Source organism: Symsagittifera roscoffensis, chromosome 5 (assembly GCF_963678635.1).
Source record: "Symsagittifera roscoffensis chromosome 5, txSymRosc1.1, whole genome shotgun sequence".
Classification (NCBI taxonomy): Eukaryota; Metazoa; Xenacoelomorpha; order Acoela; family Convolutidae; genus Symsagittifera; species Symsagittifera roscoffensis.
This window is the reverse complement of record NC_087066.1, coordinates 52,437,106-52,509,194: the sequence shown is the minus strand read 5'-3', so window position 1 is coordinate 52,509,194 and position 72,089 is coordinate 52,437,106. Positions and strand designations below refer to the sequence as shown.

The window sequence follows — 72,089 nt, the reverse complement described above, 5'->3', positions numbered from 1 at the left end:
GCACACAATTGTAATACAAAATTATCAACTACACCAAACACATATGACGAATCACAACACAATACAAACGCATCACCCACAGCATCACAATTACCAAGTTTACATCCTAATCACCCATTATCACTAGTACCACGAAATTTTAGAAATTTAGCACTCACAAGTATTACAAGTTCAGGACCTAATTATATACAAAGTCGAATTCTCGATATAATAACACAACAATCTCAAAGTGACGATACATATGAACAAATGATCAAACAGCCCCATACCACAAGTTTTCAATCTCAGAACAATCATTTTTTAGCCCATGATGAGCCGACAAGTTGGATCCCTTCACCGCTCATTTTCCCATCCAGCCAACCTCCAAAACCCCATTCTCATCATCCCACTTTTTGCTTTCCCGCCACCTGAATCACCCCATATTAACACATCATCCGGCATGGATTCTGATGCTAACTCAGACATCACAGTTTTTCACACAATCTCCCAATTCGACAATTCAGATTTAGAAACCCCTGACGAATTTGCTAGTTCAGAACCCTGCCCGTCCACATTTTCTCAACCCCCCTTTCGACACATCCACTCCCATGCCAAAAGTGAATCCCCCTTTACTCTCTCTCATATCTCCCAAGCGACACCAACATACTCCCTTTTTACGAATGAACGCTCAAACAACAATTCCCCAGATAACACACATATCATACGAACTAAACAACCTAATAACACTGCAACAACAAGTACAACATCATCAAACATAAAGACATCAAACTCACCAACTCCCACACCTTCTTCAGATTACACCCCTTCTTTAGCCCAATCCTCAACATCAATCCAATCATCATCCAGTACTAACCGTGCATTTAGAACTTTCAAAAGAAAATTTCCCAATCACCCGTTTCCCTCCAAACCCGGAATAGTAATAGACTACATAAACCATCCTGACCATACAAATACTACCAAAATTCTCCAATTATTTTTACGCTTCTTCCCTCAATATACATATACTCACTCCGACCCTATCACTGAACAACCCCACTATGTCGATGAACATGTATTAATCCCCACACTCCATTGGACATCATATTATCACTTCTCAAACCCACTTTGTTTACCACTCATTAACACACTGCAAGAAATAGAAAGAACTAAAATGACCTTTTCAGACTAACTACAGCACTAACACCTGGACAATTTACACATCAGGATACAAAAAACTATTAAAAAGGTTCACCGCACCCCGAGCTAACGAATATTCCATCGAGCACTACGACCATAAAATCATCCGACGTAACCAAGATCAATTCCTCGATGACGACAAGTTTGCTAGCCCGCAACTAACCGAAAAGTTTTTCATCCGAACACCTTACATTTTCACACTCATTTTACGAAAAATTTGAAACCTTCTCAAATTCCACTTCCTGACACCAAAAGAACAAGATTTGCACTGTTCACACGACATCATGTTGAGAACTAAACAGACACATACTTACACTTATTATAAAATCATACAAAATCACTTTGACTTACATACACCATCACGACAACCCCATCATCGATATCAATTCATTAACTCCAAATACACATCACCGTTTTTTCTTAACTTCACATATTGCATTAAAAATACTAACTTTCAAGGCATCCTCCGCAACTATGATCCCATCACCCAGATGTATATATTCTAACCCTAACCCTAACCAAAACTTTCAATGTAGAAAAATCCCGACCACTAATTGTCCCGCACGAATAAATACAACCTGTCGAAGTTTCAATTTTAGAATTTATACACAATACTAAATATATTCACAAGCTTTTTAACCTTATCCAGAGCACACCTTACGAAGTTTCCACAGCAGCGGTCGGTTTTGACAATGGAAGAGAAACACAAAACAAAATAGTCTGAACAGTAACCAAATTAGAACAGGCATCGAAGAATCTCTAAGGAGAGGAACGAGATTAATGGGCGCGAGTTCAGCTATCAATTACCATACGGCACGAGAGTGCATGGCCGTATCGAGACCGACTGTTCCAGCGGCGAGAGATGACACAAAAAAAACAGAATGACCAACCTGCGAGAAAAATTTTGCAGAAGCTACAAGATAGAAAAGAAAAAAGTCGAACACAATGATGTGAAAATTTTACAACTAAGAACTTTTTGAGTTTTTCTGATAACAGGGCGTCTCACTGGCCGGATAAGACACCTGAAAACAAATGAGATGCTATATTGTCACATCATCTGGATGCCTGTGGTATTTCCATTATTTAAGCAGTAAATCCATTTCTGTGACCTTGACAAATTCAATCTGAATGTCAAGACAAAACTGGCAGGTCGCGATCGAAACATCTCCCAACTACAAGTGCTTTTTCATCGTTAGATCTATGCTAACTTTAAGTCTATTTTAAAAATCGCTTGTTTCAGTTTATCACTCTGAATTTCAATTTTTGTCACTCATTTTGTCTGTTGTATCATTCTAGCGAGATACTATTATCGAAGAAAACCGCTGCTACTCAGTTCTGATTTTCAGGATACACCCATTAAACCCCTCTACATAGAGTGAGGATAAGTATCAGACTTTATTTTGATCCTTTTTTAGCTTGAAATTTTTTGAGGCTCCATATGTAAAAAAGGGATGCTCTGTTCTTTAACCATTCCCCAGTTTCACAATGTACTCAGTTTCAGAGCGATATTTTTACCATTCCTTTTATAAGACGTAGTAATGAAAACCAAACAAGACTGCTCGTATCAGGGCGAAGCCCTGAAAGTTCCGACTGCCTTTTAACGTTTATGGAGCAGTAATAACATAAACAACATAAAAAAATTGAATGAAATAAAAAAAATGAAAAACTTTTCTAAAATTTGAAATTTTTTAATTGAAAATTATCCCCCCACACGCCAAGAAAACAAAAACCCACCCCGAGCACAAATATTCCGTTACTTTCGTATCGAAAGTCGGAACAAAAAGACTGATTGAAGTAACTTTTGAAGTACCGCCCTAAAATATTGGAAGTAAAAAGATATAGGTCCACCTTACACAAACAATCAAGTGCTAAATGATAAGCTCTGTGTGTGTTATTGCAATATTTGGGTCCATTGACTCGCTTGAATTTGTTTTGGAGTGTTTTTTGAGCCTCCTTTTGGTTTAAGACTCCCCTATGAGCTACGAGTTAATTGAAAAGTGGTAAAAATTACTTTTTATTTATCTCATAACTTTTGAGGCCCTGTTAACTTTGTGAACAAATCAAAAATCTCAAATCAGAAGTCTCTTTTTGTGGATTTTATCTTTCAATTTGAGCTCAATTTGAAGCCAAACAATCTATGAAAAGTTGCGTGTTAATGGAACTTTGTCTTGAGATAAAAACTGAGATGAAAATTGAAGTTACTTATTTAACAATAGCCAAATTTGATTAAAAAATTAATCTTTGCACTAATTTGCACTAAATAAATTTATAGTTTCTTTTTCAGTTCAAGTTTCAGCACGAACATACACAACTGAAAATAAAATTTTTTAAGTTTGTTTTCGTATATCTCAACAACGAAAAACAACTAAGTCTTCTATTAAATATTAAATCTGTATTAAAAATGAATGTAAATAGGTTGGGTGAAAAACAATTTACATCGAACTAAATGAATTTAAACCAATTTAAATCGAATAAACATCTCTCAAAAGCTATAAAGAGGCAAAAACATAGACTTAAATCATTGTTGAATCATATTGAATTGATTCTCATTAAGAAGGAAAAAGACCAATTTAATTTCATTTAAAATTATCCAATTCCATCATAACTGTCTATTTTTTTCACCTTCCTACTTTTTGATAAAAAAATAAATCGATATTACTTATATAAATCGAAGAATGAAAATCGATATTACTTGATTAAAACCGAATTAATTGGTTTCAAATTAACTTAAATTGATTCATTTACTCCAAAAAAACAAAGCTATAAAAAGACAAAAACATAAATTTAAACTGACTTAGAATCAATTTGAAATGATTTTTCCAAGCTTGGAAAAAGATCAAGTTAAATCAATATCAGGATAGTCCAAATCTAGCCTAACTTCCCATTTAACGTCTTTCTTCACTTCCCACTTATTTGTCCCGACTTTCGAAGAAAACGGAATATTTATGCTCGGTGTGGTTTTTTTTATTCAGTCAATTTTAACCGATCGAAATTATAATTTAAACGAAATTTTTTTATACCCGATTGAAGATATCGACTTGCTGAATTCAAATGTAAAAAGATATTTCACCTCCGATGTTTTTTTTATAGTTCTAGGGGTTTAAAACTTGCCAAATTTGCCATGTTCTGGACTAAAGTATGAGCGCTTTGAAGAGTTCTTATTGATAATGCTGAGAGCGTAACGCGAATTATTTATGCATCGCGACTTATCGCAAATTATGTCTCTGGCTGAATTGTATGCATACTTTTGACTGAATATCAAATCGGCTGAATTGTCTTCGACCAAACTGTCTGGACGCGTACCGCACAACGAAATTGTTCCATATTGAATTGAGGCTAGCTAATTGGTCGTATTAACTTTGTACGACACAAAATTTTACACTTAGATATTGCCCAAAATGTATAGGTTTTCAATATTTTTATCCTCAAAAACTATTCGATATGAATTAAGGGACAGTCGGAACATTCAGGCTTTGCCCTGATATACGAGCACTCTAGTTTGATAGTAAATTCGATCTCAACTTGTTCCACATACTTTTTTGACAGTAAAAAGGATCTTAATCCTTTTTTGACAGTGCGGAGAAAAAAAATGTTCAGTTCGTCTTGAGACTGATCGAAAGGCCAGTTTTCTAAAAAAAAAACACAAACAAGTTGTGTCTTTTCTGCAAACCTTGCAGTAATAAAAATGGGTTAAGATCTTTCTTAACATCAAAAAAAAGTGTGCTCTAAATTAAACTAAGATCGATTTTTGGGCGTTCTAGGAGAATTAAGTTCATCTCGAATAAACATTTCCAATAAAAGAATTTAAAATGGTCTATGTTTACAAACCAATCCTTAAATTTTGAATTTCTCGAGTTCTGAAAATTCATTTCGTCGACCTAATTTTTTCTTAACCTAAACGCCGAAAATCCCCCCTCCTCCTCGCAAAAATCTCAAGTCCGTCCGGGCGTAGAAACATTAGCTAACTTAAAGTGTGAATGTTGCAATAACTAAAAATTCAAAGCATTGATTGATTTATTTTTTGACAAAACAATGAAATTTTAGGTGGCAACGGTGCAATGGGCGCTTACAACAAGTACCCATCCTCCGTCGTGCCCGGACACACTGAGAAGGTATCCCCTCCCCTTTCGCCCCATTCTGGGGGGGCGGGAGACAAGGAAGTGATGAATGAGATCGACCAGCAACTAGAGGCTGCGATGGACAATGAGGGGGGAAATAACCCCAGTGGAATGAATCCCTACCCCACCCCTCCTAACCCCTGCCCCCTCCCCTACCCGGACGAAGAGGGAGAAGTGAAACCATACAACGGTAAGTTTGTTTTCACCCCATCCTCATCTACAAACACAATCAAATTCAGAATTCAGCTGTCAATCAATTATGTTCATAAAAAGGACATAGACTGATTTCAAACCATAAATCAAAACTATCAACCTGTTATAGCGTAATTTGAAAATCTATGTGACTAAACAATTGGTTTTATTTTTGTTTTGTTAGAAAATTTTACTTGGCGATCTGTATTTGAAGCTTAATTTGAAACTTCCAGTAAAAGTGAATTTGGGTTGTAAATTGAATTAATAGGTCGAATCAATGTCTGGATCTGGAATTTTTTTACTGAGCAGGAGGGAAGTGGTTGGTTTCAAAAAAAATATCAAAACTTTCGCCATATTATTTTTCAGATAGACCAAAAAGCTCTTTTCCCCACCACCTCACCCAAACATGAACTTTATGGTGTAACGATTAGTTTTTTCAAGGTTAATTATGAAGAACTAAAATAGCTTTCCCGAAACACCAAAAAAAACAGACAAGTTTTGACTTTTTAAAGAAATTTTAGCTAAAAAAAGTACGCTCAAAAAACTATATGCAAACGAACAAGCCATCGAATTTTTCAAGTGCCCACTTCAAAATATCTCGTTCTTGAGTTTCAGTTGCCGATGGATGCATTCCGAAATGGATGGATGAGGCGGAGCTCAGCAAGTGGTTTCAAGACCAGCAGGTCGGCAAGAGTGATTCTGAACATAATCAGGGCGCTGACAAGGTACCATAATCATCTTGTAATTACCATAGTTAATTAGCAAAGTACTGAGAATTTTTTCATTTTCAAAAAAAATCAATGTTTGGCGCAGTTTTTTTTCTCTTCTTATTTTATATACGAAAAACTACTTTCTTAGAGAAAAAAAATTGTAAGAAAATTCATAAAAAAGGAAAGAAAAAACAAAATGAAAGGTAAAAAAACGAGTTTTGTTCAGGGCCACGTCAAAAAGTCAGTGTCGCCGCATTTACCATCTTATCTGAAGGCAGAAGAGAAACGAGACTCAATTCAAATGAAAAAAGGATAAAAATAGAAAGGATAATAATAGACAAAAAGACATAAAAGAAAAACGAAGAATCATAGCGGATGCCCATAGTCTGTCTGAACGACAACTTCACATCATTTAGGTCAACATTCTTTTGATTTTGATCATATATAATTCTGTGAACAATTTATGTTTTCAACCATTCAGTTTTGAAAGACAAAAAAATCAGCAGTAGTTTTTACCTGTTTACCGTACTTTTCACTAAGCTCAAGTTTAGTTTTGTTGGTATTTTAGAAGAGCTCTTTACAAAAAAAGTGTTCGCATCATGAATTCCTTAGCACGTGTGTCGGTACCATTGTGTTTTAGTCATAGTTCCACCCAAACTTCAAGACACTATCTTCGGCAAAATAACTCAATCAATCAATCAAACAAATTAGTACGACCCAGAATCTAAGTCTAAGGGGTTGCATTTTAGCTAACCATTGGCTTAGCAAAGCAATAACTTCTGAATCTAGGCTACATGATAATTATCTAAACGAGCCATGAGATTTGAAAAACTGGAAGCGAAAAGTAAAAAAGCTATCAGAAAAATGCAGTGTTTGATGAGCGTTAACAATCTTTCCTAAGTGGTCAAACTTTAAAATCAGAGTGTTCAAGACTTTTTCATACCTTAATTTGGAACAAGACTGCCGTATCAGGCCGAAGCCCTGAATGTTCCGACTGCCTTTTAAGGTTTCTGAAGCATTAATAACATTAAAAAGTTAAATATAATAAAACAAAATGAATTTTTTTGTCTAAAATTTGAAATTTTTTAATGAAAATCCTCCCCCCACACGCCATAAAAATTACAAAAGAATATATTCAGCTCCTTGTAACAAATCAATTATCGCAAATAAGCTTCTTTCAACCAATTTGGAACAATTTCTAAGACGGATTAACTCTCCGCTTACGCGTTAATATCGCGAAATATATCGCGCGTATTTGTCCCAAATTGGCCCAAATGGCAATCTTTAAACCCTCATAACTTCGCGAAAAATGATCACAGGTGAAATATCTTTTCAAATTTGAGCTCAAGACATTAATACTTTTCGAATGATATTTAAAAAATTACGTCAAAAATGGCTAGCTAAAAAGTCGAAATTTGTCTGAAGAAAAAAAAACCCACCCGAGCACAAATTTTCCGTTACTTTCGTTTCGAAAGTCGGAATAATGAACAGATGAAAAAGTGAATTACAGACAGAGAGGTTGGTTTTGAGCATTGTGGTCGATGGCATTGGCATAAGAACACTTGGAATTGTTATATACGGTTCTACGAAAACAGTTGAGCTGCGTGTTAGTGTTTTCATATTCCGGCCCGCACTCACTAAAAAGAGAAAATAATCGATTACATAAGGTTCAAATCGTAGTTTTAGCAATTTTATAATGAAGTCTAAGCGCCAATTTCTGATGTTTTAACAATTTATAATCCATTATAATGATAATATTTTTTAATGAATTATAATTGATAATTCGATCAAAAATCTCTTAAAATCTCTTATAATCTGTTTTAAAATGATTATAATCCTTTTTTTAATCAAAATATTATCTGACAAAAAAAATCAATTCAAACGAATTATAATTTAGCTATTCTGCTTGACAACTATTCTGTAAAAATCAAATTTAATTTAAGTTTAAGCTATAAGCAGGCGCAAATCTAGGATTTTCTCGAGTGGCGGGGGGGGGGGGGAATTTTCAAAAAATTTTCGAAAAATTTGTCCACCTTTTTTTTGGTTAACTAGATTGATTCCAAGCTCTCCCAAGGCATTAAAAGACCTGTTTTGGTCGAATTTTCTGCACCGCAAGCAAAATTTAGAAAAAACGGGCCAAAAAGAAAGGCATTCTTAGGCACTTTTTGAAAAAATTTGACCAAAAAAATGCACCTCCCTCAAAAAAAAAATCTATTTAAGGGTTAGTTAGCCAAAAAGTGATATCTCAAAATAATGAGGAACATCAAAATAGTGGGGGAATCTCAAAATAGTGGGGGGAAATGGGGGACCTTTTGGGTCGGGTCCCCGAGAGGGGGCGTGGGTTGCGTCCCCCCCCCCCTAAATCCGCTGGTGGCCATAAGTGCAAAATTACAGTTTCTTTTAATTCGGTAACCAACTGAAAACCACAAAAAAAAATAAAAAAATAAAACGAAATGAAGCGACGACGTTTTTTTAAAAAATAATTTTGGATTATAATCCATTATAATGGATTATAATTCAATAAATTTTGAGAAACAGACTTTCAAAAAATAATCGATTATAATCAATTATAATTGATTATTATGATTTCTATTGTTTCGAAAAAAATCAACATTATGATCCATTTTTAATCAATTATAATCAATTTTTTTTGAAATTTATGGAGACTGACAATAAAAATTCGTTATTATCTATCATTTACTCTTTTTTCTGAGTATTACTGGGTATTGGTATTTTGATAAAAGTCTGCATGTCTTGTTTGAGACGTCTGCGAGTTCATCCAAGGACTGCGCTGAATTTTGATTGACGTATGTTTGCACTGTTTGATTGAAAAACCAGGAAGTACAACAGTCTTATGTGACGTCAGCGAAAAATGAGACACAAGCGGATTGAGTTGAGCAAAATTTTGGAACAATAGTTTACCGAGTTTAAAATATCACAGGCACTGCAAAACAATTTTAAATAGTTCAATTTGACAGATAAACACGGATGCCGTGATTTGGAAACAAGATTGAACAACTGGGTTATTACGGAACTCTTCGAAGCCATCTTGGGTCGGGTCCCCGAGAGGGGGCGTGGGTTGCGTCCCCCCCCCTAAATCCGCTGGTGGCCATAAGTGCAAAATTACAGTTTCTTTTAATTCGGTAACCAACTGAAAACCACAAAAAAAACAGTTGAGCTGCGTGTTAGTGTTTTCATATTCCGGCCCGCACTCACTAAAAAGAGAAAATAATCGATTACATAAGGTTCAAATCGTAGTTTTAGCAAATTTATAATGAAGTCTAAGCGTGACGGTTCACTTGGTGACGGTTCTCATTTTGACTCCATTTCTTAGTTTTGTTCACTAAAACTTCTGCCCTCTGATTGGCAGAAGTATCTCCCCGGACAAAATTTTTCCCTCGGTAATTTGGTTTGATTTTCGGTTGCAATGAGATTAATGTCCTGCAGAGTTGCTAAGAGTTGGTTTAGCATCATTGTATTGTCGCGCTTTATGGGTAAGTTAAACGTTTTTGAGTTGTAACCATGTTTCAAGCGTATTTTTCTTCAGTTTTTTGATGAGCCAACAAAAAAAACCTCGTTTGTTGATGAAACAGCTTTCTCTAGACCGTGTTTTTTGCTATTAACAAGGCAGTATTTCCTACAAGAGCTCCGAGCAGCCACTCGTTTGCGGCGGGCAATAATGGGTTGGTATTCATTGTATATTATACTAACAAAAACCCATTAAAATTGAGTATAATTAATTATAATGGATTATATGGATTAGATACCGACTATAAAATGACTATATAATAAATTATGATCCATAGGCGCTCGGTGCGTGGTGTTATGTGTAAAATCTGATAATCTTACTTAAGCAAACATAAAAATTTGTATCTTGTGAAGCCTTAAATCAATCACCTCTTGCTGCTAGCGCAAAATATTACAAATTTCAGAGCAAAATTTTCTCACTTGAGAAGTTCAACTTATTGTTTTTCTCGGTTTGTGATTTTAGCCTAATTGTTCCGACTTTCGATACGAAAGTAACGGAATATTTGAGCTCGGGGTGGGTTTTTTTTTTCTTCAGACAAATTTCGACTTTTTAACTAGCCATTTTTGACGGAATTTTTTTAAAGATCATTCGAAAAGTATAGTTGTCCTGAGCTCAAATTTGAAAAGATATTTCACCTGTAATTATTTTTCGTAAAATTACGGGGGTTTAAAGATTGCCATTTTGGCCAATTTGGGACAATTAACGCGCGATACATTTCGCGCTATTAAGGCGTAAGCGGAGATTTAATCCGTCTTAAAAATCTTTCCAAATTGGTTAAAAGAAGCTTAATTGCCATAATTGGTTTGTTACAAGGAGCGAGGTCTATCCATTTGTACTTTATATGGCGTGTGGGGGGATGATTTTCATTAAAAAAATTCATAAAATTTTTTTTTGTTTTATTTCATTGAATTTTTTAAATGTTATTACTGCTCCATAAACCTTAAAAGGCAGTCGGAACATTCAGGGCTTCGCCCCGATACGAGCAGTCTTGTATTAGCTTTGAATTAGCTTGTGGTCATTTAAAACAGATGCCAATTGGTATTAGGTTATATAGTGAACCGTTGATGCGGAATCCACTGCTAAAGAGGTCCGCTTTTGGAGATGATTTCGAGCTCCGTGTCTGGAATGCATAGTGGTATTTTATCTAAAAAATTGCGTTCAAATTTTCCACACTTTTGCTGAGTAACGGCTAATTTTTCCCTTTTATTTTTTTTATTTATTTTAAACTTTTCTTGTTATGGGAGTTATTGTCCAAATTTGCTTCACGAATATGTTTGTCATATGTTTAGAAATTATGTATTTTTGATTTAGACAAATATTTAGCCTCGAACAAGCTAAGCTCTGTTCTAATTTCAAAAGACCGGCATGACAGCTCAATGCAAAACAACTTCACCATCTTTATAATACTCGAACACTCGCGTGACAATTGGTGGTACCCATTTCTGCAAAACAAAACCACACCCAAGCTTAATGTTCATTTTCTCTGCACGGAGAGAATATAGACGGTCAAATAGCTCCTACGTTAAGTCATAAGGAGACGATGAATCTTATTGAAAAAGCTGATAAAACCCTAAGCCGATTGAATCTGCACGACGAAAATTGCCAGGCGCGACCGACTTGGCGCAATTCAGAGCGGTGACACTGAGTCATGACCTTTCCAAGTCTGATCCTCAACAGCTCAACTACAGAGAAATTTGAGACTGGCTCGACAAAATTTTGTCAAATTTAGATCATCCAAAACCGTCAAGATGAAAAATGTTTACAATCTTCACCCGATAGGACTAATGGGACACTGATACTATTCGGATGAGTGATGTAACAAATAATTCCACGCACACACTTCGAAACATAATTGACAACTTTTAAACTCCCATAATTCTGCGAAAAGATCATAGGTAAAATATGATTTTGGAATTGAGCTGAGTGAGTTATAACCGGGGTGGTTATCTCATAGAGTAATTTCGGATAGGGTACACCGTCTGCTCGTCACGCTATCTTATTTTCGGCCGGATAGATTCGTGCAACTTCTTAGTCTAATACCGATCCTAATCTTACTCTTATACTATCTAGTCTCAGGGTGTTTAACTAGTCTCTGCTAGGCTCAATAGATCTAGGGTATACTGGTTTATTGCGGCTGCTGAAGTCTTCTTGGAGAGTCAACTAATTTCTAAGTTAAATTCAAATCTCTCTGGTGCTGAAATTACAAGTAATTCCAGCACTTACAAATAAGTGGGTTGTTAGTTAGATGGATCATGATTGGTTAATATTAAATACTTTACAGTGGTAAAATATCTAATTTATCCAATCATAAAATGTAGTTTAGATCAGGTTCCACCCATCCGGGTTTTACAGAGTTTTTTAGAATAGTCTTTCTGCAATTCAAAAGATGGATGATGGACGTTGGTATTTGGCGAGCATCATATTTCGTCTGGGTTCTCTTGTTAGAGAAGTTCCAGATTCAATCGTTGTGTCTTCTAATGACAATGACTGGGTTTTCGCAAAAAACTCAAATCTGATTTCAGAATGGTTGGCTATGACAGGTTTTTTCGTTTCATGTAGAGAACTTCTTTGTGTTTGACCTTGTCTGGGAATGGCGTGGAGATTGTGCGTGGAGGGGAAGCCTGGTTACTCGGATCTGTACGTATACTTGAACATCGAGGTGGTCATTGTTCTAGTTCAATGAAGTCCTTTTCTGCGAAGTCAAGTCGTACTCTAAATCCTTTGAGTTGTGATTGTGGGCGGCATATTGATTGTGGTTGGCCATTCTTTTTCGAGTGTAGTGGGGTCATTTTGTCTTTGGATGTTCGTCTTTAGTGTTGTATGCTGATCTATATACTGCAAGATATAATTTACATTTTATAAAATTTTTATTAGTTTAGTATTTTAGTTATGATTTTGGTTAGTTGTTTTCACAAAAGCTTTCTGTTTTAGTTCAGTTATTTTGAAGAGTTACTCACCCTTGAGTACCTCTTATTAAAAATAGGAGTGTGGTCACAAAGCGTGGATGTAGCGCGGTGGGTTAGGCCGGATATAGAGCATGCTCAGGACGTCCTCTCTGGTGGGTTAGGCCAGGAGTGCGAGTATGATTTCGTGTGGTTTCTGTGAGGGGTCCTGTTATGTGATAACGTTTTATGTTGGGTTTATTGTGGTTTTTCTTATGTTTCGTTGGTTGTGTCCTTTTTTCAAAAATCAAATTGTTTTTGGTTTGGGTTTGTCTTTCGACTTTTTTGTGTTTTATTATTTCTTTCTTAGACTTTATAATAGTCTTCAAAAGAATAAATTATCCAGTTTTAAACTGGGTTAATCCGGTTTGGGTACCGTTGGTTTCCTTTTCTTAGTCATGCTGTTATTCTATGTGTTGTGGTGTTTAGTAAGCTGCATTGGTTAGTTTTGTTTAGTATATAATTCCTTTCCAACCGGGTTAAAGGAAAGTTTGAAACTTGTTATCGTGTGTTAGAGTTGTTGAGTGTGAAAGCCTGAAACTGAAATTCATTATTTAAACAATTCTTCGTGGGCGAGCTGTGCGAGTTTGGATAGAATTCTTGTGCGAGTGAATGAAAATATCAAAAGGTCAGTACTGCATTTGCGTTTTATTAATTTACTACATAGAATTTCAATTTTATTGCTTGTTTTGGGGACAAATTAAGTTACAAATTTTCATCATTATTAGAATTACTGCTTTTAGGGAAATAATTTATAAATTAATTTATTACATTTGTATGAATTTTATTTAATTTAGCTGGTGCAAAAGATTATTAGAGTTTGGAACAATTTGAAGAAGTTTTCTATTTTTTATTTTTCTTTTGTGTATTTTGCAGATGATCGTGAGATGAAGACTAAAAATCTAAATAAAACATGGATAAAGAATGGTTAGTGTTTTATTTTAAATTTATTAGTTAAGAATATATATTTTTTATACTTACCTATTAGTCGTCGGGGAAAAAACCGTGGGGGAAGATGTCGTGGTTTATGTCGGAATTTGTTAGTAACTTTGCTAATATGCGAATGATGTTTTTAGTTTGAAGCAGTGGCCAAAGCAATTGAAGTGCTTTAATGGTTTTTAGTTCTTCAGTGCCAACTGCAAAATCATAAGGTGTGTTTTGGATGAGATTATATAATTTGTGGTTATATTTAGTGTTGTGGATGAATTCTAATATGGGGATTTCTATAGGTTGAACAAATTCATGTGGGATGAGGAAGGGTCTGGATTCTTCTGCGTTGAAGGTCTTTGTGATGGGACAAAAAATATACATTTGTGTTATGGGATCATAATTGCAAAGAATACCGTGAAGGTTAGTATCTTTGATGCAATATGTGAATTTAAGAAAAAATGGTGATGTGTATTTAGAGTTAATAAATTGAAAACGATGGTGTGGTTGTCTTGATGGAGTGTGTAGGTCAAAGTGATTTTGTATAAAGCGGTAATATGTATATGTGTGGGTTTGTTTAGTGCGTAACATAATGTCGTGTGAGCAGTGCAAATCTCGTTCATGTGGTGCAAGGAAATGAAAGGTTAGTGAAAATAATTGAAATCTTTCTTTAAAACTTTCGTAAGCTTGTGTGTCGGTTAGTGCTTCAGAAATGATGTGGTCGAATTTGCGATCAAATATATTGAGTGTAAAAACATATGGTGTTTTGATGAAAAATTTTTCTGTGATTTGTGGGTTAGCGAAGGGATCATCATCTAAAAATTGGTCTTGGTTAGTTCGGATGATATTATGATTGTAATATTCTAGCGTATATTCGTTAGCTCGGGGTGCAGTGTATGTTTTTAGTGATTTTTTATATCCAATGTAAGTAAATTGTCTATGTGTTAGTGGTGTAGTTAGTCGATATAGCATATCTTGATTTCATTCTATATCGATGTGAGTATTAGATAATGGTAGACAAAGGGGGTTAGTAAAATGATAATATGATGTCCAATGAAGTGTAGGCATTAAAACTTGTTCATCTAAAAAGCTACGTGTATCGTTAGTATCTGAAGGGGTGTTCAAAGTATATTGTGGAAATGAAGGTAAGGTGATTGCTAAAAATTCTTTCGTGTTAGTGTGATTTGGATGATTGATATATTCACGTGTTGTTCCTGGTTTTGTTGGAAATGGATGGTTTGGGAATTTTCTTTTGAAAGTGCGGTAAGCTCTATTAGTGCTAAGTGATGATTCGGTGGATGTAGATGATGGTGCTAATGATGCGGTATAAGCTGAAGAGGGTGTAGGGGTAGGTGGGTTTGATGATTCTATTGTGGATGAAATCTGATTTATAGTGGGGTTTTCAAGGTGGAAGGGTTGTTGTTGTAAGGTGATAAAATTATCTAATTCCTGGGAAATTTGGGGAGTATCTGGAGAATTGGATGATCGGTCTGAATGAAATGAGGAGTAGGTTGGGGTAACTTGTGAAGCATAGGATGGTGTAGAAATGGATGGGAGTGGTTGAAAAGGGGGTGTCGAAAAAACTGAGGGATTGGTTTGAAAATTATTGGATGGAGATGGTTCAGAGTCTGCAAATTCGTCAGGGGTTTCAATATCTGGGTTATTGAGTTGTGAGATGGAGTATAAAACTGAGATGTGTGAATTAGTGTCTGAATTCATGCCTGATGTTATATTACTGGTTGGGAAATCGGGTGGTGGGAAGGCAAAAAGTGGGATTATTGTAATTGGAGTGTTGAGGTTGGTTGGGTGTGAATTTGAGCGGTGTAGGGATCCAAGTTGTCGGCTCATCGTGGGCTAAAAAAATTATTATTTTGAGACTGAAAAGCGGTGGTATGGGGTTGTTCTATAATTTGTTCATATGTATTTTCGTCTAGGGGATGGTGTGTCATTATATGTTGAATGGTACTTTGTGATATGGTTGGTCTAAAATTTGGATTATTTGTTATTGCTAAATTTCGAAAATTTCGTGGGACTAGTGATAATGGATGGTTATGTGGTAGTGGTGGTAACTGTGGTGCTGTAGGCGTAATGTCTACATTGTTATGTTCTTCGTCGTATGTGTTCTGTCTTGTTGCTATTTTTGTGTTGTATTCCTTTATTTGTGCATCTTAAAGAATTTTGTTTATTGATGATGAAAAAATTCCAAAAAATCCTGCAAATAGTATGCGTGCTACACTTGCTTGTCTATTTACTTGTGTGTGTATAGCGCATGTATTATAGATTCCTTTTAAAAGCGAAAAAAGAAATCCTATAAAGTTAAACATTGCGTATAAAATAGTCAATTTTTCTAAGATGTAGTAGGGCCATCCTAAAAAATCGAGAATTTCATTTTTTAGTGTAACAAAGCTAAAAATATTTATAGGTGAAATATCTTGTGGTCGGTATTTTTCACCGTTTAGATATATATAGTCTTTAATGTCTTTAAAATATCCGCTATAGTCTTGTGTATAAATATCTGCAAATCCTGCTGTTTCGGCAAGTTTGCGTAAGTTTTGGTCAATTGATTGTCTTTGTATTGTGTCCATTTGTGTTAATAATTCTTGGAATTGTTGTGTTCTAATGTGATGTTGTATATCGGATTTTGAATATATTCCAATTGATTGTAAGTCAATATTTGGGTTTCGAACAATAGCTCTAATGCTTTCAGGTGAAAATTTTTTGAGTGATTGCATTAATGTGGGATATGGAGTAAGAAGATATTATTTATTTTCATCAGGGTTCAGTTGAACTACATTGTGGCTATTTTCTGATCCACATGGGACTGCGGTATCCCAGAAATAGGTTCGTCTTGAAAGTGTGTCAACGAAGTGTACTTTATTCTTATAAAAGATAGGGATTCTTTTATAGCATCGTTTATCTTCAAAAACATATAGTGGTGATACTTTTTTTGGTACAGGTATAAAACCATAAAATGTTTCCTTCATAATCTAAAAAATTTGATCTATTTCCTGATAGTAAATATCCTGCGTAGGGTATTTTTAATACTGCTAGTGCAAGTGATTGTAGGATTTGTGTCCTTTCTAATTCGCATAGCTGGTGAAGTGTTTCTAATTCAGATAGTGACATTTCTTGAAAAGTTCGGCTAATTGTATAGTCTAATTTCATATCTAGGTGAATATCATAGTGGATGTTACCGAAATATGTACTATTCATTAGTGATAATTCTTGTAAACGTGTGCTTCTAGTGTCATGGGGCTTTAAATGTCCACCAGGTTGATTTTTACTCTTTTGAAAATCAACTGGTATATATGATGTTCCTTCGTTTATAGGGTGACTTGTGGCGTATGGGTCGATTTTTACTTTTCCAGTGGTCATGTCGAATCCTTTTTCGTATTCAACTAATATCTCGGAGTATTGTGTTTTGTGAAGTGGATTTCTGTATTTACATGCAAGTTCTGTTTCTTGATATATTTGAAAACGTGTCAATTTATTTTCTATATTGTGTATGTTTCTAAAATTAGAACTTTGTCTTCGTGACGGATGGACTTGGTCGTATGGAATTGATTGTATGAAATATTTTTCGTGAAATTTTATCATACGAGCGTGTATTTTTGCTACTTGAAATGTTGTACATGTGTCTTCAGGGAACCAAACAATTGTTGCTTGTGTTCGTGTTGTAGGGTCACAATAGCCTTGGTCGTTTTTACAAGGTAATCTAATTCCTTGATAGATCATTGTGTTGTCTGATAAATCGCGTGTGAGTTGTATTTTTTCGATTTGTATTTTCCAATAAAAAAACATGATTTCTTGATATCCTTTATTTTTTGTGTCTGCTTTGCAGTTTGATGGGTCATTTATACCAATGTGTGGTATCCAGTGTTTATCGTGTATATCATAAGTTAATCTTCCGTGTGCGCCGTTGTATGGGTATTTTTCATCTAATTTTATATGTCCTTGATATCTTTCAAGTTCTGCTTGATGTACAGAATCTGCAAAAACTTGGAAATATACTAATTTTCTATCAGTGTTTTTATTTCTTGTGATATTGAGTCTTAGTAACTCGTTTTTACAATCTTCGGGATTGAGATGTAGAAGTCGTTCAATATTACTTTGGTAGAATGATTCGTGGTCAAGTCGGTTTTTATTTCCATTTGAGACTTGTGAACAATGTACTTTCTTTTCGGAAAATGTCGCTGTGAATTTATATCCTTTAACTGTTGTTGCTCGGGCTTTTGGATAAAGTGTCGCTATTACATTTGTTGTTTCTATAGCTTGTGGTTCTGTTTCGCATTGTGATACTTGATTTATTGCATATTTGTGTAATGTTTTTTGTTCGTTTTCGTCACAATCGTAATGTGTTACTAATAAATCTTGGGGTCCTGTGCGGGGGGAAGGGTTTATGTTTTCATTTGAGGTTATTAGAAAAAGGAGTTGGAGAAAAATTAAAATTTTTAGAATATACATGTGTATGACAATCCTGAGTATGGGTTATAAAATGTGATGTAACCAATTGTCTTTTTGGTATATCTGTCGTATTTGTATATTACTTCAGTTGTTATAAATGGTGGTGGTAGGGATTGAGCTGTTATATTTGGTGGATTTAATGGATAGGGATGTTGAGTAATATTGTTTAATTTTACCGTGATTTCAAATTTTAATTGTAGACTATTCTGTTGGAGTATTTGGATGTTATGAGCACGAATGTCTTCATGAATGTCTTGTCTATATTGTAGTCTATTTAGTGCCCAATTGTGGAGTCGGTTACTTTCTAGGTGTTGTCCAAATAATGGTGGAGGTGCTGTGAATGTATTCCAGTCTAGTCTTAAAGGAATATTTGTTGATGATTGTTCTCGATATCTAGCGTCGAGGTTATTTGGGAAATTTAAGTTAAAAGGTGGTGGTGAAATCTGGCTTTTTGATGGTGTTGATGGTAGTGATAATGTTTCTGGTAGTGATGAGGATGTTGTTGTATCCGTAGAAATGTCTATTGGATCATTGATTAAATTTGGTTCACCTTGTGTTAATGAATGTGTTGTCCAGTATGGTAGTCGTGATGTTTGGTTTGTAGGGTTAAAGGGATTTTCACGTACTTGTTCAGATGTTGGTGTTGAACCTAAGTAATCTGATGGTAGGCTTGAGGTGCTACGTTGTGAAAGAAGCGTAGGGGTTTCTGGTAATATACCAATGGGGTTTTCTGGTGTGCTTTGTGATGGGGATTGAGGTATATCAAAATGAACTCGGGGAGTTTGAAAATTTCTGTTTCGTCGAAGATGTATAATTTGTCTATTTATTTCGACTGTATTTTGGTTTTGACTAGGATTTCTTATTCTACTGAATTCTTGTGGTAGTGTTGGGTATAAGTTATATGTTGGTTTGCTTAGAGGTGCTTGTCGTTGAACTGGTTCTAGTGGTTCTGATAAGCGAGCGTGTCGTTCTTCAAAGGTATATGGGTTATCTTGAAAAGAAATTCGTGTAGATGTTTGGGGGTTTTGGGTAGTTGAAGGTGGTGTCGGGTTTTCTTGGGATGATGTCGGTGAAGACTGACTATGTGATTGTTGGTTAGCAATTTTTGATGGTTTTTGATCTATTCTTTTAGTGGAAAAATTTATGTTTATTGTAGTATTCTTCTAGAAAAAGTATTAGGAGGATTGTTGCTAGGGCGAATGTGATAATTGCTTTCTTTAGACATTTGCATATTGTCAAGATGAGGGATGATAGAAATGTTATAAAAATTACAAATAGTAAAAAAATATCTGTTCTACTAAAAATGGTTCGTATCATTTAGAAAAGTTTTGTGAATCGTACCTGTGGATATAGTCAATAGCTTTATGAAAGCTGGAGGTATAGTTCAAATATGGAATAGAAAATTAAAAAAATATTGCAAAAAATGATTAAGATTATTAGAAAAGATTCAAAGATATCAAAAAGAAATATGATGAAAGGTTTAATTATTGTGAAAAAGTTTGCAAAAATGTTTAGAAATATGGTAACTGGTCGAGAGAAGAGCATTTAAGAAATGGCTTCTCGATCGAATATTTTTTGTTGTTTGAGGCAATTTTCAAGTGTGGTCGAATTATTTATTGGTTTTTTGACAAGTTGGTCGAGTTTTGTGAAAAATTGTTGGGGGCAAATTTTATGGTGATCGGGAGGTCTTCTTTGTCTTTATTTTCATTTGTCAAATGATCTGGGGTATTTTTGAGATTTTTATACTTTAGGCTAATTAAAATGGTCGTTCTTTTACTTTAGGCTAGTTTAACATATTTGTTTGGGGGGTATTTGAGGTCTGGGTTGGGGAAATATTGTTGATCTTTGGTTTACTAGATAAGGGAGGGTTATGATATTATGGTGATATTTATTTTAGTTGTCAAGTTGAAATGGTTTGCTTATTTTTGACCTGGAGGTCGCAAAGTTATAGTTATAGATATGCCTGGAGTTTAATAGCGTTCGTCTAGTTGATCTGTGTTAGAGTTAGAGAAGGTGACGGATTGGATGAATCCTATTGGCTAATTATGAACTAGAATCGTTGCGTGTTTGTCAGCATGTTATTTTGAAAAATGAAAGTTCAAAATATTTCAGAGGTGCAAAAATTATTAAATATAAATTTAAAGCTGTTTTTGAAATTCGACTTTCTTTAAGATTTTAGATTGTGGAATGAATGTTTTATAGTTTTTTCGTGGTTGATTTCTAAGTCGCGATGACTCTCTATGTTCTGATTTGTCGATTTGTTCTTGAGATATTATTTTTTCTATCATTTTTCTATTTTTTCTTTCTTTTTGTGGTGTATTTTGATCTAGCTTTTTTGTATTGTTTTTTGCTGTAGTTGATTTTTTATTTTGGTTTTCGAGGTGAATGTCATGTTGTTCCTTTGTTTTATTTTCCGTATGTGGATAATTTTGAATAACTTTTAAACCTGTGAAAGAATATAATTGAGTTAGTTCGCGTAGTGCGTACTCTTTTGGGTAGTAAGGTAATAGGTTGTTTCGGTGTTGGACAATTTCTTTTTTGTCTGAGTCGGTAATTTTATATGTGACATCTGTGGGTTTGGCAATTATTTGGTATGGTCCTTTACGAAGAGGTTGTAGTTTTTTAGAGATTCCTTTTTGAGTGTTAAAATTGGGTATTAAAACAAATGTTCCAATTTTTAAATCGGAGGCTGGTGTAAAGCGTGAATTTATTTGTTCATTAATGTTTTGTCTTTGTAACAACTTTTTTGTTACTTTTTGGTAAATTTCATTGTGTTTTTTATCTCTATTTAAAATCCATTCGGTGTGTGTACCGGAGGCTAATTTAAGAATTTGTGGGTGATGAAAATGATCTTCATCGTGTGTATGTAAAGGTAAGTTGTAACAAATTGATTCTTTATTCGGTTGACAATAACTTTGTGCATTTTTATTAGAGTTTGCTGTAAACATAATCGGTTTGCGTGGCTTTTGATTAAAAACCATTTCATATGGTGACATTCCGAGAGTTGTCGTGATTTGTGAATTATATGCTAAGGGAAATAGTTTTACATCTGCTGACCATTCGGTATATCTTGTATCATTTCCATTGATGATACATCTAAGATATTCTTGTAGTGAACGGTTCATACCTTCAACTAAGCCGTTTGTGCAAGGTGCGTGAGATGTACGTGGTTTGTGTTTGATGTTATATAGATGACATAGTGTGATAATTTCATTATTTATGAATTCTGTACCGTTATCTGTAACTAGAATTTCTGGTAGTCCGAATTTGGCTATCCAGTGTTCATATAGTGTTGTGTAAGCATAATAAGCGTTACAATGTGGTACTGGGTTAAGTGCTACATAATGTGTAAACGCGTCAACAATTACCATAATGTAGGAATTTCCTTCGGATGAGGGTGAAATTGGTCCTTTTGTATCAAATGAAATACGGTGGTTAAAGTACAAACTTTGTCCTTTAAAATCTTGTTTTTGTGCTATTTGTTTTTGATTTGGATAAGGTTTATTTAGCTGACATACTATACAATCATTGCATAGTACTTTTATCCAAATTGGTGCATTTGGAAAATAAAAGTTCTGTATGAAATTTGAATATGTTTTCTCTAATCCAGAGTGTCCTTTAATGTTTTGTGTATGCGAAATATTAAAAGCTATAAGAATCATACTTAGAGGGAGACAGGGAACTGTAGATTCATTTAATTTGTATTCTAGAAGGTCTGTATTTTCGTTAATTGTTGTACTATTGAATTTTCGACAATATCGGAGGAGTGTTTTATTTCCTAAAATAGTTGTATCTGCCTTGACGGGTTTAGTTTTATATTTGTGCCATGATTTTAGTTGTCTAATTACTGGGTCAAGATTTTGATATTGTTTCAAGGTATTAATTGTAATTTTATCTGTTGGGGGGAGAAAAATGTTTTCTATTTCCAATTTAGATAAAGGAATTGTATCAAGTGGGTCATGGAGGTCAAATACTTGATTTATTGTGTATTTTGAATCGTTTGTTTGTGGTCCTGATAAATTTATTTTATCAGTTAGGTTTTCTTTTTCAATTAATGGAAAAAGGTCTTTTTTATGCGAGTGTTGTTTTACTCTTTTTTGTTGGGTGTTATTGTTTATCCATTGTGAGTATGGAATTGGTTTGAAAGTTGATGTTCCAAGTAGATCAACTTCGTAGTGATTATTTTGACAATCTAAATAGAGTGGGAAGTGTTGTAGATTGTTTATCTGTGATTGCTCAACGTCAGTTTTTACTGCATATTTGCATTCTAGTCGGGGTGATGTTTCGTTTTCTGCAAGGTAGAATTTTATATTTTTAGGTATTTCAACTGTAGTTTTACGTGTAAGTAATTCAGGTGGTGTATTTCGACTTAATGTGTCTGGTAATGCAAGATTTTTTCCTGCTGTCCAAACTATATGTAAGTTTGGAAATTTCATAAGAATTAGTTGAAATCTATAAACTCGGTGATTTGGATTAGATTTTTGTGTAAAGAGAAAAATGATTGGTTTGTGATCTGTGAAAAGAACTGTTGGATGTTTTGATCCAAGTATCAGAAATTCATATTCTGTTAGTGTATATATTATAGCTGTACACTCTCTCATTAGAGTTGAGAGTCGTAGCTCTGCTTGAGTGAATAATCGAGAATTTGCTGATATAAGATTCATTTTGTTTGTGCCATTGTGTGATTGTAATAATGCTGCGCCGATGCCAAAATTCGAAGCATCGCACATTGCATAGAATGGTTGATTTGGATCTGGAATTGTATTCGAAATTTGTTCAGTTAGGAGTTTTTTAATTTCTTCAAATCGTGCTTGATGTTCTATGTTCCATTCAAAATGATTTTGTTGTCTAAGTATATTATAAAATGGTCTTAGGTATAATTGCATTTTATAGACATATTTACTTAAAAAATTTAACATTCCAAGGAATTCTTGGATTTTCTTTTTGTTTGTTGGTTGTTGGAGTTTTTGAATAGCATCAATGCGTGATTTTAATGGGGTGATTGTTTTTCTTTCTTTATTATGTCCTAAGAATTTAACTCGTGTTAAAAAGAAGTGTGATTTATCGGGGGCGGCCTTCAGATTTTCGTTCTGAAGTATTTTGTGATAATGTTCTAAAACTTTAAACATTTCTTCTTTTGTCTGTGATTGCATAAAAACATCGTCTGAATAAGTGATTGCGTTTTTCTTGAGTATTAGTGGTCTAAAAATTTTGCTCATAAAAGCTGAAAATGCTGCTGGTCCTATGGATATTCCATAGAATCGGCGGTTGAATTCATATTGCTGATTTCCAATAACAAATTGTGTTAAGCGTCGCGATTGTTCATCTAGTGGCATTTGATTATATGCACTATTCATATCTGCGGTTGTAAAGTATTTTCCGTTTATTTTTGTTAAAATAACTTGTATTGGTTCAATAGGCCAATTGCATTTTGATTCGTCTATTAGTGAATTAAGATATCTAGCGTCTAGAACTATTTTTAATGATTCTCCTTTTGCTAGGATGATAACAGGGTTGATAAATGTGTTACCTTTTGGTTGTTCTTCTTTGTTTACCGGTGAGATTATATTGTATTGTTCTAAAATATCGAGTAATCTGTTCACTTTATCGTGTAAATGAATTGGTACTTTACTTGCTCTTTGTTTTTTGAAAACTGCGTCAGGTTTTAATGGGAGATGTAGTGATGAACTGATTTTGCCAACATCAAATTTAGATGTTGCATAGACTGATGAATATTTTATTAGCTGTTTGGCTAATTTATCAAATTCGTCTTGCGTTATTTGTGAATGTTGAAAGTTAAACATTGTTAAAAATTTCTGTTGATTCTCTGTGTAGTTACTTATGTTGAATGTAGGTTTGAAATATGGAGTTTTTGTGAAATAATCTGTATTTCTTTTTTCATTACTTATTATATTATTTATGGATAATTCTTCATTAAGAATTGTAGATTGACAAATATCTAATAATTGGAGTATATTATTTACGCGGTATGCTTTTTCGTGTACTGGTGATATCGTAGCGTTGGTTTCGCAATAGCCTAAAAGTCCTAAAGGTAGTGTTACTTGATAGGGTGTATTGTTGTATACATGTAGAGAAATAATATCTGAATTCGAGTTTTTCAAATATTTTATGGATGAGATTGTGATTTTGAAAAACTTATGGATAGGTTTGAATTCAAAATCTGACATATAGAGTTGTTGTTTGTTTTGTTTTTTATCATATTGGTGAACTTGTTTTATTGAAAAATTATATATGTTTCCTGATAGTGGTTTCAGGTGTTTTCTTTGTTGATTATATATCGGATAAAATTTTGAAAAGAATGGTGGTTGTTTATTTAATCTTTGAAAAAATGTTAGGGATGTGTCTTTTGTTTTTGTGTATTTATCTTTGATTAGTATTTTACTATTCAAAATGTTGATTGTTGGTATATATTTAGAGATAAATGGTATTCCAATGATATTGTGTTTAATATCAGTGATATGGAATATTTGTTTAAACGGTTTATTTAAAATTTTATTTTGTTCTATTGTTCTTGTGGGGAGAAGAAATAATTGAATCTTTCCATAGTTTACTAATGTTGATCCTTGTGCTGTTGCTAGTTTACTGGATGTTTCAAGGGGTGTTAATTTTGGGTGTAGTGATTTTATCTCATTCCATGTGGGAATGTTTATTATGTTTGATTCTGCTCCTGAATCAATTAAAAAATCAATTTCAAGATCTGGTGGTTGAAATTCTTTGCTTCTTGGACTTTCTAAAAGAAATGGTATTGTCCAAATTTTTTCTTTGGGTTGTTCTTTTTGTATAATTTGATAGATGTGATTTGTATTCAAGCATTTTGTTTTGTCTTTTTCATTGGATTGGTTTGTAGTGTTAATTTCGTTAGTTTCTTGTGCCGTTTGTGTAGAATGGATGGGTTCAATATAATAATTGTGAAGGAGTTCTAATTGATTTTCGTATATATGTGATGAAAAAGGTTGTTCATATATAATAGGTTCGTAGTCATTTTCGATTGCTATCATATTTCTGGAGGTAGTGTTTTCTGTATCACTTTCTGAATCTGATGATTCACAGTTTATTTGATTTAGTTGTAGTTCGTTATTTCCTGTGTCATCAATACCTGGGGGGTCTGATGTCGTTTCTGGGTTTGATTGTACTTGATTAATATTTCTTTGATGTTTAGGTGTACTACTTCTGTGGCGATTGTTAGAATTATTATAATGGTTATTATTCCTGTGTGGTGATTGGGAATAATTTCTATAACGAGTATTATAACTTGAATGTCGATTTTGTGAATTATTTCGTGATCTGTTTTGATAATTATTGTTTGGTCTGTTGTAGTTTGATCTATTATATGAGTTATTCCTTGATCGATTGTTCGGATAATTCTGGTTTCTATTGTTTGAATAACTTCTATTCCGATTATTGGAGTAGTTTCTATTTCTATTGTATGATGAGTTTCGTGATTGATTGTTTGGATAGTAATTATTTCTTGATTGGGAATTAGATCTAGAAACAAATTGTGTTGTATTTGAATTTGATCTGGAGTAGTTATTTCGACTATTTGGTCTATTGTAATGATTTTGTGACGAATTTTGTGTATTTCTTCGTTCTGGTGATCTTCCTCTATAACTTGAGTTATATGGTGATTGATTTCTCGTGTAATTGGTATTGTTCGGAAGTGGTTTTCCTGAACTGTTGTTGCTGTATACATTTTTGTTTGGTAGATTTTGATCTTTCTTCATGTATTGATAGAATGATTTATTTGGTTCTTTATATTTTTGAGGTTTGTTTTGATTGTCCTGTTGTTTTTGTCTACATTCGGAAATACTATGTCCGTATCGTCGGCAATAATTACACCATTTTTTGAAAGATGGTTTGCCTTTAAAGTTTGGGTGTTTTTCATAAATAGTGAGTATTTCAGTGATTTTTTCAACGAGGTCTGTATCTGAATCCTGTATATTATTGATATTTGTGGTATTTGTTTCAATTCGATTAACATATTGTAATTTCAGATTTTCTGTTTCTTCAAGTTTCATTGTGACTTCTGCTTGCTCTAGCTTTTCTACTAGTTTTCGAAAATCTAAATCGGGCTCTCGAATTGAGGAGGGATGGGATGCTCTCTTTTTTATTGCTATTTTCCTTAATTGAGGTGTTAAGGTCATCATTAAGATTTCTGTCATTTTTGTGTTTTTATAATCGTGTGTATTTAATGAATATGCTTTTCGAGCTAGTGTTTCGATACGTACTGCTAATTGTTTGATGGTTTCATTTGGTAATCTGCGAATTTCATTACATAAAACTCTTTGTTGTTGTTTGTTTCTTTCGGAGTCAAACATTTTTGAAAATTCTTGTGTAAATCTCTTCCAATTTGATTTTATTTCTATAGGCAATACTGAAAACCATTTCTGGGCTGCGCCGTCTAGGGTTGTTTGTATCAACGCTGTGCGTCGATGTATCCAGTTTTGATGTAGTGGCGTATTAATTGGTTCAGGTCCTATATTTAAAATTAAATTTGCTGTTACTGCATTTAAATATTCTTCTACAGAATATTCAGGGTCTGTTCCTGTGAATACCATTAATGGTTTGTTTGATGTTATTGATGATCCACCCATAAGGTATGGATTCATTGTCATTTGTAATGATTCTGCTGCATTTGGCATTTGTGAAAAATTAGAAAGTTGATTTTTTGTTATTTCGTGTTGTTGAAGATAATATGGAAGTGGTATTTCATTTTGCATTTGTGTTGGTTGATATGAGTGTGTAATCATTGGGTTTTGTGGCTGAATTGGTTGAAAAGATTGTGTATTAATTGGGTTTTGCATTTGTATTGGTTGTTGATTTTGTGTATCTATGTGGTGTGGAGAAAAATTTCTATGATGTGTATATGGTTTCTGCATTCCTTGTCCGTGATATTCTTGGGTATATGGTGCAAATATATCTGGTTGTAAATGATCATCATCAGAGGATAGGTAATCCGTTTGATGAGGTGCTTGTTTTTTATTTTTATTCTGTTGAAAGAATGGGTAATTTTCACTATAATCCTGTGGAGGATGTGGATTAGCTTGAAAATTTACTGAATTGGTTGTAGCCATTGGATTATTCCAATATCGAGATCTGATTTGATTATCATTATTATTTCGTGGAGGATAGTTTGTTTTTGATGAATGTGTATAATTATAATTATGTTCTGCAAAATTGTTTCAAGTGAATGTTCTGCATGTTTTTGACGGTATTGTCATGGTTCTATATGTTTGGTAATCCATTTGTGAATATTTTGGAGCAACCGAAGGTTTAACGGTTGATTGTAAGGTTACCTGTGCTAGTGAAGTGTTCGTATTTCTTGGTGTTGTTAAATTTGGACGTATTGGTGAAATACTTTGTTGTGTAGTTGTTGTTGTTTGGACAATTTCTTCATTTATGAAGTGTGATGGTGTCTGAATATCTTGTTGAGTGAGGTTTCTAGTTCCATTAAGGTTTTCATTGTGTATGACGGTCGAATTTAAACTGTTATTTCGAGTATCAGGTAAAAATGTATTGTAGTTTAATGGTGTTGCGTCAATGGTTAATGGTACTACTCTTACATAATCTCTTATATAAGATATTGTACTTATTGCTTGGCTTGCAATTGATTGTGGGATATTTATAAATGCATAATGAGACCATTCGGGGTCCCAAACGTAGTCTGACTGTTCTGTGATGGCGGTATCATCGTTTGAATTTTGAGGTCTAAAATTTTTTCTTGCTTGTGAAATTAAATCTATATTATGTGTGAAATAATCTATTATAAACCATGCCAAAATTTTTTGTAAGTCATGTTTTGTATGTTGTGAAACATCATCTTTGGTGAAATTTTCTTTAATTATATGTAGAAAAGTTGAAAATAGTGTGATTTCATGTCGTACCTTTATATGTTTGGATGTCTCTGTCGGTGAGACATTTGAGATTGGTATTTCGTTTTCTAATATTGAGATATGACTATATATTATTGCAAAAACTTCATTAGTAAATATGGAGTTTGCTCTTTGTGAGTTATGATATTGTATGCTTTTTATATATTCTGAGAATACTTTTGAAAATTCTAAATCAAGGTCTTCTGTTTGAATTACATATTTGCGGTGATTCGGGTTTGGTGAGGTTAATTCTATGGTGTAGATTCCGTAGTGTTGTGTCAAATTACATATATCTTTCAGATAGTGATCAATAATTTGTCTTTTGATCTTTACATCGGGGAACTCTGCTGTACATGGGCTGATTCCGGGTTCAAATAAATTTAGTAGTAAATTCTTGCATAGTATATGCTGTCCTCTATCAGTGGGTGCATCTACGAGGAAGGGGAAGATATCATCATCATCTGGACTTTCTTCACCTGGGGTGTGTGTTGAGCTCATTTTTTCGTTTGATAACTGTTAATATGTAATTATCAATGTGTCTAATTGGTTGATTCCAGTTGTATAAATGTACTGGTTTGTGTTTATATTGCTTTTGTATTCGTCTTTTTCCTCTTTTTGATGAATTTGATGTTGTTTCTGAGTCAGAAAAATATAATTGATTGTGTATGGGGCAATTTTTGTCTATAGATTCTTTTAATTTATAGAGTTCGTCTAAATTGCTGGCTTCTGATTCTGAAAATGCGTTTCTATTTTTGGAAAATCTTTTTCGTGTTATTTGTCTTTGTTTAGTTATTATTTTTCTTTTTAGTGTTTGTCGTTTTGTTCTAATATATCCAACTGTTTGTGTGTGGGGTGTGATTACAAGGTCGTATTTTTTGTTTTCTATTTCACAGTTGTGCAAAACGATTGTTTGTTTGTTTCCTAGATTTTTAAATGACATAAGGTTTAGGATGCAAAAAGTTGTTAGATGATTTCTATTTTCTTAAATTGTTAGTCCTTACGATTTTTTGGTTAGCTTAACCTGGGTCTATTTGTTCAGGGTTGGAGAGAAAGGTATATCGATTCCGAAGAATGATTTTTACTTTCTCGTGGCTAGTATAAGCTAAGGTGTTAACTTACTTAATCTTACTTAGGGGTAGTGATTGTGTTCAAGGGTTGGAGAATAGTAAATCGATCCACAAGGTTCAGGTATAATTAGAACGCGAGTAGTTCGTTAGATACTATTTTAAACTTACTAAGTCTATGATTCATCCTGGGTCTTGATAAGAGGAGGGTTCAAGTGAAGGATGAATAACCGAAGTTTTTCACTGTTTATCCTAATTTGAATGGTTAGTTTTGTTGAAAAATTTCTATTAGTCTTGGGTTTTTTGAAAGGGTTGGATAGTGAATCGACGTTTGAGGTCGTTAGACACTAGCTAAGTGGGTGGGGGAGAACAAAATTGTTCTTTTTGATCCAAGGATAGGCCTTGATGATCAAGTTTCAAGTTTAAATTTTAACTGAATAGAAAATGAATTAAGATCCAAGGATAAGCCTTGATGATCTGATTTGAAAATTAAGTGAATTTAAGTTTAAAATGGTTTAAATTTGTTTAAGGAAAAGATTTAGTGTTTTAATGATATTAGTGAGTTTATGATTGCTGTTATGTTTTAGGTGATGAAGCTGGGACAATTTTATAATTTATGATTAGTAACAGTTTATTGTCATGCTACTAATTTTTTTTTTGATTTTCAATAAATATTTTCCAAATATGTTTTATAGAATACTGCAGAATTTGAGGAGAACGATCTGAGATCTTTTTATCAATCGTTATTGTATATTAATATTTTGTTTAGCGCCTGAAATGATCATGAAGATTGACTTCAAGATTTAAGTTTGCAAATGAAAATCTAAATTCATTGCTGATAAGATTTTAAATCTAAAAGTTTGTGTTGGCTTTTGCCGTACTATCATATAACTATTTGGTAAGTATCTATTTTGTCGTATGTCGTCTCTGGTTCGAGGTCTTCTTCCAATTCCGGGTAGTTCTCTTATCGTTTGGAATATTGGCTTTGATCTATTGAGTCGTAGAGACATTTCGATTAAATTATCGTCGTGTAACATTTTAAAAATGTTTTGTCTAATTTCTAATCTATTTTTGGTTAATTCTAAGCTATTAAGGTCTTGTTCGAGACTTATGGTCGCACCAGATGAGTTAGAACCGAGGTGGTTAACTCATAGAGTAATTTCGGATAGGGTACACCGTCTGCTCGTCACGCTATCTTATTTTCGGCCGGATAGATTCGTGCAACTTCTTAGTCTAATACCGATCCTAATCTTACTCTTATACTATCTAGTCTCAGGGTGTTTAACTAGTCTCTGCTAGGCTCAATAGATCTAGGGTATACTGGTTTATTGCGGCTGTTGAAGTCTTCTTGGAGAGTCAACTAATTTCTAAGTTAAATTCAAATCTCTCTGGTGCTGAAATTACAAGTAATTCCAGCACTTACAAATAAGTGGGTTGTTAGTTAGATGGATCATGATTGGTTAATATTAAATACTTTACAGTGGTAAAATATCTAATTTATCCAATCATAAAATGTAGTTTAGATCAGGTTCCACAGGGATGCAATACTTTTTTTGACTTGAAAGCGTTTTAAAAACAACCAGACAAGACAAGACTGATGATGTTCATGGTTGACAATTTGCTTCGTTCTTAGCTTTTTAATTTCTGCTTTCAAAGCGCACCTACTTTAAAAACTTTGTTTTGAATATCTTTAAAATATTCAAAACAAAATGAAAAAAAAATGAATATTTTCTTAAAGTTTTCTTTTCTTAACTTTATCCCACCGTAAGCATGTAAAGTATCAATTGATACAATTTGCGTGTCAAGGCGTTTAAAAAAGCAAGTTGATTGCCTCAGTTATATTGGAAAAATTTCATTTTGACGCTTACGCTTAAAGAAAATGAAAAATAAATCGAATTAATTATCTCAATTTGGTTTATAGTAATAAATTTATCATATTTTCAAACCTTTATAATTTGTGATCAAATTAGGGCTGTTTTTTTCCAACCTGTCAATTTTTTTAATTAAAATATTTTTCACAGTATCCGACTGTATTGAAAATCGACTTGCCGACTAATTATACCATAACAAACATTTCTGGTCTTCTAAATTAATTTGTAAACTTAGTCGTTACACCGCAAAATTGAGGTGGGAGGAAAAAGCCCGCAACTGAGTTGAAGACCTTACTGGCCTTAAGATGGTATAAACATTTGATCATAATGGCTAGTTGAAAAAACGAAAATAGTCTGGAAAAATACCAACCCGAGAAAAAAATACTCCACCATTTTCTCCAAAATTGAATCAATTAGATTTTGTACTTTCCTTTCTCATCATTTTGTAGAAAACCAAATAGAGGAATTAGGGGTGTGCGGACGGCCATCTCCTTAGGTATTGGACAACCTGATCACCCAGAGGCTCACCCCTTTGGTGCTATTTCAAAACCTCGATTTTTGGCTGGCTGAATTTCGACGCCAATATTTACTTTTTGACGGGGAGCGCGCCATAAAAAATATGTATTTTTCCCTCAAAACTATCCAACAAAACCTAAATTGCTTTTTTGGCTTGTTTTTTTCCAAAACATTGCGTGTGGCGCAGAAAATTTGGTAAAAACAGAATCTTTTTGTTGATATGGGAATTTTCAGAAAATCAATTAGTTCAACCTAAGAAAATCTTTTGAAAATTTTTATCAAACTTACATGCCTTTGCTCGGCTCCCTTTCCTCTCCCCTTTTTCAACCTGAGAAAAAATTGAGATCTGCCCCTAAAAAAGATGAAAATATAAAAAAAACTGTTTTAGACAAAATGAAAAGTATTGGATGGTTGAGCTTTTTCTATCATTTTGACTTTGGTATGAGACTGTTGTGGGTTATGTACGAGATACTGCACTCATTGAGTAATTTCAGATAAAGTACACCGTCTGTTCATCACGCTATCTTAGTTCCGGCCAGATAGATACGTGCAACTTCCTAGTCTTATACCAATCTTAATCCTCATTTTATATCTCCTAGCCTTTTTAGATCTAGTTTGACAAATAATTTCAGCACTCAGTATCAGGGATGCAATACTTTTTTTTCACTTGAAAGCGTTTTAAAAACCACCAAGACAAGACTGACGATGTTCATGGTTGACAATTGGATTCGTTCTTAGCTTCCTAATTTCTGCTTTCAAAGCGCTCCTACTTTAAAACGACATTTTTGATTAAAAATAAATCTTCAAAATATTCAAAACAAAATGAAAAAAAAACTGAACATTTTCTTGAAGTTTACTTTTCTTAACTTTAACCCCCGTAAGTTATGTAAAGTATCAAGTGATATAATTTGCGTGTAATGGCTTTTAAAATAAGCAAATTGAATGCCTCATTTATGTTGGAAAAAGTTCATTTTGACGCTTACGCTTAAAGAAAATGAAAAATAAATCAAATTAATTATCTCAGTTTGGTTTATAGTAATAAATTTATCATATTTTCAAACCATTATAATTTGTGATCAAATTAGGGCTGTTTTTTTACCACTTGTCAATTTTTTTAATTTAAATATTTCTCACAGTATCCGACTGTATTGAAAATCGACTTGCCGACTAATTATACCATAACAAACATTTCTGGTCTTCTAAATTAACTTGTAAACTTAGTCGTTACACCGCAAAATTGAGGTGGGAGGAAAAAGCCCGCAACTGAGTTGAAGACCTTACTGGCCTTAAGATGGTATAAACATTTGATCATAATGGCTAGTTGAAAAAACGAAAATGGTCTGGAAAAAAAACCAACCCGAGAAAAAAATACTCCACCATTTTCTCCAAAATTGAATCAATTAGATTTTGTACTTTCCTTTCTCATCGATTTGTAGAAAACCAAATGGAGGAATTAGGTGTGTGCGAACGGCCATCTCCTTAGGTATTGGATACCCTGACTACCCAAAGGCTCACCCCTTTGGCACTATTTCAAAACCTCGAATTTTGGCTGGCTGAACTTCGACGCCAATATTTACTTTTTGACGGGGAGCGCGCCATAAAAAATATGTATTTTTTCCTCAAAACTATCCAACAAAACCTAAATTGCTTTTTTGGCCTGTTTTTTTCCAAAACATTGCGTGTGGCGCAGAAAATTTGGTAAAAACAGAATCTTTTTGTTGATATGGGAATTTTCAGAAAATCAATTAGGTCAATTAAGAAAATCTTTTGAAAATTTTTATCAAACTTGCATGCCTTTGCTCGGCTCCCTTTCCTCTCCCCTTTTTCCAACTGAGAAAAAATCGAGATCTGCCCCTAAAAAAGATGAAAATTTAAAAAAAACTGTTTTAGACAAAATGAAAAGTATTGGATAGTTGAGCTTTTTCTATCATTTTGACTTTGGTATGAGTTTGTTGTGAGTTATGTACGAGATACTGTACTCATTGAGTAATTTCAGATAAAATAAACCGTCTGTTCGTCATGCTATCTTAGTTTCGGCCGGATAGATTCGTGCAACTTCTTAGTCTTATACCAATCTTAATCCTACTTTTATATCTCCTAGCCTTATTAGATCTAGTTTGACAAATAATTTCAGCACTCAGTATCAGGATGCAATACTTTTTTTCACTTGAAAGCGTTTTAAAAACCACCAAGACAAGACTGATGATGTTCATGGTTCACAATTGGATTCGTTCTTAGCTTCCTAATTTCTGCTTTCAAAGCGCTCCTACTTTAAAACGACATTTTTGATTAAAAATAAATCTTCAAAATATTCAAAACAAAATGAAAAAAAAACTGAACATTTTCTTGAAGTTTACTTTTCTTAACTTTAACCCCCGTAAGTTATGTAAAGTATCAAGTGATATAATTTGCGTGTAATGGCGTTTAAAATAAGCAAATTGAATGCCTCATTTATGTTGGAAAAAATTCATTTTGACGCTTACGCTTACAGAAAATGAAAAATATATCTAATTAATTATCTCAGTTTGGTTTATAGTAATAAATTTATCATATATTCAAACCATTATAATTTGTGATCAAATTAGGGCTGTTTTTTATTACCACTTGTCAATTTTTTTATTTTAAAAATTTCTCGCAGTATCCGACTGTATTGAAAATCGACTTGCCGACTAATTATACCATAACAAACATTTCTGGTCTTCTAAATTAACTTGTAAACTTAGTCGTTACACCGCAAAATTGAGGTGGGAGGAAAAAGCCGGCAACTGAGTTGAAGACCTTACTGGCCTTAAGATGGTATAAACATTTGATCATAATGGCTAGTTGAAAAAACGAAAATGGTCTGGAAAAAAACCAACCCGAGAAAAAAATACTCCACCATTTTCTCCAAAATTGAATCAATTAGATTTTGTACTTTCCTTTCTCATCATTTTGTAGAAAACCAAATGGAGGAATTAGGTGTGCGCGGACGGCCATCTCCTTAGGTATTGGACACCCTGACTACCCAAAGGCTCACCCCTTTGGCACTATTTCAAAACCTCAAATTTTGGCTGGCTGAACTTCGACGCCAATATTTACTTTTTGACGGGGAGCGCGCCATAAAAAATATGTATTTTTTCCTCAAAACTATCCAACAAAACCTAAATTGCTTTTTTGGCCTGTTTTTTTCCAAAACATTGCGTGTGGCGCAGAAAATTTGGTAAAAACAGAATCTTTTTGTTGATATGGGAATTTTCAGAAAATCAATTAGGTCAATCTAAGAAAATCTTTTGAAAATTTTTATCAAACTTGCATGCCTTTGCTCGGCTCCCTTTCCTCTCCCCTTTTTCCACCTGTGAAAAAATCGAGATATGCCCCTAAAAAAGATGAAAATTTAAAAAAAACTGTTTTAGACAAAATGAAAAGTATTGGATGGTTGAGCTTTTTTTTATCATTTTGACTTTGGTATGAGACTGTTGTGAGTTATGTACAAGATACTGCACTCATTGAGTAATTTCAGATAAGGTACACCGTGTGTTCATCACGCTATCTTAGTTCCGGCCAGATAGATTCGTGCAACTTCCTAGTCTTATACCAATCTTAATCCTACTTTTATATCTCCTAGCCTTATTAGATCTAGTTTGACAAATAATTTCAGCACTCAGTATCAGGATGCAATACTTTTTTTCACTTGAAAGCGTTTTAAAAACCACCAAGACAAGACTGATGATGTTCATGGTTGACAATTGGATTCGTTCTTAGCTTCCTAATTTCTGCTTTCAAAGCGCTCCTACATTAAAAACGACATTTTTGATTGAAAATAAATCTTCAAAATATTCAAAACAAAATGAAAAAAAAACTGAACATTTTCTTGAAGTTTTCTTTTCTTAACTTTAACCCCTGTAAGTTATGAAAAGTGTCAAGTGATATAATTTGCGTGTACTGGCGTTTAAAGTAAGCAAATTGATTGCCTCAGTTATGTTGGAAAAATTCATTTTGACGCTTACGCTTAAAGAAAATGAAAAATAAATCGAATTAATTATCTCAATTTGGTTTATAGTAATAAATTTATCATATTTTCAAACCTTTATAATTTGTGATCAAATTAGGGCTGTTTTTCTTTTTGCCCACCTGTCAATTTTTTTTATTCAATTTTTTCTCACAGTGTCCGATTGTAATGAAAATCGACTTACCGACTAATTATGCCATGACAAACATTTTTGGTCTTCTCATTTAACTTGTAAACTTAGTCGTTACACCGCAAAATTGAGGCGGGAGGAAGAAGCCCGCAACTGAGTTGAAGATCTTTCTGGCCTTAAGATGGTATAAACATTTGATCATAATGGCTAGTTGAAAAAACTAAAATGGTCTGGAAAAAAACCAACCCGAGAAAAAAATAATTCACCATTTTCTCCAAAAATGAAACAATTAGATTTTGTACTTTCCTTTCTCATCATTTTGTAGAAAACCAAATGGAGGAATTAGGGGGGTGCAGACGGCCTTCTCTTTAGGTATTGGACACCCTGACTACCCAAAGGCTCACCCCTTTGGTGCTACTTCAAAACCTCGAGTTTTGGCTGGCTGAACTTCGGCGCCAATCTTTAATTTTTGACGGGGAGCAAAACTCTGACGGGAGCAAAACTGTATTTTTTCCTCAAAACTATCCAAAAAAACCTAAAACGCTTTTTTGGTCTGTTTTTTTTCCAAAACATTGCGTGTGGCGCAGAAAGTTTTGTAAAAACAGAATATTTTTAGTGATATGGGAATTTTCAGAAACTCAATTAGGTCAATCTAAGAAAATCTTTTAAAATTTTTTATCAAACTTGCATGCCTTTGCTCGGCTCCCTTTCCTCTCCCCTTTTTCCACATGAGAAAAAATCGAGATCTGCCCCTAAAAAAGATGAAAACTTAAAAAAAAATTGTTTTAGACAAAATGAAAAGTATTGGATAGTTGAGCTTTTTCTATAATTTTGACTTTGGTATGAGTTTGTTGTGAGTTATGTACGAGATACTGTACTCATTGAGTAATTTCAGATAAAATAAACCGTCTGTTCGTCATGCTATCTTAGTTTCGTCCGGATAGATTCGTGCAACTTCTTAGTCTTATACCAATCTTAATCCTACTTTTATATCTCCTAGCCTTATTAGATCTAGTGTACACTAGTATTTACGAGTTAGTTTTTGGAGTTTATCCAGAAGGAGAACAACTGTAGTCTAAGATTTATTCAAATTGTTCTGGTGCTGAAACTACATGTAGTTTCAGCACTTTTCAACTAAATGTCAAAGTTAGTGATGAAATATGATTGGTTAGTTAGTAATTTTTATAGAGATTATTTTATCAATAACATAATTGGTTTATAATTACTAGTTAAGAACTGGTTCCAGTTGCAAAGTTGGTTTATCGTAATTTTTCGCATTTTTTTTCGGGTTTCGAAGAGTGTGATGAAATGTTTTTGCTCGGGGTTGTTTATTTCTTCAGCTTTTTGACCAAATGTTTATCTATCTCATCTAAAATATATTTTTTTAGATCCAAGTCGTCGGATCAACATTCAAAACAGTTTTTTAGCTATTATCTTTTTTCCTATTGTTTTGATTTGAATTAAATTGTTCCCAATTGAACTGAAGCATACAGTTTGTTATTACTACTGCGTTATCGGAATCACAAAACGTCGGTTTGATCTTTACTTTGTGTTCACAACATCAGTGTAGCAAATGATAAAGTAATTGAAAAAATCAAAATTTTTGATTTCTTTTAATAATCTTATTGATTTTACAAAACATTCAGGGCTTCACCCTGATACGGGCACTTTATCAAAATTTTTGTTTCAATTTTTGTCGCAAAATTTCCCGGGAATACATTTCGTAACGGTTCCAGACAATTCTCATTGGTTGAAAGTTTGTTTTTTGTTTTTATCCTCCTTTTTCCCCGTCCTAATATCAATCTAATAACCACTCGTTCAATAGAACTATTTTGACCGATGCTTAATTTTTAAAAAAGATCATAATTTGTGAAATGTTATGTTTTTAATTAACACGAAGATGATTTCTTTTTATTTGTTTTTACTGTGGCTTTCCCCTCCTTCCGACCTCACCCACATTGGCAAAAATTTTGTTCACAACATCCGGTTTTTGGTCTTCATGCCCAACCCCTTTTAAAGCACTGGTTACATCATAAAAAGTATTAACTATTGTAGAATGGGGGTTACAATTTTTAATTTCAAAAAAATGTCTTATACTATTTCAATGCTCCGCAGCAGGGGCTGATTTAGGATTTTTTATGAGCTTTTTGGAAAATTTTAGCCCAAAAAACTGCTAATTTTCGGCCTGCGCTGCCCTTCAAAATTAGTATAAATTAGTTTATACTTTATTAAGTAAGTATATACTTCAGGATAATTTTAGCGTTGGTCGACTGAAAATGGATGTTATGAAATAATGAAAAGGGGGACCCTTTGCTTGGTGAGGGGGTCGAATCCCTGAGGAAGTAGTGACTTATTGGATGATTCCTTTACTGGAATATGCAATAGACTTTTCTTGTGCTGTAGACTATGCAAAGATGTATTCTTGTGCAAAAAACTGTTACCGCTGGTATTCGAACCTATTATTTCAGGTGGAGGTCACTGATCACAAGGGATGTGCAGCTTTGAGTATCGAAGGAGGAGAGATAAAGTTTGATGACGTCACTTTCCACTATAGACCAGACCAGCCTATCCTCAAGAACGTCTCATTCAAGGTCAGATCATTCCCCCTCCAGGGACATCATTGGTCATTTTCTTTCTTTCCAGTATCTTTCTTCAAAATTAAATGAAATGGAAAGTGCTTAAAAATGTTCATAAGTTAATTAACAACCAAGAAATGATGGCCATAAGCAGAAGCGGATTTAGGTGGGCAGCAGGGTAATCGTCTAATACACTCCAGGATTCCACGCCCTCGCCACCCAAAGTGACCCCACCTTGCTACTGTTTAACGGCAACCATTTTGGGCCTACCTACGCTAATGTTTAACGGCGACCATTTTGGGCCTACCTACACAAATTGTTTGCTAAATGTTTTCCGAAAAGACCCAAAAACTACATTTTTCAAAAAATTAAAAAATTGTCTGCAGATCAAAAGGGGATTTTATAGTTTTTCGTAGAGCTCTTAAAATCAACTTGATCGACATATAAAAATATTCTTATTTCAGAAAAATTTGAATCGGAGAAATAAATAAGAGGTGAATTTTTATGGATGGATGAATACTTGAATGCCACGCCCTTCTCTTGAGGCATTTAGAGAAGAAATTGCACTTCTATAAAAAGCAATCTTCATTACTTAAGCAGTTGCGAGCTTTGTACTTCAGAGCAAACTTTGTACTTCATTGCAGGAGGGTAAAATCGATAGTCTGTGTGTGATTTTTAGTATTCGATACCCGGGTTTAAGTAGCCAGAGAGAAAAACTGGGACTTGCTGTCATGATTGTTTCAGAGTTCAGGGTTATTCTTGGCTTCCTGAAAGGAAACATCCACGAACCCTGTCAGGAAGTCTGGAATATAGTTTGAAACTTTTGAAAATGAAGTTTTTTAACCTACAGTTTTCATATTACTAAAGTGATGGAAAAGTTGAATCGTCGGATTGTTTAAAAAAATTTATCACCTTCAAAAACCACCTTTGACAATTAGGCCTAAACATTTGCTAGGTGTCTTTCCAGGAAATCCAAGAATTCAATAATTGTACAAAATAAACCCGCATTGGCTAATATTGGAAAAAATCTGGAAACTTTAAGTTCATTCATTTTTGTCTCATCTGAGGCTCTACAATTATTTAACTTTTCATTCTTGTTCCACAAAATATCTTTATTTTCAATATTTTTGTGTCCTTGTCAAAAATTTGGTTGCGATTCTTATGAACTTTTAATGCTTCTAGATGTTTCTTAATATTTTGTTTTTGTTTCAGATTTATAGTATATGTTGTTGTGGATAGAGTCGTTCTCTTGCTAGCTCTCTGGTAGCTAGCTTTGAGGTGATGGATCCTGTCTTCAGGCGTAAAAATATCCTTAGCCAGTCGCTAGCTACCGAATCGTGTTAGTAACGCTTGAGATAATTTTGCCGATACTTCAAGCAGGTTTGTAGGTTTCTGTCCATCCTAAGTTTTTCCATCCTACAGTTTTTCATGAATTAAAAATCATGAATGAAACATTCATAGTTTTTCATGAATTAAAAATCATGAATTAAACAATCATAGTTTTTCATGAATTAACTATTGAGTTTACGCCTGGGATGGCTCACTCATAGAGTATTTTCAGATAAGGTACACCATCTGTTCGTCACGCTATCTTATTTTCGGTCGGATAAGTTTGTGCAACTCCTTAGTCCAATACCAATCCTAATCTTACTCTTATATTTCCTAGTATCAATAGATCTAGAGATATACTAGTTTACTGCGAGCGAAGTAAGAGGAGAGAAAAAAAAGCACCAGATTTCAATCTTTATTATCAATGCTCTGAACCACTAGATTAAGATTTATTCATGGATCATGATTGTTAAGTAATAAATATTTTACAGGGAAATAGAACCCAATTGAAACAAAAAGTTTCAAACTGGTTTCAAACCAATACGATAATCTCAGAAGTTTATTGTATGTATGAAAACTATAGATGGCTAACTGACGTGCAATCAGCTATCAAAGATGAAGACATGTTCACTTGTCATTCATAGTGTAGCTTAGAGCATGCTCAAATTCTGAATTTTTTTTTCATTTATGCTCAACTCTTACAAAAAAGCGATACCCAGTTCGAAGTTTTTGACTTTTGTTTTGGCTTTCTCGAACCGAGTTGAATATATTTTGGCCGACTAGATAAATTATTGGCATGCTCGACTGTCTCGGTATATTTCAATTTACTTGATCAAAAAACTGAAAACCCAATTTCGACTGTGCTCGCGCAATGCTCTGTTAGTTTTAAACCTTTATATTGAGTGTTTCTATGTTTCCACTTCTCGACCAAAATTAGGTAACTTTTGGTTTTGCGTTCGACTGTAAGTTGTTTTTCAGCCGCAAAATTTCAGTCCTGCAACTGCACATCAAAGTTTTATAAAACCTAAGCTATTCGGCACGGTTTGTTAGACTCCGAAGTCGCGTATTTGACTTGCGGTTTTGCTTTTCTTATTGAGAACAAATCGAGCTTGAAACAACCAGCATGTTGCTAATTGTTTGGAGTTTTTGAGATTTGTTTCATTTCAAGGAAAAAACTTCAAAGGTTTATTTTTAACACTATGAGGCAGCTGCAATTTTTAGTCTTTCGTTTTTCGCTATTAACGCCTAGTAATTATTTTTCACCGCCAATGAATCTGAAAAGGATATGGAAATTTATTTTGTTGACAACACTGATTAAATTATGCCATCTTTTTTTCTGAAGAAGTTTCCAAGTACATTTTACTTTAAGGTAAAATGTAAAGATTTCTAGTAAAAACCTCTGGTATACAACCCAAAGAGTCTCAATTGATTTTTACAATTTTAGATTTGAACATGAAAATTCGTGTTTTTAAAAAATAGCGGTAAAAATTTAGGTCCAATGATGTAGAACACCAACAGCTATCATGCAAATTTTTTGGAACATCTCGAGACACGCAGCGTCCGTAAGTGAACAAAATTCGAGGTTCAAAATACAAATTTTGTTTATCTGATATGCAATAAAAGTGAAATTACGAGGCCAACCTGTGCACGGGATAGGTGGTTAATTTGGTGTCTATAGGTCACTGGAATCCAGATACAAGTCTTCAAACAAGGTCAACAAGTAAGTAGATTCACCTTACAAAATTTCCGTGGATTCCGCGCACAAATTTTTGTTGCGTAATAATTGTCGGCACGTTATTAATGTTGCGAATTCCGCGTCGATCTAGAGTTTCTAGTTGTTCCGGATTCTGCAAAACTAATGCAAACGGATTCCGCCAATTGATGCGGGTTCCGCTCACAATCTGCAGTTCTGCTTACAATTTGCTGAATCCGCTTACAATTTGCGGTTTCCGCTTACAGTTTGCAGATTCTGCTTACAATTTGTGGTTTCCCTTGCAGTTGCTATTTCCACGACAGCTTAAGCTGACTAAACACAAAGAAATGTTATTTGTTTGTGGATTACACAAACTGTTCTGGATTGCGCATTTTTTGTTGTGGATTACGTGAAGTTGCATGTTTTTGGAGCAATTTTGAGCAAAACAGTTTTTCAACTATTTCTCCGTGAAATTCAAAATTTTAGCCGGAACCAGTGAAATACATCCTTTTTCCTTCAGATATAAAAAACTGACACTGTATTGTCAATGATACACAAACAAGTCGAAAATGCCTTAAAACATCGAGTCTTCAAGAGTCGGAGATGAATGGGTGGAAACGCAGGACGGAATTTTTTTGTTGAACATCGACAGAGAGGGGGGTTTGAGAGAGTCAATTGAACGCGCCTCGAAACGTAGAAAAATTGCTTCCGATGGACTTTTGAAATCACCGTCGGAAGTTTTTCATCAAGCTGACGTTATTTTCGGATTATTTGATGAATCGAAAACTCCATTGGTTTGGTGTCTGCTTCAAAATCAGACGACGGGATTTTATTGACGAATGTCAAAAGCAAAAGAAAAAAAACCTCTAAAGAAGTAGCTAGGATTTAAAGTGAGATACAAAAGTGCTGTAAATTAAATAATTTTAATTTTTGAGATCACCATGGACTTCCACCACAAATTTTTCTGGAGAATGTCGGTCAAATTAGTGCCAAAGTGAAGAGTGTAAATTTCACGGCGTCAACACCACCAAGTGAATTCTACGGCCAAGCATTCTTCACCTCGGCTATAACTTGACCGACATCACCCAGAAAAGTCTCAGACATGATCCCTATGATGGTCTCAAAAACCACCTAAGACCTCTCAGAGCCAAGTTGTAATAATTTTGTGTTTCAGGCAGGACATGACAACCATTTTTCCATCATGCAAAATTCGAGGATGAACTTTTCATTTCTCTTGAGTGTTTTTGTCAAAAGGTTAGGTATTTGGGACTATTTGCACCTTACAAAAATGATAGAAGACCGAAACATTCCATTCAAAAATTCACTGCTTTATGTTCTCTACCAGTGATTTGTAACCGCTAAAACTTTCAAAAATTAATTCACGAATCATTGACAAAATTAAAGTTTCGAGGTTTACAAGTCTTAGCATCTTTTGATTTGTTTTGGGATAACTTGCTTAAATCAATTTTTCCCAACTATCTACAATGTTTATGCCAAGCAGAGCACTCTGAGAATAAAAAAGGCTACAACAATTGGCTGATTGCAACCGTGGGCTGTCGAAGTCGCCCAAATTTTTGTTTGTTTTTTAAAACCTGACAAATTGAAACAAGATAACTTTTAGGCTATTTCAATTGGAATACAATTATGATTTTCCTCAACGAAACAAATGGAAAAACCTAAACGCATTGATTTTTAACGTGAAATAAAGATTTGAAGTCCAGTTGCTTGATAACGACGAGTACTGGGATAGTATTTCAGAAATCTGCCAAAACTTGTTGAATTGAAAAACAATTAATTTTTTTTCTGTTGAATATTTCGGTTACCTTATTTTCAACTTAATTTAAATCAATTTCTTTCTTTCCAAAAACTAGACTGCTTAAACCATTTGTAATATTTACATATTGTTTGGCAGTTGTGGGTTTTTTTGAAATTTTTGTCAGTTGGAATTTTTTTAGTTTTCTATGCCAGTTTCACATCAAGCTTTTTAAGTTGTAATAATCATAATTCATCACAACCAGAGCTTGTCGCAAGAACTGCGTTTTCTTTGCAAAATCCTTAAAACCGCGTTTTATGTGACTACCGTAACAAAATGCACAATGATCCCTTAGCGGAAAGTACTAAATCTTTACGGATTTTGCTGACAAAATGTGGAATCTTCTTACACTGACTTTTTTTTGATCAAACAGTTTTTATTACGACGAAATTGCTAGTGATTCATTTCTCAACAGTTTTGTTAGATAATTTAAAAGCTTATTGTTCCGACTTTCGATACGAAAGTAACGGAACATATGTGCGCGGGGTGGGTGACTAGCCATTACGGGGAATTTTTTAAATAAAACTCAACCTGTATTGTTGCCGGGGAAAAATCTCTACTATAAAACCCAGAACTGAAAAAAAAAAACATTTCCGCGAACGGCGCGAGCGAAGAAAAAGTGTTCGCAACTGATACGATCATAGCAAAAGTTACCACGACCGGTGTCACTTTCGTGACCGCCGCTTATTTCTTTGCTACAAACTATGGGTATTGTCGGTTATAACACCCTCAAATGATGAAAAATTTAAATTAAAATTGGACTGGTTTTACTCAAAAATGCAGCAACCTAGATAATGCAGCAATCTTTACTCAAATATGCAGCAATCTTTATAATGCAGTAACCAGAAATGCAGCAATTTTTTAATGCAGCAACCAAAAATGCAGCCACTAAAAATGCAGCAACCTGAACTTTGAATCAAGCTAAAAAACTGCAAACGAAAAATCAGAAGAAAAAAACAATTGAATGAAGCCCGAGTTGACCAAAAACGCTAATCATACAATTCTATATATGGCAAAATAGTAACCATAAACTTTTCTTGCAATTCCACAAGTAAAAAAACTGCATGAACTGTCTATGATTAATGACTGTTCACATATCAAAATTGTATGAATACCATTTTTCCATAAATCAAAAAGGTTGAATTTTTACATTTCAATTTCTCAGAATGTTTTGGTTGTGTTCGTAACCAAACTCAAGTGTCAAAACACTGGTTACTCAAAGCTGAGTAAACAATGGCTTGACCGTCTCGCAATATAAATGCATTGGAAACGGCCTGAAATGTAGTAACTCTGTCATACGCATATAATATATCGAAAGTATCAAACTTTTAAATTTTGGCAAATTTAAAAAATTGATACTTTTAAAATTTGAATTTATAATTTATCAGACCTTGATCAAGGCATACATAAACATGCAATACAAAAAAAATAGAAGTTTTTTGCGGTTTTTGAAAGTATAGTCTCAATTTGTCTTGTCTCAATTTGCCTTGTCTCAATTTGCCTAATATAGTTTTGCTCATATTTTACAGGTTCCAGCGGGAAAAACTGTTGCAGTGGTTGGTCCGTCTGGGTCTGGGAAGATTACTTTGATCCGGCTGGTGTTCTTCTTTTACGATATCCAAGGCGGGTGCATTTCAATAGACGGAAAGAACATCTCAAAAGTCTCCGCAAAAAACTGAAAATTTGGGGGACATTTCAAAATTACTTTTGTTGTCGCCATCAAAAAATTGTTAGTCATAGAATTTCCGAATATGGAACTTGTATAATAAGCATTTTTTTGATAAAAAAATTTTTTCTTTGTTAATAAGAAAAAAACACCGAATTTTATGCCGAAAAAAAAGTTCTTCGAAAATTCGATGGCACCATTTTTGCAAATTTTATGAAATTTGTATGAGTATTTTTTCATAAACTTAGTTTATAGAAGTGTATGATTGGAGTGAAGTTTTTGGTCTATAAAGGCTAACCCGTGAGGCTGCTCGTATCAGGACGAAGCCCTGAATGTTCCGACTGCTTTTTAATGTCTATGAAGCAGTAATAACATGAAAAAAATAATTGTAGTAAATAAAAAGGAAATAGTGCGAACTATTTTGCGCATTAATTGTTCCGAAATGGCAATCTTTAAGCCCCCATAATTATACGAAAAATGATCACAGCTGAAATATCGTTTTTTAATTTGAGCTCAAGATAATAATATCTCTCAGTACTTAGTCAAAATAAAATAACATACAAAACTTTATACATAAAATTATATAAATCAGTCAAAATTATATACATAGTCAAAAAATTGCTAGTATAGTTTTGCTCAAATTTTGCAGGTTCCAGCGGGAAAAACTGTTGCAGTGTTTGGTCCGTCTGGGTCTGGGAAGAGTACTTTGATCCGGCTGGTGTTCCGCTTTTACGATATCCAAGGCGGGTGCATTTCAATAGACGGACAGGACATCTCAAAAGTGACCCAGCATAGTCTCCGCAAGAGCATCGGGGTCTTTCCGCTGGACACTGTTCTGTTCAGTGACACAATCGGGTGAGTCATGTTGAAGTTTTTGGGTGAGTCATATTGAAAAAATTGGGTGAGTCATGTTAAAAATACTGGGTGAGTCATTTTGAAAAATTTGGGTGAGTCATATTGAAGAAATTGGGTGAGTCATGGTAAAAACATCGGGTGAGTCATATTGAAGAAATTGGGTGAGTCATGTTGAAAACATCGGGTGAGTCATATTGAAGAAATTGGGTGAGTCATGTTGAAAACATCGGGTGAGTCATTTTGAAAAAACTGGGTGAGTCATGTTGAAAACATCGGGTGAGTCATTTCGAAAAAAATGGGTGAGTCATGTTGAAAACATCGGGTGAGTCATACTGAAGAAATTGGGTGAATCATGGTGAAAACATCGGGTGAGTCATATTGAAGAAATTGGGTGAGTCATATTGAAAAAATTGGGTGATTCATGTTGAAAATATGGGGTGAGTCATGTTGAATCATGTTGAAAAAATTGTTGCAACAGTATTGTTGTCGCTTTTTTGCGCCTACATTCGGCACTAGTAGGATCTTACTTGTGAATCATTTTTCTGCCTTATTCGCAGTTAAGAGCTGTCGCTGATGATTTTCAACTTAAAAATATTTATCCGCAAAAAAACGACAGATCAAATTAGATTTTTTTTTGCAAATCCGCTGTTGTTCATGGGTTAGGAATAATATGGTTATAGTTATTTTTGCGTTTTGTAAATAATTTTTGTTTGTTTTTCTGGTATTGGGTAAAGTTTGTCTCGCCTTTATGTAATAAGCACGGATCAATTTACTCGACTTGAAAAATTGGCCAGAAAAATTTCCGAACACTTTTTGAAAATTCACCCTACCCCCTCCCACAAAAATATCCGCCCATGCCTCAAACCACCAACCTTTTGGTTGCCAAAAGGAGAATTCGCTACCGAAAAATGGGAAGAAAATAAAGGTATAGGTCAGTTCAATTTTTTTCCAGTCAAATCTTGCCTCCTCTGAGAAACTCGTAGGGAGTTAAGTGCAAAATCATATTAGAGCCCTATCATTCGTGATTCCGATTCTGAAAGATTTCAAGTCTGTTCTCTTAGGGTCTAAAAAAGGTCTGAAATTTTCCGATTTCGAAATAAATTGGTCAATTTCTGAATAAAAGCTGATCTCAATCATAAATTTTACTTTCAATGCAAACGTTATTTTAGCTATCATCACAATTCATTCTACCACTCATGATGTCAGTTTTAATTCACCGCTTTTGAAGAACTTTTCAAAAACATGTAATTCATTAGAGTTATGAACCAAAAAATGCTTTGAAAAAGTATCCAACGTTTCTTCTCGGTTTTCGACTTCTTTTCATGTATCATTGTAGCCGAAATTATCAATAGTGCTACTTGCATGCAAATGACCATTCTTGTTCGTTTTGTATCAAGCTACAACATCCACTACGGAAGGCTAGCTGCAAGCGAGGAGGAAATGAAGGTGGCAGTCGAAAGAGCCGACATCCACGAGAAGATCATCCAGACGGGTACGAGACCAGGGTGGGCGAAAAGGGGCAGAAGCTTAGTGGGGGAGAGAAACAACGGGTGGCAATCACCAGAACTATTCTCAAGGTCATACAATGGTAAGCAATTTCATTTGTGACTCTCTCTTGTGAATGTAAAGTTTGTTTACAAGCAAAATTTACAAAAACTTTTCATAAATGTTTTCCGAAAAGACCCAAAAACTGCATTTTTCAAAAAAATTAAAAAAATTGTCTGCAGATCAAAAAGGGATTTTATAATTTTTCGTAGAGCTCTTAAAATCAACTTGGTCGACATATAAAAATATTCTTATTTCAGAAAACTTTGAATCGGAGAAATAAATAAGAGCTGTCATTTTATGGATGGATGAATACTTGAATATCACGCCCTTGTCTTGTGGCATTTAGAGAAGAAATTGCACTTCTATAAAAAGCAATCTTCATTGCTTAAGCAGATGCGAGCTTTGTACTTCAGAGCAAACTTTGTACTTCATTGCAGGAGGGTAAAATCGATAGTCTGTGTGTGATTTTTAGTATTCGATACCCGGGTTTAAGTAGCCAGAGAGAAAAACTAGGACTTCCTGCCATGATTGTTTCAGAGTTCAGGGTTATTCTTGGCTTCCTGAAAGGAAACATCCACGAACCCTGTCAGGAAGACTGGAATATAGTTTGAAACTTTTGAAAATGAAGTTTTTTAACCTACAGTTTTCATATTACCAAAGTGACGGAAAACTTGAATTGTCGGATTGTTTAAGAAAATTTATCACCTTCAAAAACCACCTTTGACAATCAGGCCTAAACATTTGCTAGGTGTCTTTCCAGGAAATCCAAGAATTCAATAATTGTACAAAATAAACCCGCATCGGCTAATATTGGAAAAAATCTGGAAACTTTTAAGTTCATTGGTTTTGATTTTCTTTCTATAGTATCGTGAAAGAATTTTGTCTCATCTGAGGCTCTACAATTCTTTAACTTTTCATTCTTGTTCTAAGAAATATCTCTTTATTTCCAATATTTTCGTGTCCTTGTCAAAAATTTGTTCGCGAATCTTTAACGATTCTAGATGTTTCTTAATATTTTGTTTTTGTTTCAGATTTATAGTAAATGTTGTTGTGGATAGAGTCGTTCTCTTGCTAGCTCTCTGGTAGCTAGCCCTGAGGTGATGGATCCTGTCTTCAGGCGTAAAAAATTTTTAGCCTGTCGCTAGCTACCGAATCTTGCTAGTAACTCTTTCGAAAACTTTGCCGATACTTCAAGCAGGTTTGTAGGTTTCTGTCCATCCTAAATTTTTCCATCCTATAGTTTTTCATGAATTAAAAATCCTGAATGAAACACCCATAGTTTTTCATGAAGTAGCAATGCTGAATGAAACATTCATAGTTTTTCATGAATTAAAAATCATGAATTGAACAATCATAGTTTTTCATGAATTAACAATCATGAATTAAACAATAATAGTTTTTCATGAATTAACTATTCAGTTTACGCCTGGGGTGGCTCACTCATTCAGTATTTTCAGATAAGGTACACCATCTTTTCGTCACCCTATCTTATTTCTGGCGGGATAAGTTCGTGCAACTCCTTAGTCCAATACCAATCCTAGTCTTACTCTTATATTTCCTAGTATCAATAGATCTAGAGATATACTAGTTTACTGCGATTAGAGGAGAGAAAAAAAGCAACAGATTTCAATCTTTATCAATTCTCTGAACCACTAGGGTTTCAGGTTTACGGATCTAGATTAAGATTTATTCATGGATCATGATTGTTAAGTAATTAATATTTTACAGGGAAATAGAATATAATTGAAATAAATAGTTTCAAATAGTTTCAAACCAATACGATAATCTCAGAAGTTTTTTGCATTGTATGAAAACAATATTGGCTAACTCACGTGCAATCAGCAATCAAAGGTGAAGACATGTTCACTTGTCATTCATAGTGTAGCTTAGACCATTCTCAAATTCTGAATTTTGTTTTAGTTTATGCTCAACTTTTACAAAAAAGCGATACCAAGTTCGAAATTCTTGACTTTTGCTTTGGCTTTCTCGAACCGAGTTTAATATATTTTGGCCGACTAGATAAATTAATGGCGGGTTCCGACTGTCTCGGTGTATTTCAATTTACTTGATCAAAAAACAGAAAACCCAATTTCGACTGTGCTCGCGCAATGCTCTATTAGTTTTAGACCTTTAAACCGATTGTTTCTATGTTTCCGCTTCTCGACCAAAATTAGGTAAGTTTTGATTTTGCGTTCGACTGTAAATTGTTTTTCAGCCTCAAAATTTCAGTCCTGCAACTGCACTTCAAATTGTATTAAAACCTGAGCTCTTCGGCACGGTTTGTTGGACTCCGAGGTCGCGTATTTGACTTGCGGTTTTGCTTTTCTTATTGAGAAAAAATCGAGCTTGAAGCAACCAGCATGTTGCTAATTGTTTGGAGTTTTTGAGATTTGTTTCATTTCAAGGAAAAAACTTCAAAGGTTTATTTTTAACACTATGAGGCAGCGGTAAAAATTTAGGTCCAATGATGTAGAACACCAACAGCTATCATGCAAATTTTTTGGAACATCTCGAGACACGCAGCGTCCGTAAGTGAACAAAATTCGAGGTTCAAAATACAAATTTTGTTTATCTGATATGCAATAAAAGTGAAATTACGAGGCCAACCTGTGCACGGGATAGGTGGTTAATTTGGTGTCTATAGGTCACTGGAATCCAGATACAAGTCTTCAAACAAGGTCAACAAGTAAGTAGATTCACCTTACAAAATTTCCGTGGATTCCGCGCACAAATTTTTGTTGCGTAATAATTGTCGGCACGTTATTAATGTTGCGAATTCCGCGTCGATCTAGAGTTTCTAGTTGTTCCGGATTCTGCAAAACTAATGCAAACGGATTCCGCCAATTGATGCGGGTTCCGCTCACAATCTGCAGTTCTGCTTACAATTTGCTGAATCCGCTTACAATTTGCGGTTTCCGCTTACAGTTTGCAGATTCTGTTTACAATTTGTGGTTTCCCTTGCAGTTGCTATTTCCACGACAGCTTAAGCTGACTAAACACAAAGAAATGTTATTTGTTTGTGGATTACACAAACTGTTCTGGATTGCGCATTTTTTGTTGTGGATTACGTGAAGTTGCATGTTTTTGGAGCAATTTTGAGCAAAACAGTTTTTCAACTATTTCTCCGTGAAATTCAAAATTTTAGCCGGAACCAGTGAAATACATCCTTCCTGGTTCCGGATATAAAAAACTGACACTGTATTGTCAATGATACACAAACAAGTCAAAAATGCCTTAAAACATCGAATCTTTAAGAGTCGGAGATGAATGGGTGGAAACGCAGGACGGAATTTTTTTGTTGAACATCGACAGAGAGGGGGGTTTGAGAGAGTCAATTGAACGCGCCTTCGAAACGTAGAAAAATTGCTTCCGATGGACTTTTGAAATCACCGTCGGAAGTTTTTCATCAAGCTGACGTTATTTTCGGATTATTTGGTGAATCAAAAACTCCATTGGTTTGGTGTCTGCTTCAAATCAAACGACGGGCTTTTATTGACGAATGTCAAAACAAAATAAAAAAACCTCTAAAGAAGTAGCTAGGATTTCAGGTGCGATACAAAAGTGCTGTAAATTAAATAATTTTAATTTTTGAGATCACCATGGACTTCCACCACAAACTTTTTCTGGAGAATGTCGGTCAAATTAGTGCCAAAATGAAGAGTGTAAATTTCACGGCGTCAACACCACCAAGTGAATTCTACGGCCAAGCATTCTTCACCTCGGCTATAACTTGACCGACATCACCCAGAAAAGTCTCAGACATGATCCCTATGATGGTCTCAAAAACCACCTAAGACCTCTCAGAGCCAAGTTGTAAGTGTTTCAGGCAGGACATGACAACCATTTTTCCATCATGCAAAATTCGAGGATGAACTTTTCATTTCTCTTGAGTGTTTTTGTCAAAAGGTTAGGTATTTGGGACTATTTGCACCTTACAAAAATGATAGAAGACCGAAACATTCCATTCAAAAATTCACTGCTTTATGTTCTCTACCAGTGATTTGTAACCGCTAAAACTTTCAAAAATTAATTCACGAATCATTGACAAAATTAAAGTTTCGAGGTTTACAAGTCTTAGCATCTTTTGATTTGTTTTGGGATAACTTGCTTAAATCAATTTTACCCAACTATCTATAATGTTTATGCCAATGTGTACTACCGTAACAAAACGCACAATAATCCCTTGCGGATAGTACTAAATTTTTACGGATTTCGCTGACAAAATGTGGAATCTTTTTACACTGACTTTTTTGATCAAACTAGATTTTATTACGACGAAATTGCTAGTGATTCAATTTCTCAACAGTTTTGTTAGAAAATTTGAAAGCTTATTGTTCCGACTTTCGATACGAAAGTAACGGAACATTTGTGCGCGGGGTGGGTAACTAGCCATTTTTGGGGAATTTTTTTAATAAAACTCAAACTGTATTGTTGCCGGGGAAAAATCTCCACTATAAAACCCACAACTGGAACGTTCGAAAAAAGAACATTTCCGCGAACGGCGCGAGCGAAGAAAAAGTGTTCGCAATTGATACGATCTTAGCAAAAGTTACCACGACCGGTGCCACTTTCGTGACCGCCGCATATTTCTTTGCTACAAACTATGGGTATTTTCGGTTATAACACCCTCAAATGATAAAAAATGTAAATGAAAATTGGACTGGTTTTACTCAAAAATGCAGCAACCTAGATAATGCAGCAATCTTTACTCAAATATGCAGCAACCTTTATAATGCAGCAACGAAAAATGCAGCAATTTTAAAATGCAGCAACCAAAAATGCAGCCACTAAAAATGCTGCAACCTGAACTTTGAATCAAGCTAAAAAAAACTGCAAACAAAAAATGACAAGAAAAAAAAACAATTGAATGAAGCCCAACTTGACCAAAAATGCTAATCCGATAATTTTTATATATAACAAAACACTAGTCATACACTTTTCATGCAATTCCATAAGTACAGAAAATTGCATGAACGGTCTATGATTAATGATTTTTCACATATGGAAATTGTATGAATACCATTTTTCCATAAAAAATAAAAATGTTGAATTTTTACATTTCAATTTCTCCAAATGTTTTGATTGTGTTCGTAACCGAACTCAAGTGACAAAATACTGGTTACTCAAAGTTGAGTAAACAATGGTTTGACCGTCTTGCATTATAATTGCATTGGAAACGGCCTGAAATCTAGTAACTCTGTCTTACGCATATAATATAACGAAAGTATCAAACTTTTAAATTTTGGCAAACATTTTCAAAGATGGTTACTTTTAAAAATTGAATTTATAATTTATCAGACATTGATCAAGGCATACATAAACATGCCATACAAAAAAAAAGTTTGGTCTCAATTTGCCTTGTCTCAATTTGCCTAATATAGTTTTGCTCATATTTTACAGGTTCCAGCGGGAAAAACTGTTGCAGTGGTTGGTCCGTCTGGGTCTGGGAAGAGTACTTTGATCCGGCTGGTGTTCCGCTTCTACGATATCCAAGGCGGGTGCATTTCAATAGACGGACAGGACATCTCAAAAGTGACCCAGCATAGTCTCCGCAAGAGCATCGGGGTCGTTCCGCAGGACACTGTTCTGTTCAGTGACACAATCGGGTGAGTCATGTTGAAAAAATTGGGTGAGTCATATTGAAAAAATTGGGTGAGTCATTTTAAAAAAATTGGGTGAGTCATGTTTAAAATATTGGGAGCTCTTTTTCCTTCCCCCCCCTACCTCACACCAACATGAATTTTATGGTCTAACGAGTGGTTTTATAAGTTTAATTATGATGACCAAATAGGTTTGTCATGGCCTAATTAGTCCGCATGTCAATTTTCATGACAATTGGACAAGGTGAACAGTAATTTAAAAGATCAAAAATTGCAGGTGGGGGGGGGGAAAGGAAAAATAACCATATTGGGTTTTTCATATTGAAAAAATTGGGTGAGTCATGTTAAAAATACTGGGTGAGTCATTTTGAAAATTTTGGGTGAGTCATATTGAAGAAATTGGGTGAGTCATGCTGAAAATATGGGTGAGTCATGTTGAATCATCTTGAAAAAATTGTTGCGACAGTATTGTTGTCGCTTTTTTGCGCCTACATTCGGCACTAGTAGGATCTTACTTGTGAATCATTTTTCCGCCTTATTCGCAGTTAAGAGCTGTCGCTGATGATTTTCAACTTAAAAATATTTATCCGCAAAAAAAAACGACAGATCAAATTAGATTTTTTTCGCAAATCCGCTGTTGTTCACGGGCTAGGAATAATATGGTTATGGTTTTTTTTTGCGTTTTGTGAATAGTTTTTGTTTGTTTTTCTGGCATTGGGTTCACCCCACCCCCTCCCACGGAAATATCCGCCCCTGCCTCAAACCACCAACCTTTTGGTTGCCAAAAGGAGACTACGCTACCGAAAAATGGGAAGAAAATAAACCGAAATAGGTCAGTTCAATTTTTTTCCAGTCAAATCTTGCCTCCTCTGAGAAAACTCGTAGGGAGTTAAGTGGGCTCTTTTTCCTTCCCCCCCCCCACCTGCGAAATTTTAAAAGTAAAATTTTGTTCACATCATGGGATTGTTACAAAATTTGGTATGCGGACTAATTAGGCTATGACAAACATATTTGATCTTCATACTTAACCTTGTAAAACCCCTTGTTACTTCAAAAATTGATGTATATGTGAGGTGTGTGTGGGGGGGGGGGGGGGGGAGGAAAAAGAGCCGTTAAGTGCAATATAATATTGGAGCCCTATCATTCGTGATTCCGATTCTGAAAAACTTCAACTTTGTTCTCTTAGGGTCTAAAAAAGATCTGAAAGTTTCCGATTTCGAAATAAATTGGACAATTTCTGAATAGAAGTTGATCTCAAACATAAATTCTACTTTCAATGCTAATGTTAATTCAGCTATAATCACAACTCATTCTACCACTCATGATGTTAGTTTTAATTCACCGCTTTTGAAGAAATTTTCAAAAAAATGTATTTCATTAGAGCTATGAACCAAAAAATGCAATGAAAAAGTATCCAACGTTTCTTCTCGGTTTTCGACTTCTTTTCGTGTATCATTGTGGCCGAAACTATCAGTAGTGCTACCTGCATGCAAACGACCATTCTTGTTCGTTTTGTATCCAGCTACAACATCCACTACGGAAGGCCAGATGCAAGCGAGGAGGAAATGAAGGTGGCAGCCGAAAGAGCCGACATCCACGAGAGGATCATCCACACATTCCCAGACGGTTACGAGACCAGGGTCGGCGAAAAGGGGCAGAAGCTTAGTGGGGGAGAGAAACAACGGGTGGCAATCGCCAGAACTATTCTCAAGGTCATACAAGTTTCATGGTCGACCCTTACATTAAAGTCTTTTTGAGACTTTCATCCGATTTTTGATCGTCCTTAAAAATTTTTAGAAGTTATTTTTAGGCTCCTAAAATAATTCTGTTGGACGAGGCCACTTCTGCCCTGGACACTCAGACAGAAAGAAATATCCAGAGTGCACTTGATGACGTCAGCAAAGACAGGACCACTCTGGTAGTAGCCCACAGATTGTCCACTGTGGTCAATGCGGACATGATCATGGTCCTCAAAGACGGGGTCATAGTTGAGCGAGGAACTCATCAAGAATTGATAGACACCTCTGGAAGCATCTATTCCGAAATGTGGAACCAACAAGCCACCGTTTTTGGCGAAAATGAAGCTTATGAAGGTTCCAAAGGTGTCTAAGAATGACCAATAAAGTCGTGCAGCGTAGTCAGAAAACATCAAAGCGAGATTATTTAGACCACAACTTGTAAATAATTGTCCTGGAAATATTCAAATTTAGCTTCATTTTAAATCTTGTAATTATAGTAGAAAGTCATTGATGTTTTTATGAAAATGCTTCAGAGCCAATGAATGGTAAGCGATTTCATTTGTGAGTCTCTATTGTGAATGTAAAGTTCGTTTCAAATCTTTCTTACAAGCAAAATTTACAAAAACGTTTCATTAGAACGCTAAGTGTTTCTGGCTTTCCAACAACAATGTCCCCCGATCCCACCATTTTGCTATTATATGCACATAGCTGTGAATTCCATGTCTGAAAAAAAATAGTTGGAACTGTGTAATTTTTAGTCATTTGTTATAGTTCCGACTATTTTTAAAGAAAATACGGAATATTTAAGCTCGGCGTGGTTTTTTTTCTCCAGACAAACTTCGACTTGTTTCAAACGCTTCAGCAAAAAATTAGTCCGTGTTTGAAATCGTTCCCAATTTGATTGAGGCATGCTCTTTGGTCTATTTAATACTGACTTTGATTTGATACGAGCAGCCTTGTTGAATTTTGTGAAGACATTGAAATCTTTTTGTATTGGAATTTAAAGGCAAGGCCCTAAAACTGTTTTTTTTTTGGTTATAAACCGAGTCTGGCGTCGTAATGATAGTGATTAATTTTCCCCGCACAGCATATATTCAGAACACAATTTGAAGATTCTAGGACCAGCATTTCATACTCTTGCATGGAACTTTGTGATCATAGTGTTCCATGCAATTGAACAAAATTCTAGTCTAGAATCTTCAAACTATGTTCTAAATATATGCAGTTCAAAGAAAATTTATCATTTTTTGTATCAACTTTTTTTAAAGCAGATTTGGATTCAAAAATTAGTTGGCAAGATTTCCCTCCCAAACTATAAGAAATTTGCGATTGTTCGGTTTTTAGCAAGGTTATGACGAGCGTTGAAGAGAGACTATGAAGTGATGCAAACATTTCATTGCACACTTTTAGATAAGCTAATTTAACTTCGCGCGAGGTATTAGCGGGGTATATTAAAAACTTTGAATTATTGCTTTTGAATCCATTTCATTGCATTTCAAAATCAGTTGTTATCGTCAAGAAAAAGTAATTCATATGTTTTAGTTTCACAACAGGTTAATCTCCCGCAAATTTGACTAGTTTGAAGCAAATTAATTGCAATATCTGAGTTTTATCTCTGATCAACACAATCTGCTCACAGAAAATTTGAAAAATCAAAAATACAAAAAATTAGTGAAAATTAAAAAAACTCCTTATAACTTTTTCAATGGCATTTTTAAAAAAGTGCTCCGATCATAACAGTCTTTTTTGAACTGATATTCTTAGCACACAATATTCCCTAGGCCTTCAAAGTTTTACGAGTCGCCTAATATATAACAAGCTAGTTACCAGATCTGATCAGTTATATATTGAAAATGGCACTTTTTTGTTTTAATATTATTCTGGGTTATAACAATCCACAGCATCTCGCTCAAAAGCAAACACTCATATTTCCTCTGATTTCTCTCGACCAAAAACGGTCGAGAGAAATTTCTCTCTGATTTCTCTCGGCGAAATTTTTTTTCGACAAACATTAACAAGCTACCGATTTATATAATTTTCCGGAATTTTATAAAATTATTTGGAGAATTTTGTTTAAAAAAAAATTGCTTTTTTTTTCTTAATTAATTTTAAAATTTCTGTTTAGAATAAGGTCAAGATAAGCCGTAATATTGTCTTTTTTGTTCTGTTAAAATTTTTTCTATTGACCCTTAAGACTAATATCTGAGTCGTTTGTTTTTTTTTGAACTCTTTGTGATGGCATTGTTTTAGACTTCACGATAGGCTTGAAAAAGTTTGAACCTCAAAAAAGGGGCTACCTATGAGTGTAAATTAGCTCTATAACAGATGTTATCCTCAAAAAACGGAAATTGCTCAATAGCTGATGCAAATAAAAAAAACTGAGCTGTTTTGCTACAGACAACTGGCATATGGGTTTTGCTTTTTATTTTTCTGTTTGGCTGATAACTGATATTCTAACTTTTAAGGTTTACGTTTGCTTTGATTAATTTCTAGCATCTTTTTGAAGACGTTTTGTTGTCCTTAACTCACAAAAAGGCTTCATATCTTTCTCAACCTCACGGCGCATGCTTTTCGTTGGCGTTGTTTCATATGGGTCGCATTTAAAATGCGAGCCAAGCTTATTTTCATGTTTAAATATCTGCAAATTTATTGTCCCGACTTTCGATACGAAAGTAACGGAATATTTAGGCTCGGGGTGGTTTTTTTTTCAGAGAAACTTCGACTTTTTAACTAGCCATTTTCGACGAGATTCTTCAATATCATTTGAAAGCTATTGTTGCCCTGAGCTTGAAAAGATATTTCACTTGTGACCATTTTTCGTAAGGTTATGGTCGTTTAAAGATTGCCATTTTGGTCAATTTCGGACAATTAACGCGCGATATATTTCGCGTTATTAACGCGTAAGCGGAGATTTAATCCTTCTTAGAAATTGTTCCAAATTGTTTGAAGGAAGCTTATTTGCCTTAATTGATTTGTTACAATGGGCGAAATATATTCTTTCGTACTTTATATGGCGTGTGGGGGGATGATTCTATAAAAAAAAAGTTTCAAATTTTAGATTTTTTTCAATTTATTTTATTACATTTAATTTTTTCATGTTTCTACTGCTCCATAAACCTCAAAAGGCAGTCGGAGCATTCAGGGTTTCGCATTGATACGAGCAGTCTTGTTTACATTTTGCTTCTGTGTTATCTTTTGATGGCAAAAATCCACTTAAAAGTCAGTAAAGATCAGTATTTTTTGTTTTTGGCTCGAACTAGCAATGTTGTATTTATAGCGTTCATGTCATTTGAAAAGTTTTGTTGTCTTGAGCGAGCTATTTAAAATGATGTTTTACCAATGATAGTTTTTTGTGAACGTATGACGATTTAAAGATTGTCATTTTGGGACTATCAACGAGCGATATATTTCGTGCTGTTAACGCGGAAAGCTCAGATTTAATCCGTCTTATAATTTATTCCAAATTGAATTAATGCGAGCCTTTTGTTCTGTCTTTTTAATACTTCGCTATCAGCCAAATGTATCACTTTGTATTTTAAATAGCTTTAGAAGGGTTGATTTTCAATTATTTTTCATTTTTATCAAAATGTCAGCCAATTGCGTACAGCGAACACTACTCCATAGACCTTAAAATGCAATCGAAACATCCAGGTCTTTACCCTGATACAAGCAGTCTTGCTTTGATTTTGTGACTATTTTTCGATCACACTTTGTATTCTACCTTGTGTTCAAATATGTTTTGACCATACTTCGTGTTCGACTTTGCGTTCGTCACAATTCTAAATAGTGTTCGAATATTTTTTGATAATTCGAGCAGATACATCCGAATTCATGTTTTTCTGTAGTTGAACGGCGGCATTATTAAAAAAATAAGAAGAACAATATTTTTCTGTGATTAGTTTTTGAAGTGATAGGAAAGGCAAATAAAGAGCTTTTCAACTTCATTTTCAAATCAGTTTCAGAAAGTTTTCAAATCATTCTCCTAAAATCATTTGAAAAAGAATTTAACTTTAATACCACACTCAAGCTCAACAAACACTGCGGTTTGAGGTATGTACGTCAACTAACGGTCGCTTTCACAAAGGTATCCAAATAAACAGGAGGCGGAGCAATCAGCAGAATGGTCCAAGTGCAGAATGGGTCTAAGAGCAGAAAAACAGAAAAATATTGACTTACATTGGTTTATGTGCGGGCTAATTGATAAAACAATTATTAGAATCGTCAAAAAACACCAAGAAAACGAATAATTTATGCATGAATTGACTAAAATTCTTGATTAAATTGCTCAAACTATGCATAAAATGTTCGTTGCTTTGATATTTTCAACATTTCTGATAATTATTTTACCGATTAGCTTATAGAAGTTGACATTTTTCTTTTTTTCTGCTCTTGGACCTATTTGCTCTTAGACCATTCTGCTTTATGACTGGCCACCGAATAAACAGTATTGATTTTTTGGCGCCTTTTTGGTTTTTATATTGATAACAAAGTTTGCATCCAACTACCGAACTTTCTCGGGAGTTTTTTTGCTTGTCGAAAAGTTGGACATGAAAAAAACTCATTGCTAATAGCCTTCCACAATTCGGTAATTCAGTTAGTGCTCGGAACATCAAATGAACTTAAAAACTCCTGGGTTGATTGCTAATATCGGTTAGATAGCACTGCTTCGACTGTTAAGAAAAAACAAAACAAACAAATTTTTTGAGCTTTGATACTTAGCACAGTGAACAATCGTTTACAAATTGATTTGATTCCTGAATATGAATCTTTGTGGGACAATTAACTTGCTTCGCTGAGATCGCGCTTTGTACGTTATAAATATAGATATTCAATTACGTTGAATAATATATTTTGGCTCTTTTACCTCTCCCCGTCCCCAGCCCCCTCCTACAACCGCACTTTTTGTGTTTTGAAATTTTGTTCACGTTTTCTAAATTTCATGAGCGTTGGTGCCTAGAATTTATGCACCCAGAAGTATTTTTAAAAAGAGGGAACGGTAGAAGAGCGTACTGGTCAAATAACATAGTAATTCTGCCTATTTTGGTTCCAATAATAAGTTGCGATGACCTTTTGACCTCTTCTATGCACCAGTTGTCGTTTTATGAAGAAATAAACACGTTGCTCTTTTTCTCTCAGGAATGACAACATTTCTCATTGACTATGATTAGAATTGGTGCTGCAGTTATGATCTTTTTGACGGGTTTGATAATATCGTCGAAGGCAAAGCGAGCTGCTTGCCTGAAACATTGTGAAGTTACTTCATTTAAATTTAACATTGAAGTAATCTTGGTTTAATTTTTGTACACAGCTTTTTTCTAAACATTTGTATACTTTTTAGACTTGAAAATATGTACTGGTTCAGTCTTAAAGTTTTTAAATAAAAAAATTGTATGGCTTTTTTTATTTATTCCTACCCAACCGAAAAAATTATAGTGGCAATATTGATTCCAACGCGCGATACAATAAAATTTAAAAGCAATTTTAATTGCGAATAAAAAATAAGGTGAAAGTAAGTTTAATCGAGTAAAGGAAGTGTCCCTGCCAGATATCCAATCAGAAAAAAAAATGAAAATCAAACTTACTCGAGACCTGAGTTCAATGCTTGAGGAGCAAAAATGCCATTTGTGTCGTAGTCCAAATTCATATTGTCTATATCATCCTAAAACAATAGCATAACCATGAGAACCGTTCAAGCTTTTCAAGAAAACAATGTTAACCAATTTGGATGCAATTTTTTCCAATTTTGAATTTCAAATTTTAGCAAACCTACAGCACGGAAATTGTAATAAACTCAAGTTAGCAATTGTAATATGCCAAGTTTTGTTGTATCATGTTTAATCAATTTGAAATTCAAAAGTTTTTCTTTGTGACACTTTTCTATAAAACTAATACCATTTGTGGAAAATGATCATGACGGTTCATTTTTTCTCCCACGACCTAACATCCAGCTATGAACAAATATCCCTGTTTTTGCATTTGTAAGATCTGAGCTTTGTGATGGAAATGAACTTGAAAAGAAATGAACTTGAAATAAAATGAAATAAAACGTTTTCAAACCAGGCAAGTTTTACATAAATAATAAAGTGGCATAAACATATTTGTAAATTATCTATCAAAATAAACCACATTGAATTTAAAGTTGTTTTATCATTTTTATTAAACAAAATCATATAAAATAGTTTTCTCCACAGCGGGGCATCTGATTACTGTTTTGGTACCTAATTTTGCATGGAAAACCGAAAAAAAACACTCAATTAAAACAGCCCATACACAAAATTTGTATGCGCTTTGGTTTTTGAGTGAATCACTTGCATTCCTTATAATGAAAAACTTAAAAATCAGAAAAATTTAGAAAAAAAAACGAAAAAAAACATTAATTGAAGCTACAATTTTGGCACTTTTTTTCCAATTTGATTTAAAGAGAGACCTTCATCTTCAAGGAAACCAAAATGTTAGACAAAGCGCTGATATGTTTTTTTTTCAAAAAACCGACCTGCTCAAAATAATAGTTTTATTAGAGAGTAAGGGTTTTATGGGCTATGCACTATGTTTTATGCGATGGATTTTGTATGAACTATATAGAGGCTATGTATAGACTATCCAAGGAGTAGATAGATAAATTATAATCATCTCAACGATTATTTGTTTTTACGCTTCGAAAAATGATAAGCTCTAATAATTGAAACGAAAAATGTCAGAAACTCGATCTCCTATTCTTTCAAGAAACTTTCATAAATTACACCGTTTTAATAACAACAATCCATGTTTAAAAAAAAACAGGTTTCATATCGTAGAGGGCGACAAAAATCCAATACTTGAAGAGCAAATTTTGTGTACTTCTAGCAATAACTTGAGTTGCACAAAAATGCACATATAACTAAAGGCATTCATTAATGCATTTTTATGTATGAATGCACCTTTGTATATAGTAGACCATTTTAAGATACTTACCGAAAGAAAAACTATCACGACCTATGTAAGAGTTTGAGCTTCGTTCAACACTCTTAAAAAGTTTTCAGCTCCATCTTTTGAAAGACGACTCACTTCTTTTTCTTCGACAGTGTTGTCAATTGAATCTGTCTGGTTTTTCACATTTAGACACTTAGTGTCATTATTGGCACAGTCTGGAACCGATCCGCCCCCTCCGTCTTCATCCAGAGAGGAGGCCGCACCATTGTCGTCCAGATCAATTTTCGGTGTAGTGGACTTCTTCTGGTTGCCACCTGAATCATCGTCGTCATCATCATCATCATTGCCGTTGTTGCCACCCCCGTCACCACTCGAACCTTTGAAAATTTAAACTTAATGCTCCTGATACCAACTTTTCGCAGAAACCCTGGATTCAGGTTTTTGATTTTTGAGCACAAGTTCAGGTACTACGAACAATTCATTGTTATATATACTTGCAATTATTGATAATTATCATGCGCTTTTAGTCGTTAGTCGTCGGCACCAAATTTTTTTTATATTTTATGAGAGCGTCTAGAAAAATCGATAGAGGAAACAGTTTACCAATATTTAAAGAAAAACACCGGCAACTACTTTTTCGTTATTAACGTACTATTTTCCTCGAGTGTTTCATAGATTTACAACATCACTGTTTATGAAGCTAATTATTATTTTTTTGATGTCACAACTCTGATGCAACCAGTAAATCCGACATTTCTTTTTGAAAAAAAATCTTTCAGTTCGAATTATATTTCGACTTTGAGTTCGATTATAGGTCCCGCACGTCTATGGATTTTTGGCCGAACTATGGCATCTGGTTCGACCACTTCGAATTCGTATATTAGACCCGGAAAAGATGTTTTGAGGCACCTGTAGTTGTTTGACCACCGTTTCCACCGCCTCCACCACCGCCGCTACCGCCACCTCCACCGGCACTATCGCCGCCGCTGATTCCAGAGGACACCGTGCTCCACGAAGCCCCTCCATTCGGCGTAGTGTTCGGTTTAGTCGTTGTGGTTGTAGTAGTGGTCGGCTGGGCTGCTTTGGTTGTCGGTTCCGGTGTCGTGGTGGTTGTCGTTGTGGTCGTGGTAGTGTCAACCCCTGAATCCTGACCTGTGCTGGAACCCACAGTGGTCGTGGTCGTAGGCTCCGTGGTCCACCGTTTTGTCGTGGGTCGGCGAGTCGTCGGTTTTTCTGAAAATAATTTTCAGAATGTGTGATGAGCAAATAATGACAAAAAACATGGGAAAAACAACATGCTTAGATGAATTTTAGTTAAATATGATAATCCAACGAATGAAGAAAAATTGGTCAAGTAGCATCAGGCGCGGATATGGGAACTTCTCGAGGGGGGAAGGGGGGGGGGGGTGATGGGGGCGGATTTTCAAAAAAAAATTTTTTAGGGCGACCAAATTGATTTTCTGAGCTCTAACCAAATTTTCTGTGCGGAAGGCAAATTTTTGAAAAAAGGCGTTTTTAGGCACTTTTTGAAAAATTTCTACCAAAAAATTGCGTTTTTTTCGGCGCGCGCTCCCCCCTCAAAATTAGTATAGACTGGCGCCAAAGGCGCCAATAGAAAAATTTTAAGGTCAGTCAGCCAAAAATGGATATCTCAAAATAGTTCAAAGGGGGGACCCTTTGGGTCGGCAAGGGGTCGAATCCCTGAAAAGGGAGGCGTCCGCCACCGGCCCCCCTCCCCCTAAATCCACTACTGAGTAACATGCTTCTAAGGCTTTTGTGTAAAAACATGTAGAAATTGGCTACGGTAGTTCTATTCGTGTCACACAAGTTAACACTGTCGTCAAACAGCTTAAATTGAGTTGTTTGTACAATGGCTTAGGTAAAAATTTGTATCAAAATTCTGAAGCTGAATGTTGAAACTATTTTATCTGAGTTTTCAGAAATAGACTGTAACTTTTGAAATCGGCACAGTTCAGATTTCGTAGACTTAGTTTCAAAGACATTGATCTGCTGCTACAGTTACCACAACGAGTTCAAAGAGTTGATGCCTACAAAAAACTCAATTTCAAACGAGGCAGCATCAATAGATCTCAGCTTGTGCTTTTCAGTGTACTCTTTTGGCTTCAAAATTGTGATATCCCACATACTGAAGAAATTTAGTCTCTTAGAATCATGAAACATCTGGTTTGACATAAAGTACTAGATAAACATGTCGAAATTTGAGCAAGGGCGTAGCTTATAAGCCAACTGTTGGTCAATGAAATAAATTGATTTTGGAATTTTTTTTATTAGTCTCCAAAAAGTGAGAATTAATCGATTGAAAGATTGGGAAATGAACTGAGGGCTACTATTTTACAAAGCAAAAAAATCCATTTAGTCGAGTAAATTTCCGATGGTTTTTACTCGGGTTAGATGCTGGCAAGGGAAGGTAATTGTCACTTCTTAGTCGCATGTAATTGTCAGGTATAGCTTTAATCTGATAATAATGAAGCCACTGGATATTTTAGCATTCTATGTTCGAAATGAATACCAACTTTTTTAATATAAATGTAGACAAATGATTCTTTTTTTTTCAGTATCGACAAAATTTGGAAGAGGTTTGAATTTCAAAAAAAAACTGTACAATCAGAGCATTTTGGAACAATTTACAAAACTGCAGCAAGACTCATTTTTGGACTTTTGAAGAAAAGAACTGTTTGACTGAGCTAGGGTGGTTTTTTCTCAAGACAAATTTGGCTTTTTAACTAGCAGTTTTTGATTGAATTTTTTGTATCATATTAAAAATATTAAAGTCATGAGCTCAAACTTTAAAAGAATTTTTGCCTGTAATCAATTCTGTTAAGTTATGAGGGTTTAAAAGTTGCCCGTTGACCATTTTCGTGACATTAACGCGTGAGCGGGGATTTAATCCGTCTCAAAAACCGTTCAAAATTAAGTTGAAGCGTTCTATTTGGTTCATACATTACTTTTCTATAAGCGAACTATATCAACTTGATTTTCATAAAGCGTGTGGTGGGATGTTTTTTCAAAAACATAATAAAAACTTTCAAATTTTCCTTTTTTCGAAAGTTTTGTCATTGTTTTGAAGCAAAAATTAACCCGTACACTTCAACAGGCAGTCGCAACACTAATTGTTTCTCCCTGATAAGAGAAGTTTTGTTTGAATTTTTTAAAATGGAATTCAAAAAGATTATAGTTAACATCAGGCCAAACTGTGCCTTTTTGTGCTTGTAGGCAGATTCCGAAGCAAGAGTGTTTTTCAGCTTATTTTTCTTGTGTTTTCCTCTAATCAGGCCAAAAAAATGCCGAAAAGTTTTATTTTTAGACTACACAAAGACACGCACCAACCTATGCGTCATAGAGAGGCACAGGTTGGCCAAGTATTGAATTCGAATATTGAGGAATTTATGATTTTTATGCAATTTATGACTCAATTCATTGTTCAAGAGCCACATCAAAATAGTTTATTTGACAACATTTCAGGCTACAGAACGCATTATTACACTTGCTAGATCAAAACACTTGTAATCGGGAACTAGATTTCGTTTCCCATTTTCAACTTTTCTTAGAAATCTTACTTGCTTTTATTACTTGTTTTATTATCGAAACTCAACAACTTGCCGATTTAATCACACTGCGCCTTGAGTTAACGCCGTCGCCTTTCACACTAAGGTCAGACGTTTGAGTTCCGACCGAACCTTGTTTCGTTTAGAAATATATGCAAATTAGTTTTTTGGCTTTGGTTCCTTTTCCTAAGTTTTGTTCCAGTGTTAATTTAATACTCAAATGTCTGGCATGTGTGCCTAGAATATAATTCCCATGAGACTTACAAAAATGTAAATTTTGGTAGATCTAGTCTTTTTCCACATTTTTCATTTGTTTAGACCTCTCATGTTTTTAACGTTCGTGTTGTATCGCAAGTGAAGCAAAGCTACGCTTTGCTTCTGTGCAATAATTTTTTCCGCGTAACTTAGAGACGGGAGAAAACAAATTTGGACAGGAAAAATTTTGCGTCTTAATTAACCAGTTCACATGATGACTGATCAATTTCTAAAACTAGTCAGCAAGTTCGCACAATCGATAAAAATGAGAAAAGCTGAAAAATGATTGGCTGTTAAAAAATATCAATCAAACGAGTTTTATCCTACGTCAATTGTTTTGGGGTAGGGGTTTTTACCACCTGATCGTAAACTTTGTATAAAAGGTTTTAGGGGCAAATAACTGTATCTACCTGTAGTAGTTGTTGGGTTCGTTTTGGGTTTGACCACATCTCCCCACCACACAATGTAGATTGACACCGTAATGTGGACTCCCCAGTCCAACGAGGGGGGTCTAGGGCTAGTTGGGGGAGGTGTTAATCGAGGTTTGGTTGTTGTTGTTGTTTTCTTTTTGCGAGTGGTTGTCTTCTGGAAGTCGAAGTCAGGCTGGGTAGTCGTCGTCGCAAGTCCCGGAGGCGCAGGAGTCGGGTCATCTGAAAATTAATGCTTCCAAACAAAAGAAACTGTTTTTTTTGGTTTGATAGATTGCGAAAAAAGAATGGTGTATACCTGAGCATATGTCATCAAGGAAAGTACCTGAAACGAAACAGCAGTTAAACTTATCATTTAAAGATATATTAAATATCCGCACTCTTTTGTGAAAATGAGTCAATCATAAGAGAACACCACTTAATCAAATTTACAATTTTAGGACTCCATAATTCCTCCAGGTTAGAGGTGTCGCGTGTCGAAATATGCATCGGCACTCTATTGAGTCGGCCAAATGTACTTTTTTGACCTTTTTCAGTCGAGGCTTGATACAAGAGTCGATGATGATATATTACAATAGGTGGCAGATTCAAGTTAAATACCTCATTTCGAGGCCAAACTGTGCAATGGAAAGGACAAAATTTTGTTCCAAAATGTAAGTGGATTCCAATTACAAAGTTTCCGTGGATTCCACGTACAAATACCTGCAACGTAAATTTTGTCGGCACTATAGTTTTCTTGCGGATTCCGCAATAAGCCACTATGGGTAGTTGTTCTGTATTCCGCAAACGCAAGCGAATTCCGCAAATGTTTGTGGATTCCGCAAATTCATTTGGATTCAGCCTACAATTAGCGGAATCCTCTAACAATATGCCAATTCCGCTTACAATTTGCGGATCCTACTTACAGTTGCAGATTCCACAACAGCTTAGATTTACTAAACACATATTAATATTTGTTTATGGATTCCGCGAATAGTTCCGGATTCCGCAAATTTTCTTGGAGATTTCAAAATTTTTATTGCGAATTCTGCGAATTGCATGTTTTGGAGCGATTTTGAGCTACACAGTGTTTCAGCTATTTGTCTGTGGAATCCAAAAAAGCAAAATTAACAAAGTTGCGGATTCCGCAGCAAATCTAATTTTGGCCTGTTGGAGAATCCACTTACAATTCACAAAACGCACAGTTTGGCCTCGCAATGCTGAATCGATCTTTTTAATACTTCGAACTATTTGTATAAATTATTTCGAGGCCAAATTGTTTGGTAGCAGAGGAGTAAAGTTTAAATTTTCGAGTATTATCTCATCTGGCAGAGTAATGCATTACAAAAATTGTCTTAGTAGCTTGTACAATTGATTTAAAATGAAACGACAATATTGTCAAATTTATTTTTTGCACTATTCACACAATTCTCAAAATTACCACCTATTGTAGCATATCAACGGGTCGACCAAGAACAAGGGTCGATCACAACATAAGTCAACGATGTCGATATATATGTCGACCAGGATTGTAAGAAGATCTGTTTTTAATCACCAAAGCGCCCTTAACTGATTAAAACTTGGTTACAAACAACTTTCTAAAGATTTTTGAACTTCTTGTCTTTTATGGAAAAACTCTTATCATACAATTTTCATACATGGAAATTGTATCATATACGTTTTTTTTCAAAATTAAAAATCTAGTTTTTTTATCGTCAGACTGTTTTAACTTGATCACCTAGCCGCAGAAATTAGAACGAATGAGTTTTTTCAATAATTTTTGAAATTTAATATGATTTTTGAGAATTATATGATTGTCATTTTGCCATACACTCAATGTATGGAATTGTATGACAGGCACTTTCGGTGTATGGAACTGTACGATAAGCATTTTCGGTTTATGGCGGCCAACCCGGATAATCATATTTCAACCTAATCTGTTTGAATGTTTTGTAATCCCTCAAGCCATGGTTCGACCGCTTGAAAAAAAATCTTTTTTTTCGAATGTTGACACTTAAGAAAAAACACTTTGGACTTTGCTTAACTCAGGCAGTATATTAAGTTTGTCAGTGAATGATCAAAATGTGCTTAGTCGCAATGACAAGCCCAAAGTAGCTGCAATTTAACAGAACCCTCAATGAGGTTCCATGGGTGAAAATTGATTAAAACGGAATTTGGAGGTCTGTCTTCATTAAACTATTAAGAACTTGATTAAAATGGACTGTTAATTGATTATAAACCAAACAAAAAAGAAATCAATATAAACCAAAATAAGCTAATATAATGAATTATAATGAGTTTTAATGGATTATAATTCATTATAATGAATTATATTTAATCATAATTGGTTTTATGCAAGATTACGGATTTTCCAATACTTCCGTATACTTTCAATTTTTAAACGAGATTCACATTTGGTTTAAAAGTTTTGTTGAAGTGTTTTTTTCTTTTTTAAAAATTTTGTTGTCATTTATTTCATAGTTGCGGTATCACCACCATTCGGCCAATTGTCCCACTCTTAAGCTTACCAATCGTACTTCCTCCACTTGATGATACCCCTCCACAAACATTTACCCTCTGTACACACGTTTACCCCAACCAATCTCGCCACCTATTCCACTTTCCCAATTCCTCAACCCCGCCTCTTCCTCCATATATCCCTCCACTATTTATGTGAAAATTAAAAAGAGGTGAGTAGGTTTGCAAACCCAGCGTGCAGAGCGAAATGTGGAGAACGTTGAAAATTTCGCAGATTAATTGGAAAAACTTTAGTTAAATTATAATCAGTTATAATCCATCATTACCCAGCCCAGAAAAATAACCAAAAAAATTGCATGTAGTTCTTAAGCAGGGGCACAACAGCGGTTCGCCGTGAGGAGCTGTACAGCTCGTATGTTGGTCCCATATCTCGTGGATAAATGATCTTAATTATAATGGATCTTAAATGAAATTTAATCAACATAAGTTCTTCAAAAGTGGCAATATTTTTGACAACATAAATCGATTTCAATTGGTTACTTAATCATGATGATTAATTTAATAACATTAATATTATAATAATGATTTTAATCATCCCCGACCTTCAAAAAAACCTTCAATACGTTCATTGATATAAAATGATGGAATAAATGAAATTTTGATATAATTTTAATGTCATCGGATTTCTCAATTGCAATTTCTCGGGAATTAAAATTTTCTTTTTGATTATTCAATAACCAAAAAACCAGTTATTCGTATAAGGCAAAAAACTATTTGTATGGCTGGGCCATTTGTATCCTTTGAGGTTGACTATGTTTCACCTCTATATTTGCATCTTTTTGTTCCGACTTTCGATACGAAAGTAACGGAATATTTGTGCTCGGGGTGGGTTTTTTTTTTCTTCAGACAAATTTCGACTTTTTAACTAGCCATTTTTGACAGAATTTTTTTATATCATTCGAAAGCTATTGTTGTCCTGAGCTCAAATTTGAAAAGATATTTCACCTGTGATTATTTTTCGTAAAGTTATGGGGGTTTAAAGATTGCCATTTTGGCCAATTTGGGACAATTAACGCGCGATATATTTCGCGCTATTAACGCGTAAGCGGAGATTTAATCCGTCTTAAAATTGTTCCAAATGGGTTGAAAGAAGCTTATTTGCCATAATTGATTTGTTAAAAGGAGCTAAATCTATCTTTTTGTACTTTATATGGCGTGTGGGGGGATGATTTTCATAAAAAATTTCAAATTTTAGAAATTTTTTTTTCATATTCATTTATTACGTTAACTTATTTGATGTTATTACTGCTCCATAAAACCTTAAAAGGCAGTCGGAACATTCACAGCTTCGCCCTGATACGAGCAGTCTTGTTTGGCTTTGAAAACATATAAATTTCGCTTCTGCTTTCAACCATTCTTTAGCCAATGTGTTCGACACTATGTTTCGAATTGTGTTCGACAAATTTGACTTAGAGTTGGACCATGTTTCAACTTTTTGTTCATCCAAAAGGGATCACAGAAAAAGTTAGACTTAGAACAAATTTCTTCCACGTTTCAGCGAAGTCGGTAAAAAATTTAGCGACTCGACCTCGTTTATCATAAAAAGATTTGCTCCGAACTATTTTGATCCGTGGGTTCTCTTAGAAACAGAACACCTGCTATGACTAGCATTATGTAGAAACGCTGGATCATTTTCAAAAAAGTGCAAACATACTAGGCTGCTTTAGCATCACAGCTGATCTCTTTTTTGGTTTGACCACAGCCGAGAAGTCATTGAACTGAGCAGTAGGGACTATCATGGAAAATGAGAAGTACACTCTCACTTCGAATTTTTTGCTGGTAAACTTGAAGGAGAACACACTGTTCATGCTGTAACTCATGGTGTAGTATTGCCACTTGCCCACTTTACTAGAAGATGCAGACAAATTATACTGAAACTTGCCGCTGCTTCTTCTTTTTCGACCAGACGGGTTTCCCTAAAATACAACTGCTTTGAAGCTTTGCCAAGTATGGCGGAAAAAAGTAATCAGCCGAGAGAGCGCAAAAAATTTTCTCTTGATTTGAATACTTTTACGTATTACTTCAGAAATTTAGGATTAAAGCACTTGTTTTTTTTTAATGAGGAAACTATACCAAACATAAAAAGAGAAAAATTGTCTCTAAGCTAATTGATACCGAAAAAAAAACATAACTTGAGCATTATTTGAAACATTTCAATTTGCGACTTTCAAAAACATAAAACCATAAATTAAAGCTCTTAAAATTTCAAAGCTTTTTTTTTGATCCACCAACCAAACTTTGTAAGTGAAAAGTCTAATCACATTGTCCGATTGATACGAAATCTACTTTTCTTTTGATTTTAAAATTAATCAAAAATCAAGCCGCAGAAATTAAACATAGAAAAAAACTAAATAAAATCATGATCACACTTTTTAAGTGTTTTCAACACCCTCTCTGACCTCTCAAAAGACAAGCGTTTCTCAGCAAACTGACCATTTGACAAAAAAATGCTTAATGTGATTAAAAAGCCCATTTTTCTCATTCGATCTCAGACCAGCAGCCGAAAGTTTTTGACCTGTTGAAGCGAAGTGGTGGCTGGTTGTGGTATGTAAGCAACACTTTTGCATGTCTCCTGTACAAGACTCAAGACATCACTCTTAAACATTGAAGCAGTTGCGTACTTTCTGGCTCTCTCTTTACTCCCCGCTATGTCAATTAACTCCGGCAGATAGGCATCATCCTTAGTACCAATTGCATAAGTGTGCACTTGTGGAAACTGAAACATAATAAAAACATAGCCAACTGAAATTGGAAAAGAGTAATGAACGCAAGTAAACAGAAAACAAACAGTGACTTCGTTGTGAATATATAGAGCAATTTATGATTGGCGCTTGTTTGATAACATTATCCCAACTTGAGAAAACTGGATCAATAGGTAAAGTTTTTATTCCGCTGGAATTCTAAAAATTAAATTCTACATTCGAAACTAGAACTTGATCACGTTTTCTCGCTCCATTTCCATGTTCGGATTTGGAAGTGATACTTAGGTAATTTTCAGCAGATGAGTTTTAATTGCAATCAAAAAGTGCATATATAAAGTACATATATAAAGTACATATATAAGTGCATATATAAAGTACGTATAAATTCATTAATATGTAATGAATTTACATCTTTAGTTATTAAAGACTTTTTCCTGCAAAAAAAAATCATCAAGACCCATATAAGAGTTTTGAATACGTTCACTACTCTCTATAACAACAAATTGATATTTAAAAAATTACTCACAACTCCCTCTCATGCTTTTTAACTACATTACAATTGTTTTTTTATTACATTCAATCGAATTCGATTCATCTAGATTCAAAAAAAACACTGACCAGAACGTTCAAAAATTTTACCCCGAAGTTCTTAGATAATTTTTGAATTATTTATCTTAATTACTTTTTGTTAAATTTACCATTTGACAAAAACTGACCATTTGACAAAAAAATGCTTAATGTGATTAAAAAGCCCATTTTTCTCATGGTAAATTGATACTTAGGTAATTATACATATTTCAAAACATCTTGTTGCTTTTATTTCGCAAAAAAAATTGAAACAAATTATTTAAAAAAGTGTCAATTATGTTGTATCAAAAGAAGTTTTTTTGTATAACACAACTTGTATCAACTAAATTGTATAGAAAAAAAATCTTTTTTTTCGAAAACACATTTTAAAGTGATAAAACGTCTGAAAATTTGCAAACGGTCTCCCAAAATTGCTTCCAAAACAAAATACTGGCTCTCTATAGAGCAAAACGCATATTCTGGCTAACTGGCTAAGAATGCAATGTAAAAAATGATAAATGATAGTTTTTACGTTTTTTTGGCAAAAAAAATTGTTTGGTTCAGCAAAACCAGATTTGTTCATCGCTAGGAATTTTAAAAACAGCTCAAAGAGAATTGGAAAAGAGTCAATGAACTCAAGTAAACAGAAAAAAAACTGGCTTTTTATTGAAAAAAATCAACTATGATTGACAATTTTGACAAACTTAAACCAATTTGAGAAAGTTGTATCAGTCAAACCACAAGAGATTTGAATCTGAACAAACTCAACGATTTTTCATTAAAAAAGGACAAAAAGTCATCACGGCCTA

At 34.4% G+C, this 72,089-nt stretch overlaps 2 protein-coding genes across 5 annotated transcripts in view; both read left to right on the top strand.

The window, feature by feature from the left end:
- The window catches only part of LOC134845703 (uncharacterized), a 20,442-nt gene extending 13,770 nt beyond the window's left edge, over positions 1-6,672 (top strand). For all 4 annotated transcript variants that reach the window (XM_063862754.1, XM_063862756.1, XM_063862753.1 and 1 more), the window contains exons 4-6: positions 5,221-5,484; positions 6,102-6,211; positions 6,423-6,672. In XM_063862754.1, coding sequence (XP_063718824.1) covers positions 5,221-5,484; positions 6,102-6,211; positions 6,423-6,512 — 464 coding nt within the window. In that variant the 3' untranslated portion in view covers positions 6,513-6,672. The remainder of the gene's footprint in view (positions 1-5,220; positions 5,485-6,101; positions 6,212-6,422) is intronic.
- A 30,901-nt stretch (positions 6,673-37,573) lies between these two features.
- On the top strand, positions 37,574-54,865 carry LOC134846784 (ATP-binding cassette sub-family B member 6-like). The gene is made up of 5 exons (XM_063864175.1): positions 37,574-37,579; positions 37,986-38,108; positions 52,398-52,603; positions 54,120-54,309; positions 54,408-54,865. The coding sequence occupies exons 1-5, from the start codon at positions 37,574-37,576 to the stop codon at positions 54,705-54,707; spliced, it is 825 nt and encodes a 274-aa protein (XP_063720245.1). The 3' UTR covers positions 54,708-54,865.
- The last annotated feature ends 17,224 nt before the right edge of the window (positions 54,866-72,089 follow it).

Coding starts and splice junctions, on each gene's coding strand:
- LOC134846784 (XM_063864175.1), top strand. Junction 38,109..52,397: donor TCAAGAACGTCTCATTCAAG/GTCAGATCATTC, acceptor CATATTTTACAG/GTTCCAGCGGGAAAAACTGT. Junction 52,604..54,119: donor CTGTTCAGTGACACAATCGG/GTGAGTCATGTT, acceptor TTTTGTATCCAG/CTACAACATCCACTACGGAA.